The 72089-nt window shown below is 36.9% G+C and overlaps 2 pseudogenes; both read left to right on the top strand.

Moving 5' to 3' along the window:
• Positions 1–17680: 17680 nt before the first annotated feature.
• On the top strand, positions 17681–19939 carry LOC136163139 (heat shock protein HSP 90-alpha pseudogene; annotated as a pseudogene).
• Positions 19940–63406: 43467 nt separating this feature from the next.
• LOC136145667 (renin receptor pseudogene) lies at positions 63407–65715 on the top strand (annotated as a pseudogene).
• The last annotated feature ends 6374 nt before the right edge of the window (positions 65716–72089 follow it).

The raw sequence follows: 72089 nt of genomic DNA, 5'->3' as shown, positions 1-72089 counted from the left end.
ATCCAGTCCCATCACTTCATGTCAAGTAGATTGGGAAGCAACGGAAACAGTGACAGACTATTTTCTTGGGCTCTAAAATCACTGCAGATGGTGACAGTAGCCACGATACTAAAAGACACTTGCTCCTTGGAAGAAAAGCTATGACAAATCTAGACAGCATTATTAAAAAGCAGAGACATTCCTTTGCCAACAAAGGTTCATCTAGTCAAAGGTATGATTTTTCCAGTAGTCAGGTATGGATGTGAGAGTTTGATCATAAAGAAGGCTGAGTGCTGTAGAATTGATGCTTTTGAAATGTGTTGGAGAAGACTCTTGAGAGTCCCTTGGACTGCAAGGAGATCAAACCAGTCAATCCTAAAATAAATCAGTCCTGAACATTCATTAGAAGAATTGATGCTGAAGTTCCAATATTTTGGCTATCTGATGCAAAGAGCCGACTCATTAGATAAGGCCCTGATGCTGGGAAAGATTGAAGGCAGAAGGAGAAGCAGATGACAGAGGAGGAGATGGTTGGATGGCATCACCAACTCAATGGACATGAGTTTGAGCAAGCTCCGAGAGATGGTGAAGGACAGGGAAGCCTGGAATGCTGAAGTCAATAGGGTGGCAAAGAGTTGGACACAATTGAGCAACTGAACAACAGTAAACTCAGGTATATATGCTTTCAACCATTTTAGTTTTATGCTAACCCAGTTGTATTTAAGATGTCTATGTTGGTCCTTTTAATAGATGTAATAAATATTATGTAATAGATATTATATATTCTATGTGTGCTAAGTCACTTCAGTTATGCCTGACTCTTTGTGACCCTATAGACTGTAGCCTGCTAGGCTTCTCTGTCCATGGGATTCTCCAGACAAGAATACTGGAGTGGGTGGCCATGCCCTCCTCCAGGGGATCTTCCTGAACCAATGATCAAACCCACATCTCACATCTCCTACATTAGCCAGCAGACTCTTTACCACTAGTTCCACCTGGGTAGCTCCAATATATAGTATAGTTAATGCAATTTGATGTTAGATATGGTACATTTATACATTATATATTAATGCATATATTATATATGGTATATCACATCATTTAGTATAACATATCAATATATAAGATCAATACATATTAAAATTTTACAATAAAACATAAGTGGAAAACATGAATATTATTACAGTGAAACTAGGTTAGATCATTTCTGAAAATGAAAACTGAATAGCGTCATGATTTAACAAAACAAGCTGAGACAATGTCCTGAATGTCTATTTTTCTAGTCTAAATTTTTTCACAGTTGTATTAATGATATAATTTTATCCTCATTGTCAAAATGTATAATTCTGGCCAAAGTAGTTAGCACTGGAGCTCAAACACTGCAGCAATGTCTGAATTAATAAGATAGCATCTTTTTTTGTATTATCTTTTAAACATATTAGATAAATCTCTCCTTTACTGTTCTTTGGCTTGGGGCATTTTCATTAACCATATTATATTATAACTTTTGATTTGTTATTAGCTTAAACTTTTCCAAAAACATTTTGCTGAAATATGGAACTTTCTGTGAAACTAAATAAAGCCTTACTTAAAAGCTTTAGAAATTTATAGAGCAGTGCCACAAAATGATTTTGACTATACATTTGCTTTTATAGTGGAGTGTTAATAAAAATGCTTTCTTGTCATGGAAAGACAGGTTTCAAGTATATCATTGTCATTTTCAATTACAATGATAAAATAAGCATTTTATTTTATTTTTTTAATAAGCATTTTAATTTGCATGGTTAGTGTACTATTTCTGACAAAGCTTCTGTACTCTATGCCCACACTTGAAACCAAGAATAATCTAGGAAGCTTTGAAATAACTGATTCATCATTTATTTGTTTTGTTGTCTCTTTCAAAACAAATTTTAAGAAGTGCAGTTTTCTTTAGACCAGCTCATAAATTGTTGGAAACAATGATGAAATAAGTATGTGAATCAGATGATACTCCATTTTGTTATTTATATTATTTTTTAATGACAGTAGGAATCATGCTATAAATTTGAGTTTTAATAAAATATTAAATATAGTAAAATGTTTCATATAATTAGAATGTACAAGTAATAATACACACAAATTCATATTTTATTATATTTACCTTGTGAAAATATACCTTCATATCTCATGTCCTTTAATGTCTGCCTACATTTGCTTCACTGTTATTTAATCCTGTATTTTCCCTCCTCCTTCCATTGAGATTTAACACATTCATCAATATTCACCTCAGATATCAGCTCCATGGAAGTTTCCATTGACCTTCAATCAATATTAATTCTCCCATTTGACTCAATTCCTCTTGAATTTTAAAAAATATCTCTATTACAGAATTTATATTGATCTTGGTTCAATACCTGTTTTCCTTACCATAGTTAATTCTGAAGTCAAAAGACCACAACAACATACAATATACACTGAATAAATATTTGTTGAAATTAAGTCAAACCAATACCCTTCACTTATTTTACAGATAGGATGCTAAATTCCAAAGATTTGCAATTGATCTGTGGCTTTACTAGGAATAGAGATAGAATTTAGGTGTGTTAGCCTCATTCTTATTATATTTTGTCACAGTGAAGAAGAGAAATAAGTTTGCTTTGTTATTACTTCACCCTGTTTTTTAAAACTTAATGTAGAAATATTTTCTTTCAAAAGTGTTGAAAATTGGCATTCTATATTCAGAAAGCTTGTACTTTATTAGAGTCACAACAATGAAGTGGGTTAGCTATAAAATTAATAATCGATCAACGAAGTGAAAGCATAATTTGTACTTGAATTAAGTTTACTTATCTCGCTAATGGAGAGAGAGTGTCATAATTGAATCTGGAGAATTTGAGAGTATCTGCCCTTCTTTGCTTCTATCTTTATAGTATCACACTATCAGTAATATCTTTGGCCAAGATTCCCTGGAGCAAGCAGAATGATTGTTCAAAGTTTGTTAAATCAGCTTTTATTTCCTAGATATTTAGAAATGAAAGAGGCAAAGTTACTTATTTTAGGTCAGGGCCTGAGATGGGAATTCAAGTGCACATAATTTATTGAGATTGTAACCTCAAGGAGTCGGGAAGTAGGACGGGAATTTATAATTTTAGTTGGAATGAGACTGGCTTCATCAGAATTCCATGATGAACTCTGGAGGAAAAACTGCACCTTGGACAGAGTGTATTTTACCTCCTGGGAAATGAAGCTACCATTCAGCTAAAGGTAATCCTTCAGAAAAAGGAAGACCTGTGGACTATTACAGACCAACACAAAAGTTGAGAATGAGTGCAAAGGCTGTCTTAAGGGACTATGGGCAGGACATTATCAGTATCCATGATTTTGTCTGGCTTTTGAGTTTTTGAAAATAATATTAGAATCAATGTATATCATTGCATAATTGAGAAAATGTTCACAGGTATTAGTGAATTCCACTTATATATTTATACTTCTAAAATTATGTTTTAGATCTGAGAAAGAAATTTTTGCTGGTGTCTGCCAACTTGTAACTTAAAGAAATGTTGAATTGCAGATATTTGGCAATGTTTTCACTTTTAAAAAATTATTTAACCCTTTATTCTGTTAAATGTTGTATTTATTTTATTAACTGAATTACTGTTTACTCTCTTTTAAAAAATTATTTCTACCTTTGTATATTTACAGACTTCCCTCATAGCTCAGTTGGTAAATCATCTGCCTGCAATGCAGGAGACCCGGGTTGTATTCCTGGATCGGGAAGATCTCCTGGAGAAGGAAATGGCAACCCACTTCAGTATTCTTGCCTGGAAAAACCCCCATGAACAGTATGAAAAAGAAAAAAGATATGACACCAGAAGATGAACCCCCTAGTCAGAAAGTGTCCAATAACTACTAGGGAAGACTGGAGGGCAAAGAATAAACCAGCTAAGCCAAAGCATAAATGAAGCTCAACTGTGGTGAAGGTAGTCTGATGCTGTAAAGAACAATATTGAATATGAACTTGGAATATGAACTTAGAATGTTAGGTCCATGAATCTAGGTTAATTGGATGTGATCAAGCAGGAGATAGACTGAACATCAACACCTTAGGGATCAGCAAACTAAAACAAATGGAAAGGGAGAATGTAATTCCAATGAACATTATATCTCTTAATACTATTGTGGAAATGAACCCCTTAGAAAAAATGGAGTAGCTCTCACAGTCAACAAGAGTCTGAAATGCAGGACTTGGGTGCACTCTGAAAATGACATAATTATCTCAGTTCATTTTCAAGGCAAACTATTCAACAACACAGTAATCCAAGTCCATACCTCAACATGCCAAAGAAGTTGAAGTTGACCAGTCCTATGAAGACCTACAACACCTCCTAGAACTAACAAAAAAGATGTCCTTTTCATCATAGGGGGTTGAAATGAAAAAGTAGAAAGTTAATAGATACCTGAACTAACAGGGAAGTTTAGCCTTGGCCTACAAAATGAAGCAGGGCAAAGGCTAATAGAGTTCTGTAAAGAGGGCACGTTGGTCATAGCAAACACCCTTGTCCAACAACCCAAAAGAAGACTCTGCACATTGACATCACCAGATGGTCAATACCGAAATCAGATTGATTAAGTTCTTTGCAGCCAAGGATGGTGAAGCTCTATATAGTCAGTAAAAACAAGACCTGAAACTGACTATGGCTCAGCTCATGAGCTCCTTATTACAAAATTCAAGCTTAAATTGAAGAAAGTAGAGAAAACCACTAGGCAATTCAGGTAAGACCTAAACCAACTCCCTTATGATGATACCATGGAGATGAATATATTCAAGAAATTAGATCTGGTAGACATAGTGCCTAAAGAACTATGGATGGAGGTTCATAACACTGTATAGAAGGCAATGGCCAAAACCATTCCAAAGAAAAGTAAATGCAAGAAGGCAAACTGGTTGTCTGAGGAAGCTTTACAAATAGTTATGGAAAGGAGAGACGTAAAAGGTAAGGGAGAAAGGGAAAGACATACACGACTGAATGCAGAGTTCCAGAGAATAGCAAGGAGAGATAAGGCCTTCTTAAATGAACAGTGAAAAGAAATAGAGGGAAATAATAGCATGGGAAAGACTAGAGACCTTTTCAAGAAAATTGGAGAGAGCAAGGTAAAGTTTCATGCACAGATGGGCATGATTAAGGACAAAAACAGTAACGGATCTATCATAAGCAGAAAAGGTTAAGAAGAGGTGGCAAAAATACACAGAACAACTATATAGAAAAGGTCCTAGTGACCTGGATAGCCAAGGTGGTGTGGTCACTCACCTAGAGCCAGACATCGCGGAATGTGAGTCAAGTGGGCCTTAAGATGCAATACTATGAACAAACATAGTGGATCATGGAGAAAACAAGGGAATTCATAAAAACATCAGCTTCATTGACTAAGCTAAAGCCTTTAACTGTGTAGATCACAACAAACTGTGGAGCATTCCTAAAGATAGGAATACCAGATAATCTTACCTGTCTCCTTAAAAATGTGTGTGTAGGTCAAGAAGCAACTGTTAGAACAGTTGAGTTCTATTAGTTCAGTTGAACAACTGACTGACTCAAAATTGGGAAAGGAGAACAACAAGGCTGCATGTTGTCACCCTGCTCATTTAACTTCTATGCAGGGTATATCATGAGAAATACCAGGCCGGATGAATCACAAACTGGAATCAGGATTGCTGGGAGAAATATCAATAACTTCAGATATGCAGGTGATACCACTTTAATGGCAGAAATTGAAGAGGAACTAAAGAGTTTGTTAATGAAAGTGAAAGAGGCGAGTGAAAAAGCTGGTTTAAACTCAACAGTCATAAAACTAACATCATGGCATCCAGTCTCATCACTTCATGACAAATGAGGAAAAATTGGAAACAATAAGAGATTTCATTTTCTTGGTCTCCATAATTACTGTGGAAGGTGACTGCTGCCATGAAATTAAAAGATGCTTGCTCCTTGGAAGAAATGCTATTACAAATCTAGACAGCATATTAAAAAACAGAGACATCACTTTACTGACAAAGGTCTGTCTAGTCAAAGCTATGGTTTTTCCAGTAGTCACGTACAGATATGAGAATTGGCCCATAAAGGCTGAGTGCCAAAGAATTTATGCTGTTGAATGGTAGTGCTGGAGAAGACTCTTGACAGTCCCTTGGACAGCAAGGAGATCAAACTCGTCAATCCTAAAAAAATAAACCCCAAATATTCATTGGAAGGACTGCTGTTGACTCTAAAGCTCTAGTATGTTGGCTACCTGATGCAAAGAGTCATCCCATTGACAAAGATCCTGATTCTGGAAATGACTGAGGGCAGGAGGAGAAGGAGTTAGCCAAGGATTACATGGTTAGATAGCATTACCAGACTCAATGGGCATGATTTTGAGTAAACTCCAGGAAATAGTGGAGGACAGAGGAAGCTGGCAGACTACAGTCTATGGGGTCACAAAGAGTTGGACATGACTTTAGTGAATGAAAAACAACAATATACCATCTTAACAGAAAAAAATAACAAAAAATTATCTTCACAATATTTGGTGACTTTCTTCACAAAACCCTACAGTGTTTTATGATAAAAGGACTGAAAAAATTAGAAATAAAAATAAGTTCCTCAATCTTATAAGGGAATCTATGAAAATCCTACAACTAACATCATTCTTAATCATGAAAGATTAAGGTTTCCTCAAATCAGGAACATGATAAAAACTCAACAGTCTATTCAAAACTAAGATAAAAGTTTCAACCAGGGGAATTAGGCTAGGAAAATAAATAAATCATAGATAAACCAAATAAAGACATCCAAATTAAAAAGTTAGAAAAAAAACTGCCTCAAATTGAAGATGACAAAATATTTTATATAGTACATCCTAAAAATACAGACACATACACACACAGAATTAGATTTCATAGGATAATTCATCTAGGTGTTAGAACACAATTTTGATACCAAAAAGTCAGTTTTATTTTTGTAGAATAATGATGAACAATCTGAAAATGTTTTTAAAAAAATAAAGAAAAAGTGGTAAATTTAACAAATCAAGTGCAAAATTTGCATTTATCAAAGCAAATGCACTAAAACCTATAATACATCACTGGAAGAAATTAAAGAAAATCTATGCAAATGAAAAGATATGTCACATTCATGAATTGGAAGACTTAATATTATTAGAATATCATTACTCCCCAATTGTATATATAGATTCAACACAATACCTATAAAATTCCAGCTGACTTTTTGCTGATCCTAAATTTCATATGTGAAGTCAAGTGACCTATTATAGCCCAAATAATCTTGAAAAATGTCAAATAATACATGACTCATACCTCCCAATCTCAAACTGTACTACTAAGGTAGATTAACCAAGACAGTGTGGAACTGGCTAAGCACTGACATATAAATCCATGGAATAAAATTGAGAGTCCAGAAATAAACCTTTATGGTTAAAGTTTTGAGAATTGGCATGGGTGTCAAGACGAGTGAGGAAAAGGGTAGTCTTTTGAATAAATTATGCTGAAAAGTCTGGATGCAAAAATAATGAAAGTTTATAAACAGTGCTGCGATGAACATTGGGGTGCACGTGTCTCTTTCAGATCTGGTTTCCTCGGTGTATATGCCCAGAAGTGGGATTGCTGGGTCATGTGGCAGTTCTATTTCCAGTTTTTTAAGAAATCTCCACACTGTTCTCCATAGCGGCTGTACTAGTTTGCGTTCCCACCTCAATGTATGACAAAACCCACTACAATATTGTAAAGTAATTAGCCTCCAACTAATAAAAATAAATGAAAAAAAATAATAATGAAAGTTTAATTCCCACCTTGCTCTAAATACAAAAAAACAAACAAACCATATCAACTACTGACATAAATTGAACAACTAAAACTATAGAAATATTAAAAGAAAACACATGTATAAATCTTCCTAATCTGGGGTTGTTGTTGTTTAAATTGTGTCTCTTTTGTAACTCCATGGACTATAAAGCCTGCCAGTCTCCTCTGTCCATGGGATTTCCCAAACAAGAATACTGAAGTGGGTTGCCATTCTACTCCAGGGAATCTTCCCAACCCAGGGATTGAACAATGAGGTAGTAATTTCTCAGATATGACAATGAAACACAAGCAACACAAGAACAATAAATAGTTAGATCTTATCAAAGTTAAAATTGTTTTGCTGAAAGTGACACTACTAAGAAAGTGAGTGGAGGGGAAGCCACATAATGGGAGAAATTCTAATCAAATGCTCTTAAGGAAGTAGTAAGCAGGATATATCAAGAAGTATTTTACAACTCAACAATAAACAACAGCAGAAGCTCAAAAGGCAGAAATTATTTGAATAGAGTTTTCTCTAAAGAAAATATACAAATGTCCAATAGGCTTGTGAAATTTAGCTAAAAGGAGAATTCAGTTAATAACCACAATGAGATATCACTAAAAACACATTGGAGGGAAAATTTTAAAAAGAAAAAAATGGACAATAATAAATGCTGGTGAGCATGGGGAGAACCACAGTGTTCATGTAAAGTGGTACAGCCTATTTGGGAAATAGTTGGGCAGCTATTTTAAAAGTTCACTTCTAGGTATATACTGATAAGAAATCAAAACATATATCCTTGAAAAATTTATACAGAAATGACCATGGAAGCATCATTCACAACAGCCAAGGAAGGGAAACAATCCAAATGTCTATTATTCAATGAATATATAAGCAAAAACTGTGTTATATATATACCATAGAATATTATTTCATCTATAAAATGAATAAAATACTTTTATATGCTACAACATGGACGGATCTTTAAAAAATTAAATGAATTAAGCCAGATACAAAGGATGATATAGTGTATGATTCCATTTATATGATATCTCCAGAAAAGGCACATTCATTAAGACATTAAGTATATTAGTTGTTCCCAGGGGCTGGTGTAAGTGGGCAGAAAATTAACATAAATGTAAAACATCTGTTTCAGTATTTGGTTAACACAAAGTGCTTAATTAACTATGCTTAGCTTTCTTCTTTAAAAAAATAATAAAAATGCAAGCAATTAAAATAATAAAGTTATTTCACCAAAGAAGTTAATTAAGCACATGAAACTATAATCAACATTATTATTTACTATAAAAATGCAAGTTAAAAATAAAATATCTATTAAGATGGCATAGTGGTAAAGAATCTGCCCACCAATCCAGAAGATGCAAGAGACACAGGTTCAATTCTTGGGTCAGGAAGATCCCCTGGAGAAGGAAATGGTCACCCATTCCAGTATTCTTGCCTGGAAAATTCCGTGGAGAAAGGAGCCTGGAGGTCCATGGGGTTGCAAAGAGTCATACAGGACTGAGCACACGCACACATTAAGTGACTAAAATTAAAGCATATGACCAGGGCTTCCTGGGTGGGTCAGTGGTAACAAATTGGTACCGCAGGAGATGCAAGTTTGATCCCTGGGTTGGGACGATCCCCTGGAGAAGGAAATGGCAACCCACTCCAGTATTCTTGCCTGGAAAATCCCATAGATGGAGGTGCCTGGCTGGCTATAGTCCATAGGATCGTAAGAGTGGGACATTACTTACAGACTAAATAGCAACAACAACAATACATAGTGTTGGTAAGAATATGAAGCAACTGTAAATCTCATTTACTGTTAGTAGAAATATAAAATGGTGCAAAGAAAGAAAGAAAGTGAGGTCGCTCAGTCGTGTCCGACTCTTTGCGACCCCATGGACTGTAGCCTTCCAGGCTTCTCTGTCCATGGAATTTTCTAGGCAAGAGTACTGGAGTGGGTTGCCATTTCCTTCTCCAGGGGATCTTCCCGACTCAGGGATTGAACCTGGGTCTCCTGCATTGCAAGCAGACATTTTACCATCTAAGCCACCAAGGGAGAGAGGCAAAACGGTGCAACTACTTTGAAAAAAATGTTTTGAAGTTATTTATATAGCTAAAGATATGTCTATTATATGACATCTATTTTACTTCTATATATTTATTCAATAAAATTAAAGCATGTATAAATGATAAAGCTGTACACAAATATTTATAAGAACATTATTTTTAATAAAAACCAGGAAATTATCCAAATATGCATCAACAACTGAATGCAGAAACATTTCTGTATATTTATATGATAGAATGTGTGTGTGTTAGTCACTCAGTCATGTCTAACTATTTGTGACTTCATGGACTGTAGCCAGCTGGGCTCCTCTGTCCATAGGAATTCTCCAGGCAAGACTACTGGGTTGCCATTTCCTTCTCCAAGGGATCTTCCTGACTCAGGAATTGAACCCACGTCTTCTGCATTGCAGGCAGATTCTTTACCCACTGAACCATCAGGAAAGCTATATGATAGAATGCATTATAGTAATAAAATAGAAAGAAATAGGGATAAATATAATAATATTGATGAAGTAGAATATACTTAAGGAAAGAAGTCAAACCAAAGAGAGTAGGTATTCATGAGAAAAAGATGAACACAGCAAGTCTTGTTTCTTAGAGCTTCATGTCTCCAAGAGAACCTAGACCCAAGACATTAACTTTGGTGAACTTCAGAGTATCTAGACTTCAGAAGTTGTTTTTTTTTTTTTTTTTCCAGAAGGTATTTTATGTTAGTGATTGAGGACTTCACTGTGTACAAATGGAGCAAAGGACTTTGCTGTAACAGCCTGTCAGGACTGTTTACATAAATATCAAGATCGTTGATATTTAATTGGTTTCATTGTTATGATTCTGATTTTCAGTGCCACGAAAGCCTCAGACTGTGGCTTTCAGGTGGGCTTCTCTAGGGAAGAGTACTGAGCACATATCCCTTTAATTCACAGCCAAAGAGAAAACACATTCTTTGAGACTCCAGAAGAAAAAGAATGTGGACACTTGTGTATGGTTTCTTTGGTCATCACCTAATGTAGTCATTTTTCCTATGACTGGCTATGTGCCCTTTTGCTATATAAAGCTGAGCTCTGAGTTTAATCAACTGAGATGTGTGTGTCCTGATACAAATTTGCACATTTCAGGTCAATCTTAAACTCTCCAAACTTTTTGGATAATATTTATCAAAATTTTAGAAAATACAGAAAGCAGATCAGTCATCAGAATAGGAGAGCCTTGAGGGGGTAATTACAAAAGCATGCAAAGAAAGTTCAGAGGCTAATGGCTATGTTAATAATCTTGCTTTTGGTGGTGATCTCACAGGTGAACAGATACATCAAAATATCAAAGTATCTACTAAAAAATTGTTATTTGTTGTATATAATAACCACTTTTAGTAACTTCAGTATAGTCCGCACACAATTTCCTCTAGAATTTATGTGTATACTTAAAGTATTTTCAGATGCATGTGTATTCTGATTCATAATCATCTCTACTTAATTTTCATGTTACCAACTATACATTCATAAGACCCAAACACTTGACCCTCTATCAATCCTGTCACTTGTTAACAGAAAATTGAATTTCTAAAGAGTACTGTTCAAAGCTTAAGATTTTTCTCACTTTCATGTTCCTATAAATGATCAAAATATTTTGAAATATGTAAAATAGCTAAAACTTATTTCTTTTATTTACCCAATTGAATATTATTGAAAATATATTACATATATGTATTGAATATACAGTATTCACTGAATATGTTAATACATTTAAAACCATTATACACCTTAACTGGGTGAACTATATGATATAGGAATTATTACTCAAAAAACCTGCAATAAAAGTGGCATACCAAATATGTCATGCTAATTTAATTACAATAAGTAAAATTTTCTAGATTATTCTTATCACAAAAAAATAATAAAAATAAGTGAAAATCTTCAAAGGAATAAAAATAGATATACCTTAAAATGATCATAACATGGAAATTTTTCTCAGTATCATTTTTCTAATTGTTGACAGCCTTATATGACACATTAACTGATCTATAACTAAATTGAGAGGGAGACCTAAGGAAGTAAATAATGACTAAATTTAAATTTGCTCATAATTGATATCTATCCACATTGTTCTACTTTCCTGTAGTTTTCTGAAGAAAATCATATCTTCATACCAATAGTTAACATTTCAATCTATACATTCAGAGTTTTCAAGTAAGTTTTTTATATAAATTATTTTTAATCTGACAAGTTGACAGCTTTAAGAAGAAATCTGCAAGTGTTCTCAAACCTAGGGATCAAACCCAAGTCTCCTACATCTCCCAGATTGGCAGGTGGATTCTTTACCACTGAGAAGTGGATTCTTTACCACCTGGGAAGATCCAGTTCCAGAGACAGCCATAATTCAAAAAGATACATACAGGGGGATATGGTAGTTTTATTCCTTTTTTTTTTTTTTTAAGGAATCTCTATACTGTTATTCATAGTCAGTGTATCAATTTATATTCCCACCAACAGTGCAAGAGGGGTCCCTTTTCTCCACATCCTCTCCAGCATTTATGTTTGTATATATTTTGATGATGCCATTCTTACCACTCAGTCCTAAAGGAAATCAACCCTGAATATTCATTGGAAGGAACAATGCTTAACCTGAAGCTCCAATGCTCTGGCCACCTGATATGAAGAGCCTACTCACTGGAAAAGACCCTGATGCCAGGAAAGACTGAGGGCAAGAGGAGAAGGGGGCAGCAGAGGATGAGATGGTTGGATAGCATCACTGACTCAATGCACATGACTTTGAGCAAACTCCGGAAGATAGTGAAGGACAGGAAAGCCTGACATGCTGCAGTTCACGGGGATGTAAAGAGTCAGACACAGCAGAGACTGAACACCATTCTGACTGGTGTGGGTGATACATCATGGTAGTTTTGATTTGCATTGGTCATTGTAGTTTTGATTTTCATTCCTTTAGTAATGAGTAATACTGAGCTTCTTTTCATGTGTTTATTGGTCATTTGTATGTCTTCTTTGGAGAAAATGTCTGTTTAGATCTTCTGCCCATTTTTTGACTGGGTTATTTCTTTTTCTGATACTTAGCTGCATGAGGTACTTGTATATTTTTGAAATTAATTATTTGTCAGTTGCTTTATTTGCAATTATTTTCCTCCATTTTAGCACTGTCTTTTAATCTTGTTTATAGTTTCCTTTGTGTAAATGCCTACTGGGCATACAATCTGAGACAACCATAATTCAAAAGACACATGTACCCCAATGTTCACTGCAGCACTATTTACATTAGCCAGGGCTTGGAAGCAACTTAGATGTCCATCAAAAGATGAATGGATAAATATGTTGCGGTATATATATATATATATATATATACACACACACACACACACACACACACACACACACACACACATACATATGCACACAATGAAACATTATTCAGACATAAAAAGGAACAAATTTGAGTTAGTTGAAATGAGGTGGGTTAAGCTAGAACCTGTTATACAGATTGAAGTAAATTAGAAAGAGAAAAGCAAATATACTGATGCATATATTTATATAGAATCTAGAAAAATAACAGTGATAAACCTACTTGTGGCAGGAATATAAATGCAGACATAGAGAATGGACTTCTGGACAAAGCAGGAGAAGGAGAGGTGGGATGAACTGAGAGTGTTGCATTGATACATGTACACTACCATTTGTAAAATAGCTAGCTAGTGGGAAGTTGCTGTGCAGTACATGGAGCTCAGCCCAGGGCTCTTTGGGATGGGAGTAGGTGAGAGGGGGACTTAAGGGGGAGGGGATATATGCATACTTATGACTGATTCATATAGTTGCATGGCAGAAACCAATACAAAATCATAAAGCAATTATCCTCCAATTAAAAATAAACTTTTAAAATACATGCACCCCCATATTCATTGCAGCATTATTTCCAATAGTTAAGACATGGAAGCAGCCTAAATGTCTATCAACTGGTGAATGGATAAAGAAAATCTTTACACGCACATGTACATACACACACAATAGAATATTACTCATCCATAAAATAATGAAATGATGTCATTTGCAGGAATGTGGATGGATTTAGAGATGATCCTATTAAGTGAGGTATGTCAGACAATGAGAGAAAAATATTGTGATATCACTTATAAATATATTTTTTAAATGATACAAATGAACCTATTTACAAAACAAAACTAGACTCACAGACATTTAAGACAAACTTCTGGTTACCAAAGGGACAGCAAGGGGTGGGGGAGAAATATTAGGATTTGGGATTAGCATATGCAAGTATACTTGCTTAGTTGCTACCTCCTATCTGACTCTGCGACCCCGTGGACTGTAGCCCACCAGGCTCCTCTGTCCATTGGATTTCCCAGGAAAGAATACTGGAGTGGGTTGTCATTTCCATCTCAAGGGGATCTTCCTGACCCAGGGATCAAACCTGTGTCTCCTGCATTGCAGGCAGATTCTTTACCATTGAGCTACCTGGAAAGCCTTGGATTAGCATACACATACTTCTGCTGCTACTGCTGCTGCTAAGTCGCTTCAAATGTGTCTGACTCTGTGCAACCCCATAGATGGCAGCCCACCAGGCTTCTCTGTCCACAGGATTCTCTAGGCAAGAATACTGGAGTGGGTAGCCATTTCCTTCTCCATACATATTACTACTATATGTAAAATAAACAAGGACCTACTGAATAACATAGGAAGCTATATTCAATATTTTATAACAACCTATAATGGAAAGGAACATCAATCACTTAGACATACATATTAACACAAGGTAAATTTTCATCAAAGGTCTATCTAGTCAAAGCTATGATTTTTCAGTAGTCATGTATGGATGTGAGAGTTGGACTGTAAAGAAAGCTGAGCATCAACTGTGGTGTTGGAGAAAACTCTTGAGAGTCCCTTGAACTGCAAGGAGATCCAACCAGTCCATCCTAAAGGAAATCAGTCCTGACTATTCATTGAAACGACTGATGCTAAAGCTGAAACTCCAATACTTTGGCCACCTGATGCGAAGAACTGACTCATTTGGAAAGACCCTGATGCTGGGAAAGACTGAAGGCAGGAGGAGAGGGGATGACAGAGGATAAGATGGTTGGATGGCATTACTGACTCAATGGACATGAATTTGAGTAAACTCTGGGAGTTGATGTTGGACAGGTAGGCCGGGCATGCTGCAGTCCATGGGGTTGCAAAGAGTCAGACATGACTGAGTGACTGAACTGAACTGAAATTACCAACAATTCAATTTTAAAAATGGTTTAAGAAGACGTTTGTCTACATCTCAAATATCAAGTCTAAAAATTAAATTACTCTCATTTTGATACTTAATTATTTTAAAACTTGTATTTGTTGCTATACAATAAAAGTATTTCCTTATAGGTGTAGGGAAACCTCACACTTCTAAGAAACTACAACAGTGATAGACTCAGATGATCATTACTCTGTGATGATTCAATTATCCTAGTTGCTATCATTAATCAATAAAACAAAGTCACTGCAATCAAGGTAGAGCTGTCATTAGCTTATCTATTTTTTAACTCCCTCTGGCCAGTCTGCTCTCAACTTAGGAGATCTAATTGAAGGACTATTATGTTTGCATGAAGTTATATCACTAATTTGGCCACTGAAAAGATGACTTTTGTTGATAATTTAAATGTTTTGCCATGTTTAAAGAGTTTTCCTGGTGACTCAGATGGGAAAGAATCCACCTGCAATGCAGGAGACCAGGGTTTGATCCCTGGGTTGGGAAGACCCCTGGAGGAGGGCATGGCAACCCACTCCATCTTTGCCTGGAGAATCCCCATGGACAGAGGAGCCTGGCATGGCTGCAGAGCATGAGATTACAAAGAGTCAGACATGACTGAGTGACTAAGCACAGCATGTTTATTTCTGGCAGTTATTTCTTCAGCAAAAAAGAAAAATGTGTTTTTTCACAATCTGCAAAGAATTCCAATTAGGAGGATCATTAACCCTGGTAAGCCAAGTGCAAGTGTCCAGCAGAAATAAACAGAGCTCTTTCATAGAGGGGAGAGGTAAGATGGGAGGGCTATAGTGAACAAAAGGTCAATGGTTTTCAACTGGCTGGCATGTGACAAGTCTCTCATTGGCTGACTCTCTCCAGTAAATTAAAATATCTGTTCATTAATTTCTTATAAATACTTGCAGGATTAAATGTCTTCAGTAACCAAAGCACATTTAGATTACAATTATCAATAAACCACCTGAAGTCATTTAGGTCTTGCTAAAAATAAATCTCAGAATATAGTGCTATTAAATTAATGTCATTCTCACTCATGATAACAAATGCTCATAATTTTTAATTTAATTTTACAACAAAAGAGGACAAGCCTCTTATCCTCATACAACAGAGGGCAGACAGAATAAAAACCACAATCAGATACAACTAACCAAACTGATCACATGGATCACAGCCTGTCTAACTCAATGAAACTCTGAACCATGCCCTGTAGGGTCACCCAAGATGGCCAGGTCATGGTGGACAGTTCTGACAAAAGTGGTCCATTGGAAAAGGGAATGGCAAACCACTTCAGTATTCTTGCCTTGAAAACCCCATGAATAGTATGAAAAGGCAAAAAGATATGACAATGAAAGATAAACTCCCCAGGTCAGTAGGTGCCCAGTATGCTACTGGAGAAGAGTGGAGATATAACTGAAGAAAAAATGAAGGGACAGAGATAAAGTGAAAACAAAACCCAGTTGTGAATATGACTCATGATGGAAGTAAAGTTCAATGCTATAAAAAGCAATATTGCTTAGGAACCTGGAATATTAGGTCCATGAATCAAGGCAAATTGGAAGTGGTCAAACAGGAGACCGCAAGAGTGAACAAGTGAACATACACATTTTAGGAATCAGTGAACTAAAATATACTGGAATGGGTTAATTTAATTCAGATTACCACTATATTGACTACTGTGGGAAAGAATCCCTTAGAAGAAATGGAGTAGCCCTCAAGTCAACTAAAGAATCTGAAATGCAGTACTTGGGTACAATCTCAAAAACAACAGAATGATCTCTGTTCATTTCCAATGCAAACCATTCAATATCACAGTAATCCAAGTCTATGCCCCAACCAGTAATGCTGACGAAGCTGACGTTGAATGGTACTATGAAGACCTATAAGACTTTTGAGAACTAACACCAAAAAATACGTCCTTTATATCATAAAGGACTAGAATGAAACAGTACAACATCAAGAAATACCTGGAGTAACAGGAAAATTTGGCCTTGGAGTACAAAATGAAGCAGGACAAATCTTAACAGAGTTTTGCCAAGAGAACACACTTGTTATAGCAGCCATCCTCTTAAAACAACACAAGAGACAACTCTACATATGGATGTCACCAGATGGTCAATACCGAAATCAGACTGATTATTTTCTTTGCGGCTGAAGATGGAGAAGCTCTATACAGTCAGCAAAAACAAGACTGGGAGCTGACAGTAATTCAGATCATGAACTCCTTATTGCAAAATTCAGACTTAAACTGAAGAAAGTAGGGAAAACCAAAACCATTCAGGTATGACCTAAATCAAATCCCTTACAATTATACAGTGGAAGTGACAAATAGATTCAAGAGATTAGATTTGATAGAGTGTCCGAAGAACTATGATGCAAAATCGTGACATTATACAGGAGGTGGTGATCAAGACAATCCCCAAGAAATAAAAAGGCACAATGGTTTTCTGAGGAGGACATAAAAACAGCTGAGTAAAGAAGTTAAAAGCAAGGGAGAGAGTTGCCTCTGCATCCTAGTGCTGCATCGCTACGGAGCCCTTTCAAGTCCTTCAGCCAAGATGTCCGGGGAGACCCAGGCTCAGCACCAACCGATGTAGGAGGAGGAGGTGGAGACGTTCGCCTCCCAGGTGGAAATTGCCCAGTTGATGTCACTGATCACCAATACTTTCTACTCGAATAAGGAGATTTTCCTGAGGGAGCTGATTTCAAACTCGTCCGATGCCCTGGACAAGATCAGGTATGAGAGCTTGACTGATCCCAGTAAATTAGACTCTGGGAAAGAGCTACACATTAATCTCATACCGAACAAGTAAGATCGAACCCTCACCATCGTGGACACCGGCATTGGGATAACCAAGGCCGATTTGATTAATAACCTGGGCACCATCGCCAAGTCCGGGACCAAAGCGTTCATGGAGGCTTTGCAGGCTGGCACTGATATCTCCATGATTGGCCAGTTTGGTGTCGGGTTTTATTCAGCCTATTTGGGGGCTGAGAAAGTGACCATTATCACCAAACATAACGATGACGAGAAGTATGCCTGGGAGTCTTCTGCAGGAGGGTCCTTCACAGTGAGGACTGATACAGGAGAACCTATGGGGCGTGGAACAAAGGTTATTCTGCATCTGAAAGAAGACCAGACTGAGTACCTGGAGGAACGGAGAATAAAGGAGATTGTGATGAAGCATTCTCAGTTCATTGGCTATCCCATCACTCTTTTTGTGAAGAAGGAACATGATAAAGAAGTTAGTGATGATGAGGCAGAAGAGAAGGAAGACAAAGAGGAAGAGAAGGAGAAAGAAGAAAAGGAGTCTGATGACAAGCCTGAGACAGAAGACATTGGCTCAGATGAGGAGGAGGAAGAGATGAAGGACGGGGACAAGAAGAAGAAGATCAAGGAGGAGTACATCAGTCAAGAAGAGCTGAACAAGACAAAGCCTATCTGGACCAGAAATCCTGATGACATCACTAACGAGGAGTACAGAGAGTTCTACAAGAGCCTGACCAACGATTGGGAGGATCACTTGGCGGTCAAGCATTTTTCAGTTGAAGGACAGTTGGAATTCAGAGCCCTTCTTTTTGTCTCAAGACGAGCTCCCTTTGATCTGTTTGAAAACAGAAAGAAGAAGAACAGCATTAAGTTGTATGTTCGCAGAGTTTTCATCATGGATAACTGTGAGGAGCTAATCCCTGAATACCTGAATTTCATTAGAGGTGTGGTGGACTCTGAGGATCTCCCTCTGAACATTTCCTGTGAGATGTTGCAACAAAGCAAAACTTTGAAAGTTATCAGGAAGAATTTGGTCAAAAAATGCTTAGAACTCTTCACTGAACTGGCAGAAGATAGAACTACAAGAAGTTTTATGAGCAGTTCTCTAAAAATATTAAGCTTGGAATACATGAAGATTCTCAAAATTGGAAGCAGCTTTCAGAGCTGTTGGTGTACTATACTTCTGTTTCTGGTGATGAGATGGTTTCTCTCAAGGACTATTGCACAAGAATGAAGGAAAACCAGAAACACATCTATTACATCACAGGTGAGATGAAGGACCAGGTAGCCAACTTGGCCTTTGTGGAGCGTCTCCAGAAGCACAGCTTGGAAGTGATCTACATGATCGAGCCTTTTGATGACTACCGTGTGCAGCAGCTGAAGGAGTTTGAGGGAAAGACCTTAGTGTCAGTCATTAAAGAGGGCCTGGAACTTCCAGAAGATGAGGAAGAGAAAAAGAAACAAGAAGAGAAAAAGACAAAATTTGAAAACCTCTGCAAAATCATGAAGGACATTTTAGAGAGGAAAGTTGAAAAGGTTGTGTGTCTAACCGGTTGGTGACATCCCCATGCTGCACTGTTACAAGCACATATGACTGGACAGCAAACATGGAATGGATCATGAAGGCTCAAGCCCTGAAAGACAACTCAGCGATGGGTTACATGGCAGTCAAGAAGCACCTGGAGATCAACCCTGACCACTCCATCATCGAGACCTTGAGGCAAAAGGCAGAGGCTGACAAGAAGGACAAGTCTGTGAAGGATCTGGTCATCCTGCTGTATGAAACAGCTCTCCTGTCTTCTGGCTTCAGTCTGGAGGATCCCCAGACACATGCCAACAGGATCTACAGGATGATCAAACTTGGTCTCAGTATTGACGAGGATGACCCCACTGCTGATGACAGCAGTGCTGCGGTCACTGAGGAAATGCCCTGGAAGGAGACGATGACACGTCTCGTATGGAAGAAATAGACTAAGCGCTGCCTGAGGATCCCTTGGCTATGTGTTCAGTGCTGTCTCCATTCCCTCTAATATGTTTTCAAGTATTTCTTTATTTTTGTTAACATTTAAAAATCTGTATGGCATGGAAACTACATAAGGGGAGGATAAGATTTCTTTATACTAAGTGGAATACTGTGATACTTTGAGCACTAAAGCAAAGCTAGTTGTTTTTTCCTAGTTTCATGTTGGCTTCTTTTAACAGATGGAAGTAGTTATGTTTGTTGTAAGGTGTGTATGTAACCTGTGTTAACTTCGTGGTCTGAAGTGTTTAGCTATCAAGCGGATTCTTTAGTAGACCAAAATTTTCTGTTACTGAAGTGTTCTGAAGTATATACGTTGATGTTTAAAAGAAACACTTGTTAAAGCAAGTTTTCATCTTCTGGGATATACTTTTTAAAACTTCCATCCCCTGTAGTTATGACTGCGTGTGCCACGCCTCTAGAAGTTAGTGTGTGAAGCTGAACCAACTTGATTGGAGTCGCTGTCCATACATAGGACTTGTTTTCCAAAGAAAAATATTGTTTAGAGTAGCAAAATTATAAGCCTGCCCAGGCATGTTGTAAAGCCACTGGAAAAGTAACTTGGAGCAAGTTTTGTGAATGGAAATGTAGTGCTCAAGTCACATTATGCCTTAAAAAGTTGTAACAAATACAGATGAATTAAAAAGAAAAAAGAAAAGCAAAGGAGAAACGAAAAGATATACCTATCTGAATGCAGAGTTCCAAAGAATAGCAAGGAGAGATAAGAAAGTGATCAATGCAAAGAAACAGGAAAACAATAGAATGGGAAAGACTAGAAATCTTTTCAAGAAAATTAGAGATATCAAGGGAACATTTCATGCAAAGAAAGAACAGAAACAGTATGGGCCTAAGAGAGGCAGAAGATATTAAGAAGAGGTGGTAAGAATATACAGCACTATACAGAAAAGATCTTAATGACCCAGATAACCACAATGGTGTGATCACTTATCTAGGGCCAACATCTTGGAGTGTGAAGTCAAGTGGGCCTTTGGAAGCATCACTACGAACAAAGCTAGTGGAGGTGATAGAATTCCAGTTGAGCCATTTCAAATCATAAAAGATGATGCTGTTAAAGAGCTGAATTCAATATGCCTGCAAATCTGGAAAACTCAGCAGTGGCCACCATACTGGAAAATTCAGTTTTCATTCCAATCCCAAAGAAAGGCAATGCCAAAGAATGTTCAAACTACCACACAATTGCACTCATCTCACATACTAGCAAAGTAATCCTCAAAATTCTCCAAGCCAGCCTTCAAGAGTACATGAACAAAGAACTCCCAGATGTTCAAGCTGGATTTTAAAAAGGCAGAGGAATCAGAGATCAAAATGCCAACATCTGTTGAATCATAGAAAAAGCAAGAGAGTTCCAGAAAAACATCTACTTCTGCTTTATTGACTATGCCAAAGTCTTTTACTGTGTGTATCACAACAAACTGTGGAAAATTCTTCAAGAGATGGGAATACCAGGTGACCTTTAAAAATGTGCATGCCTCCTGAAATACCTGTATGCAGGTCAAAAAGCAACAGTTAGAACTGGACATGGAACAATGGACTGATTTCAAATTGGGAAAGGATTACGTCAAGTCTATATATTTTCAGTCTGCTTGTTTAACTTATATGCAGAGTAAGACATGCAAAATGTCAGGTTGGATGAAGGAAGCACAGGCTGGAATCAAGATTGCCAGGAGAAACATCAATGACATCAGATATGCAGATGATATCACCCTTATGACAGAAAGCAAAGAGGAACTAAAGAGCCTCTTGATGAAAGTAAAAGAGGAGCTTGAAAAAAACTGACTTAAAACTCAACATTCAAAACAAAGATCATCATTTTACAGAGTGAAGTAAGCCAAAAAGATAAAGAACATTACAGTATACTAACACATATATACGGACTTTAGAAAGATGGTAACGATGGCCCTATATGCAGGGCAGAAGAAGAGGCGCAGAAGTACAGAACAGAATTTTGAACTCTGTGGGAGAAGGTGAGGGTGGGATGTTTCGAAAGAACAGCATGTATATTATCTGTGGTGAAACAGGCCACCAGCCCAGGTGGGATGCATGAGTCAAGTGCTCGGGCCTGGTGGGCTGGGAAGACCCAGAGGAGTCGGGTGGAGAGGGAGGTGGGAGGGGGGACCGGGATGGGGAATTCGTGTAACTCTATGGCTGATTCATATCAATGTATGACAAAACCCACTGGAAAAAAAAAACAAAAACAAAAAAACAAAACGAAGATCATGGCATCTGGTTCCATGAATGAAAGTGAAAGCGAAGTCGCTCAGTCGTGTCTGACTCTTTGTAACACCGTGGACTGTAGCCCATCAGGCTTCTCCATCCATGGGATTCTCCAGGCAAGAATACCGGAGTGGGTTGCCAGTTCCTTCTCCAGGGGATCTTCCCAACCCAGGGATCGAACCCAGGTCTCCCACATTGCAGGCAGACGCTTTAACCTCTGACCCACCAGGGTCCCATAGTTCATGGCAAATAGATGGGGAAACAATGGAAACAGTGGCAGAGTTTTATTTTCTTGGGCTCCAAAATGACTGCAGACGGCAACTGCAGCCATGAAATTAAAAGACGCTTGCTCCTTGGGTTAAAAGCTATAGCCAAGCTAAACAACATATTAAAAAGCAGAAACGTTACCTTGCCGACAAAGGTCCATCTAGTTAAAACTATGGTTTTTCCAGTAGTCATGTATGGATGTGAGAGTTGGGGAGTAAAGGAAGTTGATGTGCTGAAGAATTGAAGCTTTTGAACTGTGGTATTGGATACTCTTTAGAGTCCCTTGAACTGCAAGGAGATTCAACTTCTTAATCGTTAAGGAAATCAACCCTGAATATCGATTGGAAGGACTGATGTTGAAGCTGAAGCTCCAATACTTTGGCCACCTGATGCGAAGAGCTGACTCATTGGAAAAAGTTCCTGATGCTGACAAAGACCGAAGGCAGGAGGAGAAAGAGACGACAGAGGATGAGACGGTTGGATGGCATCATGATCTCCGTGACATGAGTTTGAGCAATTCTGGGGGCTGGTGATGGAAATGGAAGCCTGGCATGCTGCAGTTCATCTTGTCGCAAAGAGTCAGATATGACTGAGTGACTGAACTGAACTGAATATCAAACATTAATAAACATGTCAAGAGAATTTAAGACAATATATATTTTCTTTCATTACTAAAAATGTTTAGATACTAGTTACATATAAAAGAGACCAATTAACAGAAACATTGAATTTTCATCCAAATTAATTTCCATATGCTTTATAGATATTTACGTTTAGGTTCTTTGGATGACAAAATATGAGAAATTATTAACTTTTATAAGTTTGCTTTATTTTTCCTTTATAAGCTTTTTTTCCTAGAATATTGTACTTGAATAAAAGAGATACTAATGAAAGCTAACTTTATAATTGTTAAAATGTATATATATATGTGATTAATTTCTTTTTAATGCCTTATATCACTTAAAATTATAAATTTTAAATCACTTAAAAGAAAAAATTTATATCACTTAAAATTTTATAAAGTAATATAATGAGTCTCTACATATCCATGAAAGATCTTAAGAAACAAACATTTCTGATGTAATCTTTGTGTACACATTTCCTATTTTATTCTACTCTCTTATTTTCAGAATAAAATAGTACCCTTAATTAACAGCTTATACTCCTGATTCATTTATCTGTACTTTTATTGATATATAAAGATGTTTGGAATATTTTAATTCTCTTTGACTGTGTGGATCACAACAAATTGTGGAAAATTCTTAAACAGATGGGAATACCAGAGAAACTAAAGAGCCTCTTGATAAAGGTGAAAGAGGAGAGTGAAAACACCGGCTTAAAACTCAATATTCAAAAAAACTAAGATTATGGCATCTGGTCCCATCACTTAATGGCAAATAGAAGGGGAAACAATGGAAACAGAAACAGACTTTATTTTCTTGGTCTCCAAAATCACTGCAGGTGGTGAGTGCAACCAGGAAATTAAAAGACACTTGATCCTTGGAAGAAAAGTTATGACAAACCTAGACAGTGTAATAAAAAGCAGAGACACCCCTTGCTGATGAAGGTCCACATACCCAAAGCTATGGTCTTTCCAGTAGTCATGTATGGATGTGAGAGTCAGACTATAAAGAAAGCTGTGTGCCAAAGAATTGATGCTTTTGAACTGTGGTGTTGCAGAAGACTGCTGAGAGTCCCTTGGACAGCAAGGAGATCAAACCAGTCTATTGCAAAGGAAATCAGTCCTGAATATTCTTTGGAAGGACTGATGCTGAAGCTCCAATACTTTGGCCACCCGATGTAAAAAGCTGACTAGTTGTAATAGACCCTGATCTGGGAAAGATTGAGGGATTGAGGACCAGGAGATGACAGAGAATGAGATGGCTGAAAGGTATCATTGACTCAGTGAATGTGAGTTGCAGCAAACTCTGAGAGATAGTAAAGGGCAGTGAAGCCTGGCAAGCTGAAATCCTTAGGGTTACAAGGAGTCTTACACAACTAAGCAACTGAATAACAACAAAATCTCTATAGTCATTGGTTACATATTATATGTGTTTCCTTTCAGATATTTTCTCCAAAATATGCTTGGGAAATTCATCCTTGTTACTTGTTTTAATTGCTTATTAAAATAGCTTATTTTAAATGCTTCATGATTTTGATATTATAAAAACACTGCTAAAAATTCTTATGTAAACATCCTGGGCAATATATAAATATTTTTTATTGATTCATTTGGAAGAAAAAATTAAACTATAAATTGATCCTAGATCTAGAAGTAAAACTTAAATCTTTATAAGTCCTTGTAGTAGAAAAAATTTTTGATCTTAGACTAGGCAAGAATTCAGCAGATACAACTTCAAAAATACAACCCAAATAAAGAAAAGAAGAAAAAGATAAATGAAACCACCAGTCTCATATATGTACAGAATATTTAGAAAGGATTCATTTCCTAAAGTGATTGTATCTATGGTATATCAATAAATCTCTAACTCAGTAATTGGAATATAAATATCCCAGCTTAAAATTGGCAAAATATTTGGATAGATAAAGCAACAAAGAAGATATACTTTTGGCAAATAACACATGAAGAAATTCTGAATATTATTTGGTTTTAGAAAAACTTAAAACCACTAAATATTAATATTATAGCATACCAACTAGAATGATTAAAATTCAATTTTTTAAAAATGTGACAATACCAACTGCTGGTGAGAATGCTGGTATGGGTGTAGAATAGCATTGTGACTCTGGGACATTTTTGGCGGGAATGTGAAATACTTCATTTAATTTGGAAAACACTTGATAGTGCCTCATAAAATAAAGAATCTGCCCGCCAATGCAGGAGATGTGGTTTCAATCCCTGGGTTGGGAAGATCCCCTCAAGAAGGAATAGCAACCCACTCCAGTGTTCTTGCCTGGAGAATCCCGTGGACAGAGGAGCCTGATGGGCTATAGTCCTTGGGGATCACAAAAAGTTGGATACGACTAAAGTGACAGAGCATAATAAAATAAATTTATCATAAGACTCAGGAATCTTATTCACTTATCCAAGCAAAATGACAAATTATATTCGTACAAGGACATGCATGATAGCATTGATATCATATTATTCACAATTGATCTCTTATGGATTGATAAGAAAAGTATTATCCATAAGATAGAACACTATTCACCAAATAATAAAATACAAACTCTTGATACAAGGGACAATTTGACTGAATAACAAATATATAGTACTAAAGGATAGAAGCTAGACTCAAAAGTCCACACACTACATGAGTCCACTTACATGAATTTTTGGAAAAGGCAAATCTATAGGGACCAAAACCAGACTCTGAATTGCCTGGGGCAGGAACTGAGGGATGCTTGACTATAAATAGGCACTGGGAAAATTTGAGGAGCCATAGAACTGTTCTACATTTTCATTATGGCCCTTGTTATGTAACTATATATGTTTGTCAAAACATTCACTAAAGTATATAAATTATATTGTAATATTAGGAGAGCCACAAAAAAAGAAGAGATAAAATAGACATATTTTCAGACAATAAAAAACTGAGAGAATTTATCTCCATGAGCTTTTACTATAGGAGGCACTAAAGGAAGTTCTTAAGCCTGAAGAAAAAGCCCAGATATCCAGAAAGACATGTACAGTTATAGAAATGTAACTATCTATTCAAATATAATTCGTCTTTGTTATACTTTGAAAGAGTTAATTTCTTGACTGGTTAAGGAAAAATACCGATATATTGTGAGGTTTGTAAATTATGGAGAGGTAAAATACATTAAAATAGGAGCACAAAATGAGGATAAATGGAAAACAACTCTAATAAAGATATTAGAATTTTTGTAGTTATATCATTTTAAGGTAGACTATTATAAGTTAATGATGCACATTCAAAGCACATTTAAATCTCTAGTTTAACCACTTGAAAACTAACATTGGCTAAAAAGATGAAAACAGGATTAAATTGAATATTTTTAAAATGCTTAATTAATTTAAGACAGGAAAACAGGGGAAAAGAAACAAAACCAGACAAAACATAAAGCAAAGGGTAAAATAATAATCTAAAACCAGTAATCTCAATACTCACATTAAGTGCAACTGCATTAAGTACTCCATACTCCAGTTAAAAGACAGATTGTCAGCCTCCATAACATTGCATAACCTTATGCTGACTAAAGAAACTGCTTTAATGGTAAAGGCGCAAATGGGTTGAAAATTAAATGATGAAAAACAATATAATGTGCAGATAATATGCATGAAAACAACTAGTATTACTCTTTTAATTTCAAAAAAAAGGAAATTTTAAGGGGAGGAATATCACCAAAGGTAATGATAATTAATAATGAAAAGTATATCCAATCATTAAGAAAGCTAAAATATTCTGTTGTTTACTTGCGAAGTTAAGTCCAACTCTTTGCAACCCTATGGACTGTAGCCCACCAGTTTCCTCTCTCCGTGGGATCTCGCCAGCAAGAATATTGGAGTGGGTTGCCATTTCCTTCTCCAGGGGATCTTCCCGACACAAGAATCGAATCTGCATCACTTGCTTAAGCAGGCTTATTCTTTACCACTGAGCCATTTTAACTGTATACAGATCTAGTTTTAAAATTTCAAAATTCAGGAAGTAAAAATTTACAGAACTAACATACAATGGGATATTACTCAGTCATAAAAAGCAATGCATTTGAGTCAATCCCAGCAAAGTGGATAAACCTTGAGCCTATTATGCAGAGAAAAGTGAAGTCAGAAAGTCGTTAGGTATGATGGCAGAGTTGAAGGATGTGCACTCACCTTCTCCTGCGAGAACACCAAAATCACGACTAGCTCCTGCACAACCACCAACAGGAGAATGTTGGATCCCACCAAAAAAAGATAACCCACATCCAAGGGCAAAAGAGAAGACCCAACAAGACAGTAGGTGCAGCAAAATCACATTTACAATCAAACCTCATACCCCCCGGAGACTCTCAGAGAGTGCAAACAAATCCTTGCATGCACCAGGGCCCAGAGAAAGGAAAAGTGACCCCCACAAGACACTGAGCCAGACATGCCTTTGAGTGTTTGAGTGTCTCCTGTGGAGACGCAGGTCAGCAGTGGCCTGCCACAGGGATGGGGCTCTGACTACCGCAGACCTGGGAGGTGCAGCATGTGGTGTAAGTCCTCCTAGAGGAGGTTACCTTTAGCCCCACCATAGATCCACTAAGCAGTCGGCCCACAAACTGGAGAACAATTATATCAAAGAAGTTCTTGCACTGTTGCAAAAGTTCTAGGGTCCACAACAGATTTCCCAACCTTGGGATCTGCAGAGGGACTGAGAATGCCCAGGGAATTTGAAGGCCAGTGGGATTTGATTACAGACCCTCTGGACTGAGGAGACAGAATCTTGGAGGGCACAACAAAACCTGGTGTGCTCCAGGATCCAGGAGAAAGGAACAGTGATCACACAAGAGACTGAGCCAGACTTGCCTGTGACTGTCTGGGAGTCTCTGGTGGAGGTGTGGGTCTACAGTGGCCTGCGACAGGGCAGAGGCACTGAATACAACAGTCCTGTGAGCTGCAGACAGCTGGCATAAGTCCTTTTTTTTTTTTTTTTTTCCATTTATTTTTATTAGTTGGAGGCTAATTACTTTACAATATTGTAGTGGTTTTTGCCATACATTGACATGAATCAGCCATGGATTTACATGTGTCCCCATCCTGATCCCCCCCTCCCACCTCCCTCCCCACCCCATCCCTCTGGGTCTTTCCAATGAGTCCTTTTGAAGGAGGTGGCCTCAGGCCAAACTACAGGGAGGTAACATAGCCCCACTCATCAGAAGAAATTTGGATTAAAGATTTATTGAGCTTACCCCCCCACCACCAGAGCAAGACCCATTTTGCCCCACAGCTAGTCCCTCTCATCAGGAAGCTTCCACAGCCTCTTATCCTCATATATCAGAAGGAAGACAGAATGAAACCACAATCACTGACAACTAACCGAACTGATCCCATGGATCACAGCCTTGTCTAACTCAATGAAACTATGAGCCATCCCATGTAGGGCCACCCAAGATGGACAGGTCATGGTGGACAGTTCTGACAAAAAGTGGTCCACTGGAGAAGGGAATGGCAAACCACTTCAGTATTCTTGCCTTGAAAACCCCATGGATAGTATGAAAAGGCAAAAAGACATGACAATGAAGGGTAAATTCCCCAGGTCAGTAGGTGCCCAATATGCTACTGGAGAAAAGTGGAGAAATGCTTCCAGAGGAAGGAAGAGGCTGAGCCAGAGCAAAAACAACACTGAAGTTGTAGATGTGTCTGGTGGTGGAAGTAAAGTCCAATGCTGTGAAAAACAATATTGCATAGGAACCTGGAATGTTAGGTTCATGATCAAGTTAAATTGGAAGTGGTCAAACAGGAGATGGCAAGAGAGAACATCGACATTTTAAAAATCAGTGAACTAAAATGGATCAGAACAGGCAAATTTAAATCAGATGACCATTATATCTACTACGGTAGGCAAGAATTCCTTAGAAGAAATGGAGTGTAGCCATCATAGTCAACAAAAGAATATGAAATGCAGTACTTGGGTTCAATCTCAAAAACAACAGAATGATCTCTGTTCATTTTCAAGGCAAACCACGCAATATCATAGTATTCCAAGTTTATGCCCCAACCAGTAATGCCAAAGAAGCTGAAGTTGAATCGTTCTATGAAAACCTGCAAGACTGTCTAGAACAAACACCAAAAAGAAATCCTTTTCATCATAGGGTTCTGGGATGCAAAAGTAGAGCATAAAGAGATACCTAGAGTAGAGGTAAGTCTGGCCTTGGAGTACAAAATGAAGCAGGACAAAGGCTAACAGAGTGTTGCCAAGAGAACATACTGATCAAAGCTACCACCCTCTTCCAACAAAACAAGAGACAACTCTACACATGGACATCACCAGATGGTCAATAGTGAAATGAGACTGATTATATTCTTTGCAGCTGAAGGTGGGAAAGCTCTATACAGTTACCAAAAAGAAGACCAGGAGCTGACTGTGGCTCAGATCATGAACTCTTTATTGCAAAATTCAGACTTAAATTGAAGAAAGTAATGGAAACCACTCAGTCATTCGGGTATGACCTAAATCTGATCGCTTATGATTATACAGTGGAAGTGACAAACAGATTCAAGGAATTAGATCTGATAACATATCTGAGGAACTGTGGATAGGTTCACAGCATTGTACAGAGGTGATCAAAACCATCCCCAAGAAAAAGAAATTCAAAAAGGCAAAATGGTTCTGAGGAGGCCTCACAAATAGCTGAGAAAAGAAGGGAAGGTAAAGGCTACAGAGAAAAGGAAAGATATACCCATCTGAATGCAGAGTTCCAAAGAATAGCAATGAGAGATAAGAAAGCCTTTGTCAGTGATCAATGCAAAGAAACAGAGGAAAACAACAGGATGGGAAACAGTAAATATCTCTTCAAGAAAATTAGGGATACCAAGGGAACACTGCACGCAAAGGTGGGCACAATAAAGGACAGAAATGGTATGGACCTGACAGAAGCAGAAGATATCAAGAATAGGTAGTAAGAATACACAGAAGACCTATAAAAAAATTATCTTAATGACCCAGAAGACCACAATGGTGTGATCACTCACCTAGGGCCAGATATCCAAAGTCATGTGGGCCTTAGGAAGCATCATTAAAAACAAGGCTAGTGGAAGTGATGGAATTCAGTTGAGCTATTTCAAATCTTAAAAGATGTTCCTGTGAAAGTGCTACACTCAATCTACCAACAAATTTGGAAAACTCAGCATTGGCCACAGGACTGGAAATGGGCAGTTTCCATTCCAATCCCAAGGAAAGGTAATGCCAAAAAATGTTCATACTACTGTACAATTGCACTTGTTTCACACACTAGCAAAGTAATGCTTAAAATTCTCCAACCAGGCTTCAATAGCATATGAACCAAGAACTTCCAGATGTTCAAGCTGGATTTAGAAAAGGCAGAGGAAACAGAGATCAAATTGACAACATCCACTGAATCATAAAAAATACAAGAGGTCCAGAAAAATACCTACTTCTGCATCACTGACTATGCTAAAGCCTTTGACTGTGTGGATCACAACAAACTGGAAAATTCTTCAAGAAATGGGAATACCAAGCCACCTTATCTGCCTCCTGAGAAATCTGTATGCAGTTCAAGAAGCAACAATTAGAACTGGACATGGAAAAACAGACTTGTTCCAAATGAGAAAGGAATACGTCAAGGTTGTATATTGTCACCCTACTTATTTATCTTATATGGAGAGTATATCTGTAGAATGCCAGGCTGGATGAAGCACAAGCTGGAAGTAAAACTGCCAGAAGAAATATCAAAAACCTCAGATATGCAGATGATACCACCCTTATGGCTGAAAGTGAAGAGGACCTAAAGAGCCTCTTTATGAAGGTGAAAGAGGAGAGTGAAAAAGCTGGCTTAAAACTCAGCATTCAAAAAACTAAGATCATGGCATCCAGTCCCAACACTTCATGGCAAATACGTGGGGAAACAGTGGAAACAGTGAGAGACTATTTTCTTGGGCTCCAAAATCACTGCAGATGGTGATGGTAGCCATGAAATTAAAAGATGCTTGCTCCTTGGAAGAAAAGTTATGACAAACCTAGGTAGTGTATTAAAAAGTAGAGACATTACTTTTTGCCAACATCTAATCAAATCAATGGTTTTTCCAGTAGTCATGTATGGATGTGTGAGTTGGACCATAAAGAAGACTGAGCACTAAAGAATTGATGCTTTTGAACTGTGGTGTTGGAGAAAGCTCTTGAGAGTCCCTTGGACTGCAAGGAGATCCAACCAGTCCATCCTAAAGGAAATCAATCCTGAATATTCATTGGAAGGACTGATGCTGAAGCTGAAGCTCCATTACTTTGGCCACCTGATGCAAAGAGCTAACTCATTAGAAAAGACCCTGATCCTGGGAAAGATTGAAGGCAGGAGGAGGAGAGAACAACAGAGGAGGGGATGGTTGGATGGCATCACCAACTCAATGGAAATGAGTGTGAGCAAGCTCCAAGAGATGGTAAAGAACAGGGAAACCTGGCGTGTTGTAGTCCATGGGTGCACAAAGAGTAGGATATGACTGCGTGAGTGAAGAACAAAATCAGAAAGAGAAAAACAAATGTCATATACTAATACCTATTTTTGGAATCTAGAAAGATGATACTGATAAACCTATTACAGGGCAGCAATGGAGATGCAGGCATAGAGAACAGATTTGTGTGGAGTACGGTTAGGAAGGAGAGAGGGGGAAAAATGGAGAGTCAGCATGGAAACATATACACTAACGTATGGAAAATAGATAGCCAGTGGGAATTGCTGTTTGACTCATGGAATTCAAGCCAGTGCTCTGTGACAACCTAGAGGGGTGGGATGTGGTGGAGGTTGGAGGGACACATTCATGTTGATGTATGCCAAAAAGCAACACGACATTGTAATTTTCCTTCAATTAAAAATAAATTTTAAAATGTTACACTTGAAAACAAAACAACAAATTTATAGAACCAAAGAAAAAATATATAAACCCACAAAATTACCCTACAGTGCTTAGTTGTACTAATGAAAATAAGTACAACAGGCTTAGCAGCATACTTTCTTAGTCTTCATTTTTACTGAAAAATAGTTTCTTATTATAGTTTACAATAGTTATAATATATACATATAAACTTTATTTCCTTTTAATCATTTGAGCTACAATAATTTAAAATAGTTGACAACACTGTGTTTTATGGAAACATCAATTATCACTTCCTATGTTGGATTGTTTAGTTTTGATATTTGTTAATTAAACTAACATGCAGGCTTCTTTTTTCTTTTCATTTTATGGTTACATTTAATTATCATCAAAAATTCCTAGAAGTAAAATTCCTATGGTTACTATGTAATAACATAAAGGAATTTTCATTAAATTTAACAATAACTTATTCAGTCCTTTCTGAAAAATAATATTATCAAATTTAGCCTGGATTCAAATAATACTGCTATAAACTATTTTAATACTGTTACTTTTTTGTTACACTCTTATTTCCTTTCTAATTTTATTTCTTAAACTTTTTGCTGATATTCTTCCTTAGTATAATTTTGTTGTTGCTGTTATAGTTTTAATCTGTAATTTTTTTAACTTTGTTCCTTAATCTCAGGTGTGTTCAATATTCAGTTCTAATGTAATGTTGTTTCCCCCATCCCCCAGATTATGTCTCCTGTGATTCTTTTATAGCTGGTCTGTCTTCTCTCCCTGCCTTTGAGGTCCATGTAGATTTTTGTACATTTGTTTCATTCAGCTTGAGATACTATTTTTCTAGACTATGGTTTACATTTTACTCAGTATTTTTTTATTATTAAAATACTATACTTTTTAAATTTTTGAGGAAAGAACAGCCATACTTTTCAATTTGAATGTTTTTAATCTGTTCTGTTGATTGAATTCTTTATTTTTCTCTTCCAGAATTTGCTGTACTTTAATGTTTAGTTCCTTACTTTTGACTGAAATCTTCTCTCTTCTACCCACTAGTTTCTCTGCCCTAATATATTTTTAAATTTCCTCCCAGGCTTTCTTGATAACTCTATAACTTAAAAGGAAAAAAAAATCCTTTACCATCACCATATACACATATTGCTCTTAAAAAATATTTATTCACTCCACTCTGAATTTTCCCCCCATATTCACTAACAAAATAATCTTTTTTAGAAATTTCTAGTAAATAAATCAAACAAGCTTTGTTTAGTCTTTAAGTACAAAGAATGATCTTGAGGTAGTATTTGTCCCCTCTTTCTGATTTTGCTTTCCAGAAACTCACTTCACCCTCGACTTTTGTTGATCAAAAGTCACTTCCTTGAGTCTCTCATCTCTTTAACTACTAATGTTCTCCATTGCTAATCCTGTGTCGTTGTTGTTTATTCACTCAGTCATGTCCAACTCTTTTGCAATCCATGGACTATAGCCCACCAGGTTCCCCTGTCCATGGGATTATCCAGGCAAAACTACTGGAGTGGGTTGCCATTTCTTTCTCCATTATTATGCTATATGTTCTCCTATTATCAGCCTGTGTATTCTTTTATATGTCACTCCTATTTATGTTACTAGAAACAATCTTTATGCTGATGACTACAATCTGATTTCCAGACCTGAGTTGCCAACTCTGGGTAGATATCTATATCTTTGTCTTGCACATATTCTTTTGGATGTTTGAACTTTGCTAATTTTAGCAATTTGAATGCTTTAGGATGGCAAATTCCTTCTCTTACCTTCATCATTCAAATAGCCAATCAATTTGTATTGGACCATATTTAGAACATTTGTAAATTTTTTTTTTCCTGATCAGTGTTTGTCTTCATGTATCAAACTCCCTAGACATTCTTGCACAACATGTACGTGGTTGAGACTGGGCTAATAGAAAACTTCTCTGGGATTTCTTTTTTAAGTGGATATAGGAGGAAAACTATTATTTTTTTCCCTTTTATTGTGTGAAAGTCTTTAAAGAGTTAAACTCAGAGCTTCTGGTACAACCTAACACAGAATAAAAGGTTAGGGTGATATGGGAGGGAGAAGATAAAGATTAAGTCTCTGGTTCCAGTCATCCCTATGACTACTAGCCTCTGTCATTTTTTTTAATTTGGTGAATAAAATATATATTATCTCTATGCAATTAAAGAATTGAGAAGAGAGCTTTTAATGCAAAGAAATAATGCTCTAAAACAATAGCAAGTTCTAAATAATAAAGGTTTTACTGAGAACCTAAAGAAGATTCTCTCTTTTCAAAAAATCACATACATATAAATATTGCTATGTAATTTATAACCATTGACTCCCAAATTTAGCACTCAAATTAGAAGTCTTTCCTATACTTCATACCAACTCTAAAATGAAATATGATACACTCATTTGGTGATGCCATAGAGGCAAGGCCACTTTATTAACCAATGTTTATGAAGCTGCCACTTGTACTTGTCACTATCCTAGAAATAAAGCATTGATTTACAAGCAGTTATAAACAAGTAAAAATTTTGGCCCGCATTCCCAGGGACAGTTTGATTGTCTTTTCCAGAAATTATATTGGCATTTCTACTGCTAAAACATTAAGCCCTGGTTTCCAGGTGTCACTCTAAATAGAAATAAATTCTTCCTGCCAACAAGGGTTTTACAAGCTCCTTCTTCAATGTGTTAGTTTATGAATTTGGACCTGACTTGCTTTCCAGACACAATGCGGCCCATGTGGCCCATTCAAAGGGAAAGATAGCTGCAGTATCTAAAAGCCATAGCTATCAGCCTGCAGAAAATATTGGAGAAAGAGAAGCTTCTCGTAGAAGTCAATTCAATTAATAGCTTTGGTACATTGATCTTTGAGCATGTGCATGTACAAAGACCAAGACTCACAATCAATGTACCCAGGTAGGAAGCGGATTCCACAACACATAGTAGAACTAGTAAAAACTAAGGGGGGGGAGTGGAAAGTAAAACATAGGTATGTGTGTGTAAATTTACCTAGAACTATGTTTTTATTTTTCTATGGAGATTGTCACATTATTTCTTATGGGGGAAACCAGAGACTTCGATTAGAGGACAAACTCCATTCTCTAAAAATACACAAATATCATGGACAGTAAATCATTTTATTTCCTTAACAAGTCTCAAATTTAAAAATACCACTCTAGATATTGCCATGTCTCTGAGCTCAGCAGAACCAAATTAAATTCATAGTGGCTTGAATAAGAAAAATCAGGGAAATAATTTATATTTTCTAATTTAACAGGATTTTTACAAGTATAATAACTAGTGCTCTGAAACATACAAAATGGAAAAAACATACCAAAAAAATATAAAAATGGAATTTCTTGGCAACTGCACCAGAAAAGGGGACTTTAAATTGTTCTTACATCCATTTTATCAAGATATCTACCAGCTTAATAAAGTGCTGCGTGTCAAATGTTGATGCATTTCAAAGCATTTTACAAAAAGAAAAAAAAAGGACAGAGTTAAATAGATTGCATATTCCAGCTCATTTTCAACACAAATGCAATAAACAAGATATGTAAGCAATAATATCACCATCACTCCTTGAATGGCAAAGTTGGAGATTTTTTAAAAGGGGCTTGGCTTTTGAACAACTTTAATAGGCTTCCTAGGAGCTTTAATTAGTTAGAGATCCAAATATAAGCTGACAGCTAGCAGAATCTCTTTTTGAGTTAAACTCAAACTAATTAAATTCCAGAAGGGAAACATTTTCTTCCTAGCTCCCTTAACCAGTCACTCTTGCCTAGCAAAGAAAGAGAATAATAAAATATGGACTCTCTTGACCTGCCAGAAATATAAACAGGAAAATCTGTAGCTGTGAAACAATGATGAGCCAATTTTTCAACAAAGGAATTTTGAATGTTTCAGCACCACTGTAAATCATATACAATTTTGCTTTATCTGTTTTAGACCAAGAAAAGCTCAAGGAATTCAACAGACTTTTTGGCTGGGTTTTAAATTCTAGCTTAATATTGGTGACTTTGCTGCATATTTTCTTCACATGTAAATTTTTTTAAATATCATATATAGCTATAAATATGTTCTTAAGCATTAAACACATCAAATTTTCTAGATTTCCTTTAAAATATCATATCAAAGATGATGGTTCACATTAATAGTACTTATAATATCCATGAAATATTACAAACATTTAATACAATTACTTAAAACTATCTAAAAGATTCCAGCTGCAAGACTGGGAAAGATCAGTTTTCATTACAATCCAAAAGAAGGGTAATGACAAAGAATATTCAAACTACAGTACAATTGCACTCATTTCACATGCTAGCAAGTAAATGCTCAAAATCCTTCAAGCTAGGTTTTAACAGTACATGAAATCAGAACTTTTAGATGTACAAGCTGGATTTAGAAAAGGCAGAGGAACCAGAGATCAAATTGCCAACATCCATTGGATCATAGAAAAAAGCAAGGGAATTCCAGAAAAACATCTACTTCTGCTTCATTGACTATGCTAAAACCTTTGATGGTGTGGGTCCCAACAACCTGTGGAAAATTCTTCAAGAGATAGGAATACAAGACTACCTTAATTGCCTCCTGAATAACCTGTATCAGGTAAAGAAGCAATAGTTATAAACTGGACATGGAACAACAGACTGGTTCCAAATTGGGAAAGGAGTACATCAAGGCTGTATATTGTCAGCCTACTTATTTAACTTATATGCAGAGTACATCATGTGAAATGTCAGCCTGGATGAATCACAAGCTGGAATCAAGATTACCAGGAGAAATATCAACAACTTCCGATATGCAGATGATACCACTCTAATGACAGAAAAAGCAAAGAGAAACTAAAGAGCCTCTTGATAAAGATGAAAGGAGTGTGAAAAAACCTGGCTTAAAACCCACCATTCAAAAGAGGACGATCATGGCATGGTCCCACCTTTCCATAGCAAGTAGATGGGGGAAAATGGAAACAGTGGCAGAATTTATTTTCTTGGACTCCAAAATCACTGTGGATGATGACTGCAGCCATGAAATTTAAAAAAGCTTGCTCCTTGGAAGAAGAGCTCTGACAAACCTAGACAGCATATTAAAAAGCATAGACATCACTTTGCCAACAAAGGCCCATCTAGTCAAAGCTATGATTTTTCTAGTAGTCATGTATGGAAGTGACAGTTGGACCATAAAGAAAGCTGAGCACTGAAGAATTGGTGCTTTTGAAATGTGGTGCTGGAGAAGATGCTTGAGAGTCCCCTTGGACAGTAAGGAGGTCAAACAAGTCGATCCTAATGGAAATCAACCCTAAATATGTATTGGAAGGGTTGATGTTGAAGCTGAATCTCCAATACTTTGGCCTCCTGATGTGAAGAGCTGACTTACTGGGAAAGACCCTGATGCTGGGAAAGATTGAGGGCAGGAGGAGAAGGGGATGACAGAGGACAAAATGGCTGGATGACATCACCGATTCAATGGACATGAGTTTGAGCAAACTCCAGGTGATAGTGAAGGACAGGGAAACCTGGTATGCTGCAGTCCATTGGGTCACAAAGATTTGGGCACATCTTAGTGACTGAACAAGATTCCAAGTAAAAACTTCTTAAACTATGAAATTCATATTTTCTCTTATTTGCTTTATAGAATCACCTGTAAATAAAAAGGAAACCCTATATTATTTAATACTTTATAGATAAAGATCCACTATTAAAATTGAAAAGCATTATTTTACTGAGCAAAATCTTCAGCAATCATTTTCTTCTTGTGTGTATAAGTGTGTGTGTGTATACATATATATTTATACATATATAATTTTTTTAGAGAAATGCCAATGCGTTTGTAGGATTCTGCTCTTTTAAGCACTGCTGAGTGAGAAGCAGGATACAGGACCCCACTGCTATAACCACAATACACCAAGGAAACTTGCTTTTTTGTAAATTAGGATTTGTACTTTAGACAGTCTAGTTGTGATACAGAACTAGAAACTGACATAAAACTAGAGTTATGAAAGTCACATTGCAAGGAAAAACAAAATCAATAACAGCAAAATGATGTGCATAGGAATAGAAGAATTACACAGGCATATGAATCAAATAGGAATTACAGAGTGGTGGTGAGGAGATGGATTGAAAGAATAACATTTTAATCATTATTTTTTCCAACTCTTTAGGACTGTTACTGTCTTTTCTTTTTCTCCTTTTTTTGAGGAGGGCTGCTTCAGTTTACTACTCATTATGTATCATCTAATTATATATATCTTGGTTTAATATCCTTCTAATTTCTGCTCTGTTTAGGAAAAAAAAGTTTAAGGACACATACAGACAATGTTTCCATTGTTATTTCCATTCTAGTCAGACTAAATAGTCCCTTAAATATTTGTTTCCCCTATGGTTAATAATCTTGACTATTTGAAAATAAAAAAAAAACCATTGAGTACTACCACATACCAGGAATTGACTAAAAAACGAACAAACAAACAAAAAAAAAAAAAACAATTAGAAATACAGTCACAAATAAGACATTCTCTGTCTTCTGAGTTTGGATTTTGCCGGAATAGAGCCTAACACAATGACTGGGATATAGGTAGTTTATTTGAAAGATGATTTCAAAGATGAAGTACAAAGTAGGCAAAGTGATACAGCGAATAAAGAAAAGCAAAAATAATGGTATACAATGTTGAAATATTTGGGCTTCCAAGGTAGTTCAGTGATAAAAATATATGCCTGCCAATGCAGGAGACGTGGGTTCAATCCCTGGGTCAGGAAGATCCCTGGAGAAAGAAGGAACTGGCAACCCACTCCAGTTTTCTTGCTTGGAAAATCCCATGGACAGAGGAGCCTGGTGGGCTACAGTCCATGAGGTTGCAAAAGAATCAGACATGACTTAACAACAAAACAATTACAGTTGAAACATTTGCTTTAAATATTTGGGGCTAAATTTCTTTTTTTGGGGGGGGAGCTAAATTTCTTGAGTTTCTTAAAGCAGTATATAGAATCATTTCCAATCTTTTCTTCCAAAAGATACATGGTTAGACTATCCATCTAACAGCTTCTTCTGCCCATTAACTGAGGTTTAACCCCAGCAGTGTTCTTTTACCCCATCACTTCTGGGTTTCTCTGGGGTATTAGATGATTTGGTATCCTGTAGTTTTGGAGAAGATACTGAAGAAAAAATTGGAAAAATCCACACTATTTATTTTAATTTGGAAGAAACGGACATTACTGAACCAGCTGTAATTGCATCAAAAATCATAGTAAGCTGAAAGGATGTGATCAGACAACAAAAATACCTGTCACAGTCTATGCTTCCATCCAATCTCTGCTACATGGGCTTTAAGATGTAAGATCTCTCAAAGACAAGCTTAAATACTGTGGTTATTGGAACAAACTACAATCTCTGTTACTTCAATTTGTCTCAATGTTCTAATTGATACTCAGCATCCCTTTTTAGGATTTTGTTTAATTTTTCAGTACCTCAGCTATACTAAGCTGTAGGGTACAAGCTCTTAGTTACCTTGTCCATGCCAGCTCATTGTTATCATCAGGCAAAGAATAACATGAATTCATGAATTCACCAAAGTTTTAATCTGTTCATGGTGGTACCCATTATGCTGCAGCAACATTAGTCCCATTCATTCAATTAACTCTTTCAGAAGAGTAATTCCTCTCTTAGTCTGCTGGTCCATAAGTGCCTGAGCACTTAGTCAGTTAGCTAGGGAATAGTTTCAGTTTCACTAAAACTTACTGTGTCCTTACAGTCTCCCCAGAGAAATAAAGCATTTCTCAAGAACTTTAGCCCAATGAGACCCATGATTTGGCAAATGAGAGGCACAAATCAGTTTTCTCACCGAGAGAGAGTGATGATGAAAGGAGATAATCTTACGGCCAGTTTTCCCCAAACTTGCGTATTCTCATTAGAAACACATCATATATCTGTTGTTTGTTCCATATACGAACTGCATTACGAGGACTGCAATCTAATCTCACAGAGTGTGTCATACCTAACCTAGAACTTGAGTCTTTAATAGACTATCTCACTATTTTATAAGAATGAGTGCTTCTGAATGGTGATGGACAGGATCACTGGATCCTGTGGTTATGTTTAGTTTTGCATCTTCTTCATCATGAGATGTCTCCTTTGATTAGTAATTTTGTCATATGTTTCCCCATGAAGGTAAGGCAGGGATTCTCTAAGCCAGTGACTTTAGCAGAGAAATTGTAGGCAGAGAATTTTATCAGAGTAAATGTCAATTCCAATAAAGATGAATCACTGAATCCTCCAGGATTGAAGGAAACTGACATAATTAACTTTCTACTAAATCACAGGCCATTCTTTTCACAAGATGATATCCTATGAAATAACTGGCATCATTCATTGCTACCAACCAGATGAACACTCAACAGCAACAGTAGTCAAATCAGTGTTGGTGTCAGAGAAGCCATTCTGTTGAACACTTACATGGGCTCTATCCTTACTACCATGCTACTCCATTACCAACCTCTTGCAAAACTTCAGTATAACTAAGAATAGAGGTTAACAGAAGGCCACTGAGAAACAAATCTCATCTACCTGGTTGTTGAAGGCTTCTTCTGGAGTGGATGCTCTCTGGTGGGATTTGATAGTGAGACAAAAATATCTACAGACTCATTTCCATGGGTCCATTCATTTGTTTATTACCCAGACTCTTTATGTATGATCTTTCTACTTAGAGTTATGTGCCTTTCATAAGACTGATCCATCAGCCAAGCCATTTATTATTGCCCTTGAATTTGTATTGATGAATTTTCTTATCTCAGGCTACTTCTTCCTCCATACACAGTGGAAGTAGAACATGCACTGCTTGTATGTTTCTCTGTCCATTTGAATGATTTCCTCTCCTCGCTGTGCCTTAGGAACACTAAGTGTGTTGCAAAGAAGAACCAGTTTTGACTCTATGTTGGACTTGTTTCTTTGACTAGTTACTCATTACTTTTGTTATTATAATTATACAGAATTTTGCCTCAGAGAATCCAGCCCCTCTCCTGACTGTTAAAGTGCCTTTGTTCAGAACCCTATCCACCTGTAGATGGCAGGAAGGAAGAAATTAACACATCTCTTGCCTGAGTCTTGCCATTCTAGGAGATGTTTGTAAGATTAATGATCTTTTTACTTCCTCACTTCCCCCCATCTCTGATCTATAAAAGAACATGGCATCCAGACCCAGAAAAGACGATTATTTTGAGGTGCTAGCCTGCCATCTTCTCGGTCATTCAGCTTCCTGAATAAAGTCTCTTCCTTGGTTCAACCCCTTCTCTCAGATTCATTGGCTTGTCATGCAGCAAGCAGACAGTGAGTCTGGAGTCTCTAGTGTGACAATATTTCATTTTTAGCAAATTCCTATAATTCAGGCAAGTATATATATATAAACCAGGGCTGTATTGTTTTTGCTTTGTTTTGTTTTTTCCTCTCCCTGCCTACTAGTCACATGAAAACTTCCACGGAGCAAAAAGCATGGAGTTGAAAGAGAGGTATTAGCACACCCAAAGTCAGTGAAATGGTTGTCTGGGTCCATCTCTTTGGATGATTTACTCATGAATCTAAAATTGATTAAGACCAATGCCAAATATACTCTTATTATTGGAGAGTTGTATGTTTTGTATCTATTAAACCTTATGATGTACTGATTCTGAAAATATTCACCTTAAGAAAGCCAGTTAATTTTACAGTTGGCCAGTGTCTTCTAGCCAGATTCTTATTTCCTAATGGGTCCCAGAAGCACACCAGGAACTGCTATTTAAATAGTACTTCTTTGAAACAGAAGATATGTTCTATTTCCAAAACCATAGGAGTCAGATTTGTGACTTCTATCACGGCTTGCCGAAGACTTCACAAAGAACTTCTAGCTTCTGTGGATTCCTCCAGCAACACTGGATCTTCTAGGTTATATAACCTGAGCTGGAGCAGCAGGGAACTTTATATCACAGTCTAGCAAAACTGTAAAACTATGTTATTCCGGAGCTCCCTTAATCTTGCAGCTTTCTAAGTTACCCAATAAAGGAAGTGGAGGAGTATTTTCCATGATTAATTTTTGTAGACATTTTAATCTGACTCCAATACCAGGGTACTAATTTTCTTTTTCACTGAACCATAATTTTATTTAATTAATTTTTCCCTTTTAGATCTGTTTAGTGACCCTAATAAGTGGAGGAATTCCAATATTTAGCTGATGAGAAATAAAAAAGTATTCTTTCTTCTGCTTTATCTAAAAGTCTAATTTATTCTGGCAGTCCCAAGGAAATATTTCTTCCTAAGAACTTATGTTAAAGTATATGTTGTACATAGAAATATGCTAATGATGAGTTGTCTCATATTCATCTGACTGCATTATGAGATTTATAATCTTATGCCATAATTTCTGGCTCCTCCTCTCAGCTGACTTTATCCTTGAATTCTTTCACTCTGAAAGAACTTTCTTTTCTCAAATTCACCCCTTTCCATAAATTACTATTCTTAGTATTCACTATCAACAACCTCTAATCATTAATATATTTGCTTTCTAATTATGCATGTGGACATTTATTTATTTATTATCTCACTTTCTGGAATAAAAAAGTAATGAGAGCCAAAACACACATTCTTTTACTTCCTCAGTGTATTTAATGTAGCTCCTGCTCAAATCAATAAATGGTGAGTCACAATTACAGACTAGAATACTTTGATCAATGCTCTGTCTAAAAGTATTGTGATTTCATATTTATTCTAAACTATATGCATTAAAATTATTTTTCTTTTACTATATGTCTCTTTTACATTTTTCCTCTTTTTTTTAAGGTTCTTTTTTATCCTAGCTTAACTTTTATCCACTACCCTCACCACCTTTAATTTATTTTATTTTTCTGTGTTCAATGACATCTTAATTAATGGGCCTTGTTTAAAGAAATTCTCCCAAAATGAATGATGAGACTCAGTTAAGTTACCTAGCATTTCTAGTACCAGTTTTTTCAAGAAATTATAGTGTCCTACCATTTCCCTTTACATCAAGTTATTGCACAAACTTTCTAATCTAGATTTCTAAACTATACGTTTTTCTTCCCCTACATTCTTAGTTCTATGAACTCTTATACAAAGACTTATTTTTATTTTATATCAAAGATTCTTCACATCATTATGTTTTTTTCCCTCATGCAGTGAGGAAACATGACTTATTTTCCAGTACAAGCTTTTAAAGAATATGTTAATTTTTATTAATTTCCAATTACTATTTTTCTCAGTTGCTCTGCCTCCTACTTCATCAATAACACTTCTGTGATCTTTATTTTGACAACTGTTATTGGGCAGCAGCCTAGTATAGTACAGTGATTCTACTACACTATTAGATGTTTTATTGGGGTAAAAGAAGGAAGTGTTAATATTAGAATATCCCAGGATTATTTTTATCTGACACTAAACAAATGAATATTTATGATCTGTGATGGTTCATTTTATGTGTCAACTTGACCGTATCACAGGGTGCCCAGATACTTGGTTAAACATTATTCTGGGTATGTCTGTGAGGGTGTTTGTTGATGAGATGAACATTCGAATCAGAAGACTAAGTAAAGCAGATTGCATTCCCTAATATAGGTGAGCCTCATATAATCGCTAGGAGATCTGAATAAAATAAAATCAAAAGGCTAAGTAAGAGAAAACACCTCTTGCTGGGACTTGAGCTGTTGTGGGCTTCAGACTTAAACTGAAACACCTCTCTTCTTGGGTCACAGGCCTGCCTGTCAGATTTCAGACTGGAGCTGACTTCGTTGGCTCTCCTGGTTTTGGGTCCTGTGGACTCAAATAATTTTCCTGGGTCTCCAATATGATGATTACAGGTAATGAAAATTCACTGCCTCTATAACTGCATGCACCAATTCTCTCTCTCCCTCTCTCTGAATATATATATTCAGCTGAAGGTCCAATACTTTGGCCACCTGATGTGAAGAGCTAATTCATTAGAAAAGACCCTGAAGCTTGGAAAGATTGAAGATAAGAAAAGGGGGCGACAACAGAGGATGAGATGGTTGGATGGCATCACCAACTCAATGGACATGAGTTTGAGCAAGCTCTGGGAGATGGTGAAGGACAGAGAAGCCTGGCATGCTGCAGTCTATGGGGTTGCAAAGAGTTGGACATGACTGAGCGACTGAACAATATATAGACACAGACAGACACACACATCCTATTGGTTCTGTTTCCCAGGAGAGTTATGACTAACACAGATTTTAGCACCTAAGATGGCTCTAGGAGAACACAATTTCAAGGATGAGTTTTCTGAATTGGTTCTGGAGTGTCCAGAACTGGATCTCTAATTTGATTAGATTTAGAGATGATAATGATTCTATTTCTAGTGATAAGATGAAAACTGATAGTTTATGGCATGATCTGGCAATAGAAATATATAAAATATCACCATAGTGTTATCCAAACTGGGTTCTTCTCTTGGTAGATGTCAAGCCAAAAGATACAATCAAGATAAAGACCTGAAGAAGGAAGGATGTATCATTTGTAACAAGTAAAGAAAACGCCAGTGATCTTTCCCAAAGCAGTGTCTCCTGAACAGCAAAACCAGAGAAGTTTTAAGCTAAGGGTACATGCACATCATGAAAGGGCTTGGGAGGTACATGCATGTTCACAAAGGGGCTGACATGTAGGAGACTTTGGCTTAAAATTGGGGCAAAAGTTGACAGAGTCCAAGGAGTACGTCAAGGAAAAGGAGTCCAAGGAAAGGGAGTACGTCAAGGCTGTATATTATCACCCTGCTTATTTAACTTATATGCAGAGTACATCATGAGAAACACTGGGCTGGAGGAAGCACAATACGGAATCAAGATTGCCAGGAGAAATATCAATAACCTCAGATATGCAGATAACACCACTCTTATAGCAGAAAGAGAAGAACTAAAGAGCTTCTTGATGAAAGTGAAAGAGGAGAGTGAAAAGTTGGCTTAAAATTCAGCATTCAGAAAACTAAGATCATGGCATCCGGTCCTATCAGTTCATGGCAAATAGATGGAGAAACAGTGGAAACAGTGGCTGACTTTATTTTTGGGCTCCAAAATCACTGCAGATGGTGACTGCAGCCATGAAAGTAAAAGATGCTTACTCCTTGGGAAAAAAGTTAAGACCAACCTAGAGAGCATATTAAAAAAGCAGTGACGTTACTTTGTCAACAAAGGTCATCTAGTCAAGGCTATGTATTTTTCCAGTAGTCATGTATGAATGTGAGAGTTGTACTATAAAGAAAGCTGAGCACCAAAGAATTGATGCTTTTGCACTATAGTGTTGGCGAAGACTCTTGAGAGTCTCTTGGACTGCAAGGAGATCCAACCAGTCCTTCATAAAGGAAATCAGTCCTGAATATTCTTTGGAAGGACTGATGCTGAAGCTGAAACTCCAATACTTTGGCCACCTGATGCAAAGAGCTGACTCATTGGAAAAGACCCTGATGCTGGGAAAGATTGAAGGCAGGAGGAGAAGGGGACGACAGAGGATGAGATGGTTGGATGGCATCACTGACCCAATGGACATAAGTTTGAGTAAACTCCGGGAGTTGGTGATGGACAGGGAGGCCTGGCATGCTGCAGTCCATGAGGTCCCAAAGAGTCAGACACAACTGAGCGAATGAACTGAACTGAACTGAAGCTTTATCAGACTGATATCACAAGGGTCAGAAAAGGACAACATCATCATCCCTTAGACTGATGAAAATCCAACTCAGAATTTCATCCTATTGCCTGACTGAATGTCAATGCAAGTTGAACTCTCAGCTATATGGTGTATCTATTGTTAAAATGATCCTTTAATTAAAGGGGGGGAATGAGGTCCTAAGAGTTGGAATAGAGACATGGGGAATACCCTGATAACTGGAGACACTGAATCCTTGAGTTCTTATGAGTTTCCCTTCCCAATGGAAGAGGCCTTCCTATCCCCAGTGCCTCTCTACCCTCCTCTGAGAGAATTAATCCTATCATAAAATGGAAGAGGTATATACGAGATCAGGCCCATGCAGGACCTAAAGGCACCATAAGTTACATGAAAACAGCCCAAATGCCCTTGGTCCAAGCTCTTGCTACTTGTTTCTCTCTTTCAGTCTGCACCTGTGGTCTCAAAGAGAGTTCACTGTGATCAGTTGACAGTGGGAAAGATGACTCAGGCCTAGTTTACTGATGGTTTTGTACAATGTGCAGGTACTCCCCAAAAGCAGACAGCTGTAGCATTATAGCCCCTTTCAGGATACCCCTAAGGACACTGATGAAAGGAATTCTTCCAAGTTGGCAGAACTTTGAGCAATACATCTGATTGTTCACTTTGCACAGAACAATAAATGACCAGAATTATATACCAGTTCATAGCTGTGGCCAATGGTTTGGCTGGATGACCAGGGACTTGAAAGGAATGCGATTGGAAAATTAGTTGCAAGGAAATTTGAAGAAAAGATATGTGGATAGACTTCTCTAAATGGACAAAAAAAATGTGAAGATATGTTTATCTTATGTGAATGCTCATCAAATGGTAATTTCATAGAAGAGGGATAAGATGACTTGTTCTGTAGATACCAGGCAACATTTTTCTCCAGTGATCCCTTCATTGCCCAAGCAATCTCATGAACAAATGGTCATGGTGGAAAGATCATAGGCCCAACACCATGAACTTTCTCACACTAAGGTCAACCTAACTAAGGCTACTGATGAGTGATCATTCTGTCAGCTCCAAAGTTCCCATATGGCCTCGCTCCCCAGGGTAATCAGTCACTTGCTTGGTATTACATTATATTGGGCTGTTTTCACCATGAAAGAGGAAATATTTCTTACTACAATAGACACTCTTCATATGCATTTACCTTCCTTGCATTCAATGCTTCTGTCAAAACCACCACCTGTGACTTATAGAATTCCTTATCCACCATCATGATACTTTACACAGTCAGTGTTGCTCTTGATTAAGGGACTCATCTCACAGCAAAAGAAGTGCAGCAATGGACATATGCTCATGGAATTCCCTGGTATTACTATGTTCTCTACCTTCCTGAAGCAGCTGGCTTGATAGAACAGTGGAATGGGCTCTTGAAGACTCAGTTATATTACTACCAGCTAGGTGGAAATACCTTGCAGGGCTGGGGCAAGGTTCTTAAGAAGAATGCATATGCTCTGAATAAGCTGCCAACATATGCTGCTGTTTCTCCCATAGGTCAAGGAATCAGAGGTGGAAATGGGAATAGCACCACTCACTATTGCCCCTACTGAGCCACTAGCAAGATTTTGCTTTCTATTCCAGGAGTCTTAAGCTCTGCTAGCCTAGAGGTCTAGCTCCAAGAGAGGAATGAGTCCATCAGGAGACACATCAAGATTCCATTAAACTAGAATTTAAGACTTCAGTCCAGTGACTTCGGGATCCTCAGGCTTTTGTTTTTGTTTTTTTGTATATTAATAAAATTGATTTTGTTTTCTAGGGAATCTTACTTGTATTTTGGTAGTTGTCTATTTTCAAAGGACTGATCATGTTTTATTTTTTTTTCTTTCATTTATTTTTATTAGTTGGAGGCTAATTACTTTACAATATTGTAGTGGTTAGCATACACACCGAGGGTCCTCAGGCTTTTGAATCAACAAGTGAAGAAGAGAGTTACTGTGCTGACTGGGTGATTGATCCTGACTTTGAAGGGGAATTTGGACTAGTACTGCAAAATGGACGTAAAATAGACTATGTCTGGACTTCCCTGGTAGCTCAGCTGATAAAGAATCTGCCTGCAATGCAGGAGACCCTGGTTTGGTTCCTGGGTTGGAGAGATATCCTGGAGAAGGGATAGCATACCCACTCCAGTATTCACGGGCTTCCCTGGTAGCTCAGATGGTAAAGAATCCACATGCAGTGCCAGAGACCTGGGTTCAATCTCTGGTTTGGGAAAATCCCCTAGAAAAGGGCATGGCAACCCACTCCAGTATTCTTGCTTGGAGAATCCCCATGGACAGAGGAGCCTGGTGGGCTACAGTCCACGAGGTCACAAAGAATCAGACATGACTGAGCAACTGAGCACAGCACAGGACTGAGTATGTCTAGAATATAGGTGATCACTTAAGGTTTCTCTTTGTGCATCTTTTAGTTTTACCATGCACTGTGTTTAAGGTAAGTGGAAAGCTACAACAACCCAGTTCAGGATGACTGCTAATTGTTCAGAACTTTCAGGATGAACTTATTCAGTCACCCCACCAAATTAAGAACCAAAGAGACATAAGGTATTTGCTAAAGGTAAAAAGAATACAGAATGGGTAAAGGGAGAAGGTAGAGTTATAAATACTAAGTATAACCATGTGACAAGTTACATGTAACTTGTCCATGTAACAAGGACAATAATTGTCATGAGAATATCTTCATTATATTGTTGATTTAGTTATGAATAATTTATGTGTGTGTATATACAGCTATATACATATATATTGCAAATATCTTTATTTTCCCTCTCTTAATATTTTATTATGTAACAAAATGCACATTAACTTTACATCATAATCTTTAAGCTATGCAATATCAAGGAGAAGAGTAATAATACTCAAGGGCATTTTTCTCCTCTTGTGGGGAAGGAATTAGTAGGATTTCAACTGCATGAGGATAGTTATATCATGTTAGGGAGAATTATGACTTTGTTATTGTCTTTCCTTGGTGATTAAGTATAGTGCAAATGGGTGCCAAGTTGACATGAGTTAGACCTGTCATGGTTAATTTCATCTGTCAACTTAACTGGGCCAATAGGGTGCCCAGACATTTGAACAAACTATTCTGGTTGTGTCTGTGAGGATGTGTCTGAATAAGGCTAACACTTGAATCCATTGACTGAATAATGCAGATTTTCCTCCCTAATGTGGATCTGTCTCAGCCATCAATAGAAGAACTGAATAAAACAAAATGGCTAAGTAAGAAAAAACACCTTCTACCTGACTACATGAGTTGGGACTGATGATTTTTTTGCCTTTAGATTCAGATTGATATATCAGATATTCTTCAGTCTCAAACCTGCCAGCTTACAGACTAAATCTTATGCAATCAGTTCTCCTGGTTCTCAGGCCTTTGACTTTGTACTGGAATTACATATTCACATTCCTGGGTTTCCAGCTTGTGGACTGCTGACCTTGAAACTTCTTAGTCTCCACTATCATGTGAGACAACTGCTCATAATAAATCCCCATCTCTCTCTCTCTCCTATTTACATGGAGAGAGTCATACAACCCTAACACACTATTTTAAAAATAGTATTTGTTATAAATAAAAAGCATTTGACATAAACATAATTCATGATTGAATAGTCAGTATGTATCCTCAAATTAATTTTATCTATTAAATGTATTTATATTCATGTTTTTTGCTGTACAGTAAACTGCTGAATTTTGTAGACTTTGGAACTAAATTACCTGAGTTGACTTTTGATTCACTGCTTACTAGTCTCAAGGGTTTGAATATGTTTCTGGACTACTCTGTGCTTTTATTACCTCTTTTGTAAATGGGAATAAATTACTATCTATCTCAGTTATAGTGGTGATTATGGAAATTATTACATACAAAATTCATAAAAAGTGCTAGGCACAATACTACTGAATCAGTACTATCTCTTTGCCATTATTTCCTCAAACCATAAGCAATATTTAAGTACTTTTTATTCAAAGTTTCCTGTTCTTTAGTCAAAATTTGTTTAATGTCACCAGTTATTACATCAGCCAACTTCAGCAATGCTTATTTTTTTCCAAGGATTTTTTTAATCCTTTAATTATTAATTTGATGAATCTTTCCAATACTCCACCTCAGATGCCATTGAATTAATGACAATATGCCAGTTATATTAATTTATTTTTAAGGATAACACCCTATTAGCTTACCAACAAGCATTTTAAATCCTAGCAATAAAGAAAAACTAATTATTATTAAACAACTTATATTAACCTTACCATAAAAAACACTAGAGGTATAGGGATAAGTAAGATAAGATCCATGACCACAAGTAATTTGACATTTGAGGGAAGACAAAGACATTAAAGAGAAATGTAATTAGTACAAGTACATTATTTCTTCATATCAGTATTCAGTTTAGTTCAGTCACTCAGTTGTGTCTAACTCTTTGCGACCCCATGAATCGCAGCACGCCAGGCCTCCCTGTCCATCACCAACTCCCAGAGTTTACCCAAACTCATGTCTATTGAGTTGGTGATGCCATCTAACCATCTCATCCTCTGTCATCCCTACTCCTCCTGCCCTCAATCTTTTCAAATGAGTCAGCTCTTCACATCAGATGGCCAAAATATTGGAGTTTCAGCTTCAACATCAGTCTTTCCGATGAACACCCAGGACTGATTTCCTTTAGGATGGACTGGTTGGATCTCCTTGCAGTCCAAGGGACTCAAGAGTCTTCTCCAACACCACAGTTCAAAAGCATCAATTCTTTGGCACTCAGCTTTCTTTATAGTCCAACTCTCACATCCATACATGACTACTGGGAAAAAACATACCCTTGACTAGATGGACCTTTGTTGACAAAGTAATGTCTCTGTTATTATCAGCCATCAAACTAAGCAAATTAATTTGGATCACAGATAAAGCAAGGGAATTTCAGAAAAATAGCTACTTCTGCTTCATTGATTATGCTAAACCCTTTGACTATGTGGATCACAACAAACTACGGAAAACTCTTAAAGAGATAGGAAGACACCTTATCTGTCTCCTCAGAAACTTGTATGCTGGTCAAGAAATAATAGTTAGAACCAGACATGGAACAACTGACTCTTTCAAAATTGGGAAAGGAATACCTCAAGGCTGTACATTGTCACCCAGCTTACTTAACTTCTATGAATAGTACCTCATGTGGAATGCCAGGCTGGATGAAGCACAAGTTGGAATCAAGATTACTGGGAGAAATATCAACAAGCTCAGATATGCAAATGATACCACTCTCCTGGCAGAAAGTAAAGAGGAATTAAACAGCCTCTTGATGAGTGTGAAAGAGGACAGTGAAAAAGCTGGCTTAAAACTCAACATTCAAAAAATGAAGATCATGGCATCTAGTCCCATCACTTCATGGCAAATAGAAGGGGGAAATGTGGAAACAATGGCAGATTTTATTTTCGTGGACTCTAAAATCACTGCAGATGGTGACTGCAGACAAGAAATTAACAGACATTCACTCCTTTCAAGAAAAGCTATGGCAGATCTAGGCAGCATATTAAAAAACAGAGACATTACTTTGCTGACAAAGGTTCATCTAGTGAAAGCTATGGTTTTTCCAGTAGCCATGTACGGATGTGAGAGTTGAACTATAAACAAAGCTGAGCACCAAAGAACTGATGTTTTCAAATTGCGGTGCTGGAAGATTCTCAAGTTTCCCTTGGACTGCAAGAAGATCCAACCAGTCAATTCTAAATGAAATCAACCCTGAATATTCGCTGGAAGGACTGATGTTGAACCTCCAATACTTTGGCCATCTGATGCAAAAAGCTGACTTATTGGAAAAGACCCTGATTCTGGGAAAGATCGAAGGCAAAAGGAGAAGGGAGCAGCAGAGTATAAGATAGTTGGATGGCATCATTGACACAATGGACACGAGTTTGAGTTAACTTCAGTTACAGTGAAGGACAAGGAATCCTGGTGCGATGTAGTCCATGGGATCCCCAAGTGTCAGATCCAACTTAATGACTGAATATGGATGGGGAATACGTGTAACTCTATGGCTGATTCATGTCCATGTATGACAAAACCCACTGAAATGTTGTGAAGTAATTAGCCTCCAACTAATAAAAAAAAAAAATAATAAATAAAGCAAATCATTTTATTTGCTGTTTGTCTTAAAGGTTTCCCCTCCTTCTGGATCAGGAATCCTTTCCTGCTGCCCTAAACTCTGCTGCAGACAAACTCTTTCCTTCCTCTGGATCTTGGGTTGCTAATTAACATGATAGAGGGATGCTCTCTCCCCATGTGAGGCAGCAAAGAGCTCTCTCCTTTCTCATTATCCCCTCCTTCCTTCCCCAAGACCATCAAAACAATCCACTTATGTACATAAATATTTTCATTGAAGTTTGGAGACCATTTCAGGAGGGAATTACAATGTAATTTCTCCTGAAGCATGATAGACTCTGGATTCTGAGTCTCAGCCTTAAGAAAAAGAATATCATCCATGGGTTGACTCAGCTTTTTGAAAGATTAGTCAACATCTATGATCCTACATTTTACCTCTAATGTCTTACTTTTTCCCTAACTTGGAACATGATGTCTCTCTCCACCATTTGGGAGATTGTTCTTTAGGTTGTAAAGAGTTATCCATTGCATTTATATTGCCAAAAGCTAAGAATCTAGACATTCCTGTCATGCAGAAATTCTCTATATATTTGACCCTATTGATCTATATCCCCCTTCATTAAAACTCTTTCCTCATTCACTTGTATGGCACATGTCTTCTCTTATCTCATCATTTCTCCATGATTATTTATTTTCTGACTATTTATAAGTTCTTTGCTTTCTTCTTGCTCATTCATTTCCTCAACATTCTAGTTGAAGAAATTAACTAGTTAACTTCAACATTAACTAGCTTCCCTTCTACTTCTCTGCCTCTACGTTATATGAACATATATCTTTTTTAAACATTCTATTGAACTGAATTAATGTGTTTACATATCTATATTTCTCACTTATAGGTAAGTTTCTTTGGGAGAGGGACTTCATTATATTCATTACTGCATATTAATTATTTAGTATGTTGCTAGGTACACAAAAGGACAATAAACATTTGCTTAAGAGAATCTAAACTCTTAGTAGGGATAACCCAGAGAGAAAAAAAAAATCAACATTTTAAACTTTCTATAGAAAAGAAGTGAATTATTTCTAAAACAAATTTTTTAAAGCTAAAATATTTTGGTTTACAAAAGAGTAACAAAGTGGGAATAACCTAAATTTTCAAAAACATGGGATAGAAATACATTAACCCGAATGGGCAGAATTATTTTGATTCAAGATAGTGAAATTTACTGAAATGCTCTTCATGTCTGCTACTTTCTTCCTCTCTAACTATGCATTTCTCTCTTTCAAACACTAATGAATAAGGAATGTTAAATAAAAAGAGTTGGGTGAAGTCATGTGTATGGAAAATTAACATGGCACAATTGCAAGGTTTCTATGCATATATTACAGGGAAAATAAAATACTGGTTTACAACCAAAGCATAATAGATCAGTTTGGCAGTGGAAAACTATTTAGTGAATTTACACAAGTGAATTTACCCAAGTGAGATTCTGAGGGGAGGGAGGGTGAAAATATGGGAAACTTGAGCCAAGTTCTCATTATATGTCTCAGGATATTTAACATTAATTTTACTTTAGATAAATAAGAATATTAAGATTATTCCTTTAGGCTAAAGTAAATGAATGAATAAGCAAGTTTTTTCTATGTTTTAAGTACCCTTCTGAAATTATAGTATTTGCACATAGAAATAAATTTGAAAGAAAAGGACTCCTAGCCTTCATTATAAAATAATCAAGTAAATTAACTGGGAACACAGCAGGGTCTTATTACCAAAGAAGAAATTAGTTCAATGACTTTTAAATTCAATTTTGGAAACTGTGAGTTTACTGGAACACAAAGTAAGAAATATATTTCACTGCCAAAGAGAAGCATTCATTGACACCAGTTAATTCACTGATACGGTCTTTCATTTTTTCCCTCTCTCTTCTCTTTGTCACTGATTCCTAGTATTTTCTATATAGTACAAAGGACTAGGAAAGTAGGAGACACGCCAAAAAAAAAAAAGTAGCAAAGTCAATTAACTACCTTTTATTCAAGGGATAATTTACCAGTGTGTGAACTGCTTAATTTATATTCCATCACTATTCACTTTATTTACATATCATTTCATTTTTTCCATTTTTACTATTTTAATCCACTCTAAAACATGAATAAAGAAAAATATCTTTATTCAAATGAATAAAGAAAAATAATGTCTAGTGCAGTAGTCTCCATGAGTCACATGTGCAATTTTAAAATATAGACACTCAGTCCCAACCAAGACATATTGAATCAGAATGTCTTGGGATGTGTCTGAATGGTCATATTTTCTAAAATAGTTCACAGTTAAATCCAGCATTTACCAAGGAAAGAAAATGGTTGGTAACTGAAGCAAACAGTCAATGCATTGTAAATGGTATAATAATATTATGAAAGTGTATTTCTGACTGCAAGCCTTTTGGGTGAAAAAATTGGAACTTGAAATGATTTCATGCATAGGTGCTTCAGTAATAACAAAACTGAGTACTCGTATTATCTATAGGTATTCTCGTAGCCTCCTTTCATTGACGATGAATGAATTCCATCTTAGAAAGACTATCAAATTTGTGTCATATCAGCATATGAAAAATACTTAACATAAGATAATACATGAAACTCCAGAAAACTCCACAAAAGAGTTTATGTATTTTTCTATTTTATTTGTTTATTGTGTATCTAATCTTATTTTAGGTATTGGGAAAATTTAACTGGAAACAAACTACATAAACTCTCTGATTTCCAGGAGCTAACATTTTATTGGGAAGAGAGAGAAAAAAAAATATGAACAACTGAATAAGTAAGTTAATTTCAGGTCCAATAAACACTAACATGAACACAGAGTGACTTTATGACTGAAGAGAGGAAGATACTTTAGCTAAGTAAGATTTTCAGACCTTATATTTACTAAATCTATTCTTGACATTCAAAAGGAGGCATAGGTGAAGATAAGTGGAAGAGTATTTCTGCCAGAGGAAAAGCAGGTCTAAAGGCCTAAAAATGGAAAAGACCTTGATGTGGGTGTTCAATTAACTTAACATAGTAAGAGCCCTCAACCTTCAATCCGTATAATCTAGGACATGTCAAATGCATGACCAAAGTTATTTTAGCATAGAATGCTAACACAATTTTCTATTTAAATTGATGAGTAAATATTATCAATAGTATAGAAACTGTAAGCCCTCTTTTATTTACTGTTTTAAATATGAGATGATTGTTTCTACATTGTGTTTAACTGAACAGGATCAGTTATTGAGTGCATGTTCAACTGCAGTATTTAGTCTTACTATAGGTTCTCTAGTAGAGATATCTCACTAGATAACTCAACAGATATCTCACTAAATATCTACTTTTGACTAATTTAAATTATGCAACTGGATATATGAATTTTTGTATTAAATATCTATGCAGCATTGAGAAAGAAATGATTATACAAACAAAATTCCTCAAAAGGGGCTATGATAATACCTGGCCATTTTAAAGAGACCACAGGAAAGAATACTGGAGTGAGTTGCCATTCCCTCCTCGAGGGGATCTTCCCAACCCAGGGATTCAACCCAGGTCTCCTGCATTGCAGGTGGATTCTTTATCATCTGAGCCACCAGGGAAGCCCTGGTACTGTTTTAGCCTCATAGGAAGTGTTTAGTGTCAAATTTAATTTGCTGTTTTTAACAATGTCATAAATAATACTTTTAAACTTTTGGAGGAATCCTGAGTATACAAAGATCCAGATTTTCTAATTAGATTCATTAAAACTAGAAATCTTATCTTCTCTCAAAGTTTGTACTGATGTAAAGAACTGAAGCACCCAAGGGAATAAGAGAAGTGAAGGATCTGGAGAACAGTGAAAATACTTTCTTGCATTACTTAAATGTTCTTTGACCCAGAATAGATGAGTTCTCTAGATGAAGTATATGAGTTATTGTACCAAAGTTGGCAAATATTTATGCTACAAAAAAAAAAAGCAAAACACTATTTTATATGCCAGAAAATTGCACAGCAATAATAGGTAAGAATAATCTGACACCATATAAGATATTTCTTTAACTTTTGTATTCTGTTGCTTTTTGCTACTAGTTAATCACTAGACCAAAGGAACATTGGCTATAGTTTAGAGAATACACAGTGGTCCGTCTCCAGGGACCCTCCTTTCCGTGCCTGAACAATATGTTTGTTCAGCTCACAAGAAATGTTTTGATCCAGCCTAACAAAAGGGCCGATGCTGTGAAAGTGCTGCACTCAATATGCCAGCAAATTTGGAAAACCCAGCAGTGGCCACAGAACTGGAAAAGGTCAGTTTTCATTCCAATCCCAAGGAAAGGCAATGCCAAAGAATGCTCAAACTACAGCACAATTCCACTCATCTCACACGCTAGTAAAGTAATGCTCAAAATTCTCCAAGCCAGCCTTCAGCAATTTGTGAACTGTGAACTTGCAGATGTTCAGGCTGGTTTTAGAAGAGCCAGATGAACCAGAGATTAAATTGCCAACATCTGCTGGATCATCAAAAAAGCAAGAGAGTCCCAGAAAAACATCTATTTCTGCTTTATTTACTATGCCAAAGCCTTTGACTGTGTGGATCACAATAAACTGTGGAAAATTCTGAAAGAGGTGGGAATACCAGGCCACCTGACCTGCCTCTTGAGAAACCTGTATACAGGTCAGGAAGCAACAGTTAGAACTGGACATGGAACAACAGACTGGTTCCAGATAGGAAAAGGAGTACATCAAGGCTGTATATTGTCACCCTGCTTATTTAACGTATATGCAAAGTACATCATGAGAAATGCTGGTCTGGTTGAAGCACAAGCTGGAATCAAGATTTCTGGGAGAATTATCAATAACCTCAGATATGCAGATGACACCACCCTTATGGCAGAATATGAAGAAGAAATAAAGAGCCTCTTGATGTAAGTGAAAGAAGAGAGTGAAAATGTTGGCTTAAAGCTCAACATTCAGAAAACTAAGATAATGGCATCCGGTCCTAGCAGTTCATGGCAAATAGATGGGGAAACAGTGGCTGACTATTTTCCTGGGCTCCAAAATCACTGTGGTTGGTGATTGCAGCCATGAAATTAAAAGACCCTTGCTCCTTGGAAGGAAAGTTATGGCCAACCTAGGCAGCATATGCTCCTTGGAAGGAAAGTTATGACCAACCTAGACAGCATATTAAAAAGCAGAGACATTACCTTGCCAACAAAGGTCTATCTTGTCAAGGCTATGGTTTTTCTAGTAGTCGTGTATGGATGTGAGATTTGGACTATAAAGAAAGATGAGCTCTGAACAATTGACGCTTTTGAACTATGGTGTTGGAGAAGACTCTTGAGAGTTCCTTGGTCTGCAAGGAGATCCAGCCTGTCCATCCTAGAGGAGATCAGTCCTGGGTGTTCATTGGAAGGAGTGATGTTAAAGCTGAAACTCCAATACTTTGGCCACCTGATGCGAAGAGCTGACTCATTTGAAAAGACCCTGATGCTGGGAAAGATTGAGGGCAGGAGGAGAAGGGAACGACAGAGGATGAGATGGTTGGATGGCATCACCGACTCAATGGACATGGTTTAGGATTTGGTGATGGACAGGGAGGCCTGGCGTGCTGCAGTTCATGGGGTCGCAAAGAATCAGACACGGCTGAGTGACTGAACTGAACTAAACTGTGAATGGCTGCAGAAGAGAAGAAATGAACACATCCCATACAGAATCTGGCCAAAACCAGGAAATACATGCAAAAATTTTTGACTTTTTTAGGTTACCTCCTCCTCTTTGCAGAGCAAAGAACATCATGAAATGAAGTGAAAGTCGCTCAGTCCGACTTTGTGTCTGACTCTTTGTGACCCCATGGACTATACAGTCCATGGAATTCTCCAAGCCAGAATACTGGAGTGCGTAGCCTTTCCCTTCTCCAGGGGATCTTCCCAACCCAAGAATCAAACCCAGGCCTCCCACATTACAGGTGGATTCTTTACCAGCTGAGCCACAGGGGAAGCTCAAAGGACATTATAAACAAACTGAAAAGAAAACCTATGAGCTGGAGAAAATATTTGTAAATTATGTGACTGAAAGGGCTTTTAATTTAAAAGATACACCAACAGGTCATATAATTTAATAGCAGGAAAGCAAAAACCTAATCCAAAAAAAAGAGCAGAAGCCCTAAATTGACATTTCTCAAAAGACATATAGACGGTCAACAGGCACATGATAAAATGGTCAACATCACTAATTATTAGACAAATGCAAATAAAAACTACAATGAGATATCACCTAATGTGGTCAGATAGCCACCATCAAAGAGTCTATAAATAATAAATGGTAGAGAACATGAGGAAAAAAGGAAACCCTCCTACACTGCTAGCAGGAATGCAAATTGGAGCCACTACCATGGAAAACACTATCGAAGGTCCTTAAAAAACTAAAAACAGAATTGCTGTATAATCCTCTAATCCCACTCCTAAGCATATATCTGAAAAATATGAAAGCCCTAATTCAAAATGGGATACATGTACCCCAGTGCTCACAGCAATACTATTTACAATAGCCAAGATGTGGAAGCAAAACTGTCAGTCAAAAGATGTGGTATATATAGTACCTTATTTAATACACACACACATGATAGAACACTACTCAGTCATAAAAAGAATGAAATAATGCCATTTGAAGTAACATGGATAGCCTTAGAAGTTATCATACTAAATGAAGTAAGTCAGACAAAGACAAATAAGATATGATATCACTTATATGTGGAATCTAAAATATAGTACAAATGAACTTATTTACAAAAAAGAAACAGACTCACAGACAAACTTATGGGTACCAAGGGGAAGAGGATGGAAGGAGTAAATTGGGAGTATCAGTTTAACAGATGCCTACTATCATACATAAAACAAGACTAGATACAGTGTATAGCAGAAGGGACTATATTCAATATCTTGTAATAAGCTTTAATGAAAAAGAATTTTCAAATAAGTAAGAATATATACATATTTATCCACATCACCAAGTCACTTTGCTTTACACGTGAAACTAATACCATACTGTAAATCAACTGAACTTCAACAAAAAATAAAAGATGTGATTGGACCAGTGAGTACCTCATCATCCCTCACAAAAGAAATCTGTGAATTTCTGGCTAGCTGCTCTAAGTCCATTCTCTTTGCATACACCAAAAGAGCTTAGGACAAAAGTCATCACAAAACATGACAAGAAAGAATGCAGTAATTCCACATGCCTAAGCCAGGATTCAAATTCTAGAAAGCTTGTCAATGATGCTAACAAAGCTGTCTTGAAAGGTACAGCATGGCTAATGGAATTGAAGGCACAGTGATTTCTATATGTTTGTTGAGGAAAATCCCTATCATCAAAAAATTAACCATTTTAATGCCAAAGAATGTTCAAACTACTGCACAACTGCCCTCATTTCATACAGTAGCAAAATTCTCCAAGGCAGGCTTCAATAGTACATGAATCGTGAACTTCCAGATGTTCAAAATGGATTTAGAAAAGGCAAAGCAATCAGAGATTAAATTGCCAACATCTGTTGGATCATTGAAAAAGCAAGAGAATTTCAGAAAAAACATCTATTTCTGCTTTATTGACTATGCCAAAGCCTTTGACAGTGTGGATCATGACAAACTGTGGAAAATTCTTCAAGAGATGGGAATACCAGATCATGTTACCTGCCTCCTGAAAAATCTGTATGCAGGTCAAGAAGCAACAGTTAGAACCAGACATGGAACAACAGACTGGTTCCAAATTGGGAAAGGAGTATGTCAAGGCTCTATATTGTCACCCTGTTTATTTAACTTACATGCAGAGTACATCATATAAAATGTGGGGCTGGTTGAAACACAAGCTGGAATCAAGATTTCCGGGACAAATATCAATAACCTCAGATATGCAGATGACACCACCCTTACGGCAGAAAGTGAAGAAGAACTGAAGTGTCTTGTGATGAAAGTGAAAGAAGAACGTGAAAAAGCTGGCTTAAAATTCAGTGTTCGAAAAACTAAGATCATGGCATCTTGTCCTATCATTTCATGGCAAGTAGATGGGGAAACAATGGAAACAGTGACAGACTATTTTGGGGGGCTCCAAAATCACTGCAGATGGTGACTGCAGCCACAAAATTAAAAGATGTTTGGTCCTTGGAGGAAAAGCTATAACAAATGTAGATGCATATTAAAAACCAGAGACATTTCTTTGCCAACAAAGGTCTGTCTAGTCAAAACTATGGTTTTTCCAGTAGTTATGCATGGATGTAAGAGTTGGACCTTAAAAAAAGCTGAGTGGCGAAGAAGTGATGCTTTTGAACTGGTGTTGAAGACTCTTGAGAGGCCCTTGGACTGCAAGGAGATGCAATCAGTCCATCCTAAAATAAATCAGTCCTGAGTGTTCATTGGAACGACTGATGCTGAAGCTGAAACTCCAATAATTTGGCACCCTGATGCAAAGAACAGACTCACTGGAAGAGACCCTGATGCTGGGAAAGATTGAAGGCAGGAGAAGAAGGGGACAGCAGAGAATGAGATGGTTGGATGGCAATACTGACTTGATGGACATGAATTTGAGTAGACTCCCAGTTGGTAATGGACAGGGAGGCCTGGCATGCTGCAGTCCATGGGTTTGCAGAGTCAGACAAAACTGAGTAACTGAACTGAATGTTTTAAGGAGTGTGTAAATACCAATGCTCTGCTGACGTTTATTTTATACACTCTTAATTATTAAAATAAAACATCTCAATTGTTGTAAACAATAAAATACTGATATGGATTACGACTAATGAAACAAAAAAACACCACTACCTAGAAGTCTTTTTCACACAGAGAATAGAAGTTTGCTTCTTGGTTTGTTTTGCTAGGCATCTTTCACATGCAAGAATATGGTGTCATTTGCAACTTTTTAAAACTCATAGCCTGCTTTAAAATGCACATCTAAGTCTGAATGTTGTGATATTCTGAGCTTCCTGGGTAAATGTATTCTGGGACCAGAACACACATAGCTCCTTTCTCTCCTTGCCTTATGTGATTGGCTTTGTAATTCCATTTGTTTTTCTCCCATCTTCTAGACCTATTTTTCTCTTCCCTCACTTCTTTCCCTCCTTTCTACCTATTGAAAAAAGAGTGTCTGCTTCTGAAAATGTCCATATCTATTTATAGCACTGATTAAAGTGTACTAAAATTTGAATAAGCAAGAGATATTATATATACCACCGATGCCACTCTACCTCAATTTCCTCGTACTAAAATGGGAAGGAAGAGTTGAATATTCCTGAAGTTCTCTGTAGCTTAAATACCCTGAAAGTTTAGTAGTTTTCTTTCTTTTTTTAAGTACTAATGTTTTAATATTGGGACTGAAATTGAAAGTGATGGTATTTGATAACTTTTTTCAGCAAATGGATATATAGAAATATTTTCAATGGCAAGCCATTTAAAGGTAAATAAATGAGTTCATAGATAACTTGGGATATGTTGAGCCAGTGGCGGGGGGGAATCCAACTAGATGATTTATCTGTATATTAATGTCCAGTTAATTGTATGCTTTTATTCTGACTTTCAAATTCTCTAGATTTCATTTTTGGCTGTATTGGGTCTTTGTCGCTGTGTTAGGCTTTCTCCAGTTGCCATGAGTGGGAGTTACTGTCTTATTGCAGGGCATGGGCTCTAGAGCACGGGCTCAGGAGCTGTGGCACGTGGGCTTAGTTGCCCCGTGGCATGTGGAATCTTCCTGGCCCAGGGACTGAACCGTGTCCCCTGCATTGGCACATGGACCTTTATCCACTGTACCACCAAGGAAGTCCCAAATTGATCCAGACTTAATAGAATATTTTTATAAAAATTATATTTTTGGTTAAGAAGGGGGACATATTTTATCAACATTATTTCACTATACAAATAATTTTATTGGACTTCCTAATACATTGATTATCTGAGTTAGCATTGTCTTAATTGCTTCAGAGACATTTTTTTCATTTAATTATTATAATGACCCAGTGAGACACAGAGACTTTTTCATACACTGAAGTTTTAAATTCATCCTAAAGTTTATCTCATTTCATAGCTATAAAGAGGTGATATTTTGGTAACTCTGGTTTATGAATGATGCATTGAAAATTCATCTTACTCTCATAAAAACAACCCAGGTATATGCACTCTGAATAATGAAGTGAATGCCTTCTGCAGTTAAAGAGAAAAAATATGTCCCAACATAATTATGAAACATAATAATCTAGCAGCTATAGAATAGCCCATACCCAAAGACACAAACTCTGGCTGAAAAAAATTATGACTATCTTTATCTATATCCACACACTATGTAATTGACCCAATGAATAAATATTTCAACTTGTTTTTGTGCAGAGGTAAAAATAAAAGTTCAAACTATGGAAATTAAAACCCTGGTTTCCACCAGAGTAAATTATTCTTCTATGTAACACTACATTTCATGAATTTTTTTCCTTTGCAATGCTGGCATTGATTCATACTTCTGTTAGGCATATGTATAATGTAATGTAGTTTAAAAAACATTAGTGTCAGAGTGGTTGCTTCTGTGCCTGGAGCAATATGACAATCACATGGCCAAATAAGCTAAACAAATGAAAATGTAAAATCCTGAATATGAGCATAAGTGATTTTAGAAGAGATTTTAATGTATCATTGTGAAGTACACAAGATTGCAATATAATAAGTTTTTAGCATATAAAGAATGATTATAATAATTAAAATAAAGCCCTTCCTATGCATTCTATATAATACATGCCATTACAATTGAAAACAAAAAAGCCTCTTCAAGGTCACAGCTAGCCTGTAATAAATTTTTGTTAAGTTTGTTGACGTATTTACCATTGTTCTGATTTCCAAGCAAGCAAAAACTTCATTAAAGAAAAGGCAATTAATTTTAAAAAGCTTTAAATTGCAACTAATGAGACTATAGGATTCATTACCAGTGAAGGTCACAGAGCTAAATAGGGTCCTGAATTTATTTTTATCTCCAGTTGTATGACTGACTGGCAGAGTTGAACATTACAAAGTCTATCACTCAGCAACCAAAGTCTATCACACAGCAACCAATCAAGTTGCCACCCATCAACAGGACCACAGCCAGGCAGTCTAATCAGAACAGCATCAAAGTGGGTTCTATGGACCATGTACATCGTGAAAAGTGAAAGTTGCTCAGTCGTGTCGGATTCTTTGCTGCCTCATGGGCTACACAGTCCATGGAATTCTCCAGGCCAGAATACTGGAGTGGGTAGCCCGTTCCCTTTTCCAGGGGATCTTCCCAACCTAGAGATTCAATCCATGTCTCCTGTATTACAGGTGGATTCTTTACCAGCTGACCATCAGGGAAGCCCAAGAATACTGGAGTGGGGAGCCTATCCCTTCTCCAGCAGATCTTCCTGACCCAGGAATTGAACCTGGGTCTCCTACATTGCAGAGGGGATTCTTTACTAGCTGAGCTACCAGGGAATCCCCATGTACATCATATTAAGTTCCAATTTCTTTTTCAAATGATTTAACTCTAATTTTATAAAAATTGTTTACTTACATGTTGAAAGTGCCCAATGCTTCTTAATGAGAAATTCACATCTTCTATCTTAGTTAACACCTTTATGCTCTTTTAAAAATCCACTGGGAATAAAATATTTTACTTAATGAATCAACAAAGTACCAAAAGCAACTTATGTTTATGGTATTGACAGAATGTGCCATGTAGAAATCAACGAAAAGTTGAAAAGTACCATGTAAACTATCTTCTGATGGCTGCGCTGGTATTGAAAAGTATTTCCTAAACATTTTGATAGTCATTTATTTGTTCCTTTATTAATATCTATGCTCATTTACTTATCCTCCCATTCATTTTTGAACAGTTAAATAGTTATATAACAGTAAATATCATATAAGGTGGTAGGAATAAGAAAATAAATATAAAATGGGCCCTCCCTAAAGAAATTTAGACTCCACTGAAGACAGTAAAGTTCACACTCCAAGTAAAACAAGTGTCATTAGTGCTGCTATCAAAGACAACTTCCAGAGAACAATGAACACTTGATCAATGTAACTCATCTTCATAAAAATGTATTTTTTAAAAATCTACTATTCTAGAGGCATCAGCAGCTTTTAAAGCTCCACAGGTGATTCCAAGTGCAGCCAGGAAAGGGATCAGGCTGGTTGACATTTGTGGAGAAGCTGAGCCTCCCTCAGAGAAAGCAGGGATAAATTGTCACCGTCTTGGCAGAACCCCAGGAAAAGCAATGAAGAGGAGTCACCTGCACTAGGATACCTTGGGCAATGTGGGGACAAAACCTGACTCTCTTACCTTCATGCCGGTCCTGGCCTCCCTGTTTGCGTTTTCTAAGCAGCAGATGCTTTCTTTCAGGATTTGATTTCACTGCCACTTGCTCCCAAAATCTAGTTGGGAGGAGAGTGGGGAGCTGAGACACATGTATTCAGCAGGCTTTTCAGTCACCCTGAGTTCATTCGTTCAACAAATACACCCGGCGGCTCTTGGAGGGCACTGGGAGTTGTGTCTGTTTTGTGTTTCCTGCACGGAGTGAAATAAAGTGTTGCCAATATCGACAGCAGCTTCCCGAGGGCATCTGCCTTCTCTACTCCAGATGTAAGCTGCAAATGGAACTTGACGACTGTCATTTCTATATGGACCCTTAGGTTTATATGACCTCGCTGTGTCTGGCTCCCTAAGCTTCGGTGATGTACCTCCTTGTGACCCTACCATCTGGCTGTGACTGCCCTTGACCTCAACCACAAGTTTGTGAGGCTTCCATCATTGGCATCTGGGTCCTGCCTCGTGCATCTTCCCTGTTGTTTGGACTGTACAGTATTAGGGCAGCACAAGGAACTGATCCATCTCTCTTCTAAACCCAGTCCGTGGATGTCTCATTGGATCCTCAGAGTAACCCTGCAAGCCTGGCCCTGAAGGGTGGAGTCAAAGTCATCAGGAAACAGAGAGTTCTCAGCCAGCAGTATTATGCTTACTTGTATCAGATGTCTTAGAGGACAAATTTAGTACATTAAGATCACCAGGATCTGTTGTTTTCTGGAATGGAAATTGGCCTATTCTAGGAGAGCGAATCCCAAACGTGGCTGCATTGTCCATGGGCTTCTCTGTGAAAGAAGACCTTCCTTAGCCAGGCCTTGCAGTAGGTAACCTACTCCACCATCCCCAGGCTGTTGTTATGGTGATGGTCAAAGGAGTGGACAAGCTTACTCTCCCCCCAGGCAGTGTCATTTCTTTGGAGAATGCAGTTCCTTTTAGTCTTGACAGTGTGGCAAATTCCATTCACTCCTTATTTTTGAAGAAACTCCGGCGGTTTTGCAGTTGGCTCCCAGTGAGGAAAGAGTGTACATGGTGGGAAAAGCAAACTCGGTTTTTAAAGATCTCTCAGTAATGCTCAGACAGCTCCATGATCGACTGTTTCAAGAAACCTCTGCTCTCACTTCACTTCCCCTCAATTCTCTGAGTAGGAACAATGAAGTTGATCTCCTTTTTCTTTCTGAACTGCAAGTGTTGCATGATATTTCAAGTTTGTTGTCCCAACATAAGCATCAAGCCAAGGATCATTCTCCTGATTTATACTCACTGGAGCTACCAGGTCTGGATGAAATTGGGAAAATTATGGGAAAGACTCTGAACAATTTAGAGATGCCTCTAAGATCCTTACTGATGCTCTGCAAAAGCGTGCAGATGGCATGTACAGTCTCTATGGTGGGAATGCAGTGGTAGAGTAGGGATTGTCAGATCATTCGACACATCCTTTATGAGGAAGCCAAAGACTATCCTTAAGACAAAATAAGTGAAGGACCCCTCAACTCCCTATAACCTTGCCTATAAATATAATTTTGAATATCCAGTGGTTTTCAACCTGGTACTTTGGACAATGATCAGCTTGGCCTTGACTCTGATTGTCACCTGTTACAATATTTGGAACATGGATCCTGGAAATGATAGCATCATTTATAGGATGACAAACCAGAAGATTTGAATGGATTGAACTTTCCTTATGCCAAACTTGGAAAGAAAGAGGGTTTTGAATTGGCTGTTTCATTAAAATAAATCTTTTAGTGTAGTTTAAACTAGATAATACACTTGAAATTTATAAAAAATCAAATTTTGTTCTCTTTTGTGTGTGCCTGTGATGTTCTTTTAGAGTGAATTATATAGTATTGATGTGAGGTGACTTTTGTGATATAGATTCCATAATATACTCAAATATGATGATATAACCATTTAATATAATTTCATTCCATTTACTATTTGGGAATATGCACTGTCATAAGTAACATTTAGAATAGTTTGTGTTATTTATGTTGGGAAAATGCACCGAATTTGAAATGTTTAACTTCCTTACACAGAACAGGTTGAAAGTGATATTTGGGCTGTTATATACTATGAAACATTTCTAAATGTCTTAATGTAAATATTTCTGAAACAGGAAAAGGTTTTTAACTTCAAGCAGCTATTAACTATGAATGTGCTTACATAGTCACTCAGATTTGGAATTGCATCTGATTGACAGATGATAGCTATTATTTTAATCTCTCCCAAAAGTTTGGTGATCTGAATGGTCAAGTGTGGGTATTAAACATACTACATTGATATAAGAAGGAACTAGCTTTGTGGAGTTACAGACACCTGTAATCATATACAGAAAAACATTTGGGGGACATCTTGGGGCATGATTTCAGTCATTTTTCCCCTTGTGTAAGTTACTCTGGTTTAGAGTACAAAATCATTCCATAGAAAGTTAAGTGGAAGTAGATACTCCCTACTTTTTATGTAAAAGTGGACCAATGTCTATAAAGAGTGACAAATAAAGTTAATCATGATTCAAAAAAAAATCTAACATTCTTGTGCAGGAGTGTTTTGTTGGAACACTGTTCTGTTCTGACCAACAGTGTTGGTCTGTTCTGACCAACTAGGCTCTACCTGAACTTGAAAGTCTATAAATTGTGTATGTGTTTGTGCATATGTTTATATTCATATTTAATACTATGCTGTCCACATTTTAAAATATGACATTTAGAAGTTATAAAATATAGGAAGACTAGTTTAAAGCCTACTGAATTATATTGACAATCTATTATGAGTCTCTGAATTACATCATCAGTATTACTGACTGCAAAGGAGGTGATATATACAATTGTGTAAAGAGAAGAGTAATCAGAACTTGTGTCTTATTGGGTATTAAGAGTTGAAGGAGAAAAAGATCTCTAGCTTAGATAAATAGATTCTATCCTTTGAAATAAGGGAAACAGATTTGAGGTGAACTGGTTTAAGGAAGAATCAAGTAAGAAAGATATGGGCATGTTGATTTTTATATGCCTGGATAACTTCTAACAGAAGAATTTCAAGGAGTCTAACAGGTAAATGAGAATGGAACTCACATAAAACTATTTGGTCAGCATTTCCAACTTTAACCACAGAGAGTGAAACAATTAGTTTTGTGAGTTTCAAATAATAAATCTGTAATTATATATTTTTCATTTCGGTGAATATCTGACCTCTTCAAAGCAGCTAAAATGAAAACCTAAAATGTTATTACTTAAAATTCAATAAATGCAATGTAAAAGAAATTTAAATAATTAAACTCTCAAATATTTTCAATTCATATCATTTATAATTATGAAATTATTAAAGCTTAAAATTGTAATAAGAATTATGAACACTTTGTGTTAAAATATGGTGTGAAGAAACACATGAAAAGATGCTCAATATCACTCATTATTAGAGAAAGGCAAATACTACAATGAAATATCACCTCACAGCAGTCAGAACAGCCATCATGAAAAATCTACAAACAACTCTTGCACTGTTAGTAAGAATGTAAATGGATACAGCCACTATAGAGAATGGAATGGAGATTCCTTTAAAAAAAAAAAAAAAAAAAAAAAAAAAAAAACTATGGATAAAACTACCATATGACCCAGCAAACCCACTATTGGGCATATACTCTGAGAAAACCATAATTCAAAAAGACACATGTATCCCCCTGTTCATTGCAACACTATTTACACTAGCTATGACACAGAAGCAACCTAGATGTCCATCACAGATGAATGGATAAAGAATCATGGTACATGCATATAATGGAATATTACTCAACCATAAAAAGGAATGAATTGGAGTCAGTTCTAGTGAAGTGATGAACCTAAAGCCTGTTATACAGAGTGAAGTAAGTCAGAAAGAGAAAAACAAATATATCAACACATATACATGGCCTGAAGAAGAAAATACTTAATGAATGACAATCAGACTTGAACTTCCCTTGCTGTCAAGTGGTTAAGATGCCATGTTTCCACTGCAAAGAACCCGGGTTTGATCCCTGGTTAGGAAACTAAGATCCCACAGGACACAAGAAGGCCAAAAACAATCAAAGAGAGGAGCAATAATTAAGGTACAGTATCAGTAGGAGAGAAATTAAAGAGAAAATTCAAGAGATAATTAGTCAGTGGGGTCAAGTGCTTTATACTGGTTGAAATGAAGTTGCTCAGTCATGTCTGAATCTTTGCGACCCCATGAACTGTAGCCTGTCAGTTTCCTCTGTCCATGGGATTTTCCAGGCAATAGTACTGGAGTGGGTTGCCGTTTCCTTCTCCAGAGGATCTTCCCAACCCAGGGATCAAACCTGGGTCTTCCACATTGTAGACAGACACTTTACCATCTGAGCCACAAAGGACTCCCTAATATACTGGTTAAGTTAGAATAAAACTGAAAAATTCAGTGCATATTTTATACCAACGAAGAAACTAGTTCTATTTGAATGCTGCAAGTGAAAACTAAACTCTTAAATGTTCAGGGTATAATGAAAGTGAGAAAGTGAACACAGAGATGGTCATTTATATTATAGAAAAACTGAAACTGTTAGTCATTCAGTCAGATCTAACTCTGTAACTCCATGGACTGTAGCCTGCCAGGTTCCTCTGTACTTGGGATTCTCCAAGCAGAAATACTGGAGTGGGTTGACATTTCCTTCTCCAGGCAATCTTCCAGAGGCAGGGATCAAATCCGGGTGTCCCACATGGATGGCATATTCTTTACCAAATCGTAGAGAAACTGATTGGAAAGGGAAGGAGATAGGGAAATAGTTAGAAAAGTTTATGGTCAAGAAACTTGTTACAATTTCTCTATTTTTAGTTTCAAGTCAGCTTCAAGCTTTTCAGCTGTTAACACAGATTTTTCCAGCTATTAACACAGAATCCAGTGAAGAAGGACGGGTTGAATGTATAGGAGAGAAGAGAAAAAAATGCTTGAACAAAATCCTGGAATAAACGGAAGTGATCAAATCAGGATAAGAGATAAAGAATGTAGTCTTGAAAGATTACAGGAGAAAGGATGATGTATTTATAAGTACAGAGGCAAAATTTTAAAATACTTGCTTGAGGAATTACCTTTCAGGGTCTTTTTTTTTTTTTATTTTCTATTTGTGTATTGGACATGACATAGAATTAAGTATCATCCAAGTTCAAACTCTACCTACTACTTACTAGCTGAGGGACCTACAGCAAATAAAATCTGTGAAAATTTGTTTCCTCATTTGAATGATTGAAACAATAATTTCTATCCTAAGTAGTCCCTGTGATAGCTAAATGAGATAATGTGAAAAAATTTAGAATGTGTACCAAAATGAAAGGAGATTAGCAAATTTTTGCTCTCCTTCTAGTAAGACACACAGTTACCAATGTGTTTTAATTTTTCAGTGAACTGATCTTAGATTATTAAAGAAAATACTTGCAAAGATTTCCATTATAATGTGCATTTGTTTTTTTGCTACCATAAAATGTGTTTGAATTTGAAAAACAATTTCCTTTCCCTTTTAGCAACTCTGCTAGATGAACACAATGGGACATGAAGTTAGATAAGATAATAAATGTTTTTAATTATTTATTTTTCAAAATTCAGTACCTATGATGGATGGTACAATGCAAGAATGCTCTCTAAATTATACTTAAATTAATATTAGAAAAATTTTGCTATAGTAATCTTTTTCAAAAATAGCTAGTTACAGTTATCTAGTCCTCCTCTCTTCTGTTTATATTTTAGTCTTATTAAAACAAGACTGATTTGAAGGAGAAAAATCATAGTTGTGCCTTCCTGGCAGGACTGCCAAATGATGGCACCAAACAATAAAACTTTAATTTTCTGAATATTCCTTAAGACACATACATCTATAACTCCCTTGTGAGTTTTAAGAATACTGTCTTTAAGTACTAGTTTTCCTTTACAACTTCTGAAAATAAATTATACATGAACCATGAATCTTTGCCCTCTCACCTGGGAGACACTTCAAAAACAAGGATAAAGAAAAAGATTCAATTATAAAAATGAATAAATAAATAAAAGCTGAATGTTTTATAAAATTACCATACATTTGGGGAAAGAATTTATCTTTAAAAAATTCATTAAACTTCATATTCATCTCTAAATTTATCATGTCTACTTCCCCATTGCCTTCCTCTTCTAGCCCCCAAATAAACAAAACCACCAACCAGTCAAAATATTCACTGTTTTATTCTACATTTGGTAAAAGTATCTCTCTTTACCAAAATATCTCTATTTATCTTTGTTTGGTCACTTGCATCTTGAATTTATTCAGAATTACTTCATTCATCACTCCCTATGCAAACAACTATGGCCTCTAAATCAGATACTAAACTCCATTAGTCACCTCCTTAAGAATAAGTTTACAATCTTCTTCATTTTCTCGAATAATTCAATGTTAGAATATTCAGAAAATTTTTCATCTGAACTATCTGTTCAGTTTGGTTATGTCCAACTCATTGCGACCCCATGGACTATAGCAAGTCAGGCCTCCCTGTCCAGCATGAACTGCTGGAGCTTGCTCAAACTCATGTCCATTGAGTTGGTGATGCCATCCAACCATCTGATACTCTGTGGTCCCCTTCTCCTCCCACCTTCAATCTTTCCTAGCATCAGTCTTTTCAAATGAGTCAGTTCTTCACATCAGGTGGACAAATTCCAAGTACTGAAGTTTCAGCTTCAGCATCAGTCCTTCCAATGAATACTGAGGAGTGATTTCCTTTAGGATGGGCTGGTTGGATCTCCTTGCAGTCCAAGGGATTCTCAAGAGTCTTCTCCAAGATCATAATTCAAAAGCATCAGTTCTTCAGTGCTCAGCTTTATTTATAGCCCAAGTCTCACATCCATACATGACTCCTGAAAAAAATCATACCTTTGACTAGACAGACCGTTGTCAGCAAAGCAAAGTCTATGCTTTATAATATGCTGTCTAGGTTTGTCATAGCTTTTCTTCCAAGGAGCAAGCAACTTTTAATTTCATGGCTGCAGTCACCATCTGCAGTGATTTTGGAGACCCCAAAAATAAACCTGTTACTGTTTCCCTTATTTCCCCATCTACTTGCCATGAAGTGACAGGACTGGATGCCATGATCTTAGTTTTCTGAATGTTGAGTTTTCAGCCAAGCTTTTCACTCCCCTCGTTCACTTTCATCAAGAGGCTCTTCAGTTCTTCTTCGCTTTCTGCCATAAGGATGGTGTCATCTGCCTGTCTGAGGTTATTAATATTTCTCCCAGAAATCTTGATTCCAGCTTGTGCTTCAACCAGTCCAGCATTTCTCATGATGTACTCTGCATATAAGTTAAATTAGCAGGGTGACAATATACAGCCTTGATGTACTTCTTTTCCTATCTGGAACCAGTCTGTTGTTCCATGTCCAGTACTAACTGTTGCTTATTGACCTGCATACAGATTTCTCAGGATGTAGGTCAGGCTATTTGGTATCCCCATCTCTTGAGGAATTTTCCACAGTTTGTTGTGATCTATGTTGTCAAACATTTTGGCATAGTAAATAAAGCAGAAATAGATGTTTTTCTGGAACTCTCTTGCTTTTTTGATGATCCAACAGATGTTGGCAATATTTTACCTGGTTCCTCTGCCTTTTCTAAATCCAGTTTGAATAAATGGAAGTTCACAGTTCATGTACTGTTGAAGCCTGGCATGGAGAATTTTGAGCATTACTAGGCTAGCATGTGAGATGAGTGCAATTGTGCAGTAGTTCGAGCATTCTTTGGGATTGCCTTTCTTTTCTTTGGCATGGTAATGAAAACTGACCTTTACCAGTCCTGTGGTCGCTGCTGAGTTTTACAAATTTGCTGGCATATTGAGTGCAGCATTTTAACAGCATCATATTTTAGGATTTGAAATAGCTCAACTGGAATTCCATCACCTCTGTTAGTTTTGTTGATAGTGATTCTTCCTAAGGACCACTTGACTTTACACTCCAGGATGTCTGACTCTAGGTGGGTGATCACACCATCATATGAACTACTATACCAGTCCTCTAATTGGACTCAATTCTTACACTCTTGTCTTTTACTAAATCAGCA

The sequence above is a fragment of the Muntiacus reevesi genome, chromosome 1 (genome assembly GCF_963930625.1).
Source record: "Muntiacus reevesi chromosome 1, mMunRee1.1, whole genome shotgun sequence".
Taxonomy (NCBI): domain Eukaryota; kingdom Metazoa; phylum Chordata; class Mammalia; order Artiodactyla; family Cervidae; genus Muntiacus; species Muntiacus reevesi.
Note: the sequence above shows the minus strand (reverse complement) of the source record. Positions and strands in the feature narration are given on the sequence as shown.